General features: G+C 33.0%; 4 protein-coding genes across 4 annotated transcripts in view; 1 reads left to right on the forward strand and 3 right to left on the reverse strand.

Moving 5' to 3' along the window:
* The window catches only part of LOC133677081 (laccase-7-like), a 3,427-nt gene extending 1,089 nt beyond the window's left edge, over positions 1-2,338 (reverse strand). Inside the window, exons 1-5 of the mRNA XM_062098919.1 lie at positions 2,165-2,338; positions 1,390-1,541; positions 605-849; positions 365-493; positions 1-169 (exon numbers count right to left, since the gene is read on the reverse strand). The exon at positions 1-169 is cut by the window's left edge and continues 1,089 nt beyond it. Of these exons, the coding sequence (XP_061954903.1) occupies positions 1-169; positions 365-493; positions 605-849; positions 1,390-1,541; positions 2,165-2,254 (785 nt within the window). The 5' untranslated portion in view covers positions 2,255-2,338. The remainder of the gene's footprint in view (positions 170-364; positions 494-604; positions 850-1,389; positions 1,542-2,164) is intronic.
* Positions 2,339-46,277: 43,939 nt separating this feature from the next.
* LOC133677651 (uncharacterized) lies at positions 46,278-49,479 on the forward strand. Its single transcript, XM_062099769.1, has 2 exons — positions 46,278-47,141; positions 48,950-49,479. Exons 1-2 carry the CDS (start codon positions 46,699-46,701, stop codon positions 49,200-49,202), a joined length of 696 nt encoding a protein of 231 aa, XP_061955753.1. The 5' UTR covers positions 46,278-46,698; the 3' UTR covers positions 49,203-49,479.
* A 391-nt stretch (positions 49,480-49,870) lies between these two features.
* Positions 49,871-53,970, reverse strand: LOC133677650 (serine/threonine-protein kinase BSK6-like). The gene is made up of 10 exons (XM_062099768.1): positions 53,535-53,970; positions 53,199-53,419; positions 52,961-53,096; positions 52,530-52,663; positions 52,341-52,446; positions 52,068-52,153; positions 51,723-51,911; positions 51,422-51,586; positions 50,855-50,968; positions 49,871-50,301 (listed from the first exon to the last, which is right to left on the reverse strand). Exons 1-10 carry the CDS (start codon positions 53,614-53,616, stop codon positions 50,059-50,061), a joined length of 1,476 nt encoding a protein of 491 aa, XP_061955752.1. The 5' UTR covers positions 53,617-53,970; the 3' UTR covers positions 49,871-50,058.
* Positions 53,971-59,070: 5,100 nt separating this feature from the next.
* Positions 59,071-63,746, reverse strand: LOC133677637 (phosphatidylinositol:ceramide inositolphosphotransferase 1-like). The gene is made up of 12 exons (XM_062099752.1): positions 63,271-63,746; positions 63,070-63,159; positions 62,516-62,602; positions 62,369-62,437; positions 61,149-61,229; positions 60,839-60,910; positions 60,596-60,656; positions 60,410-60,512; positions 60,003-60,098; positions 59,854-59,900; positions 59,622-59,746; positions 59,071-59,513 (listed from the first exon to the last, which is right to left on the reverse strand). The coding sequence occupies exons 1-12, from the start codon at positions 63,301-63,303 to the stop codon at positions 59,430-59,432; spliced, it is 948 nt and encodes a 315-aa protein (XP_061955736.1). The 5' UTR covers positions 63,304-63,746; the 3' UTR covers positions 59,071-59,429.
* Between the last annotated feature and the right edge of the window lie 8,343 nt (positions 63,747-72,089).

A 72,089-nucleotide genomic window follows, 5' to 3' on the forward strand; every position in this document is an offset into this window, starting at 1 on the left:
GGGCCGGTGACAACAACATCCGTGACATAGGGTACCGTGTACCCTGCATCGACAGCAACGACTGTCATATTATGATTGGCTATCTTGAAAAAGAGTTGGTTATTGAGGGCAGCGTTGATTATTCGGAGGAGATAAGTCTTCCCTTTCTTCACCTTAAGATTGTACATTCCTGGAATTTTAGGAAAATAATGAGTCAAGACAGTTTCAAATGAAAAAATAAAAATAAAAAAAATATGTCAGCATTAATTAATATGCTTGTGGAAAAATTCAACTTTTACTGTTCCATCTCTGATAGACCAGTAAATCTCTATCATGAATATCATTAATGATTGATGATGATGATGGCATATATATTATTACTTACTGTTTTGAGAGCAATTGTAGAGATCCCCAGGGAGTCCATTTATGGTGTAGGCATCCGAAATGTTAGGTGGTGCACCAATGGCTTCTGCCTGGTTTTCGACATCAACAACATTAGCATTCCACCACTCTCCTGCAATAATATAAACATATATGCATCACCATGCATGATCTCAACAAATTAATAACAGTTTCAGCATTAATGAACTGGCTTTAGATTAAAAATCAATGGCTAGCTACCTACCTAATAGAATTGGAACTTCTCTGTGGGGTTTAGGGAAAGGGTAAGGATGACCAGATCTTGGACGGATAATAAGTGCCCCATAAACTGTTGCTCGGAGAAAACTGACATGAGCATGCCACCATAGCGTGCCCTCCTGCTGGAGGAGTTCAAATTTGTAGGTGTATTTACCTCCAGGGGGTATTGGACATTGAGTTACCATACTAGGTCCATCGGCCCACGCACTAAGTAATTGAAACACTCCATGCCTACATAAAAAAAGTAGATAATCAGTAATTCATTGAATAATGATAGATTTAAAAGTAAGAGGGATAATAGTGATGATGACGACTACGATGATGACAGTTACAGAACCAAGTCTTTAGTAAATTTGTTAATCATAATTATATTAGCCTACAGCAGTCTTTAGTAAAAAACTATAATTATAATTTGTATTCAATTATAGTTTTTTTATTGGATGCTTGAAGACAAATTTGATATTATGTTCTAATTTTATGGTTGACTAAGGAAAAGGATGGTATCTTGTTTGAGTTAAAACAAATAATAAGAAACGACTGACTGTTAGTGCAAATCGAACAAGAGACAACATTATTTTATATACCAGAAAAAGATGTGCAAGAATATTGTTATTAAGCTGCTAATTTCTAGTGAAATTACTTGGCAAGCTGGAAACGTGTAGTCTTAATTTTCATCAGAGTTTACAAATCAACGTGCTTATTTTCCAATACACTAATTAGACTTTTTACAATTGTCTAGCTTCTTAAATAAATAACCAAGGATTAATTTACCAGTGAATAGTCAGGTTGTAGGGTGACTCGTTAAAAACATGGACTATGAGGGTGTCTCCCTCTCGAACGCGAAGCGTTGGGCCTGGCAAGCTTCCATTCACTGCAGTTACCACTTGCTCGGAGCACAGCCGACGAACTGTAAGGTTTTGCACCTAAAACATTCACAATAAATTAAACCCATCAATCTGCAAAGCTTTAAGCAAGTAGAAAATATCTTTGCATGCCTATATATATACACAGTCAGACGTCAGACTAATACTGCTAGGACATGCAATCTAGGTCGGTCCAAAGTGGATGAAAAAATTCCATAACTTAGATGATCGTGGGAAGAAGTGTATTGAATTTGCCAAAGAACGTTGTTCAATTGACACCCACGTTTCTTTTCTAGTAGGATATCTCGGTTTGAGCCTCTTTTGTGACCAAAAGAAGTGGATATTGAATCTTGGGACGTTGCAGTATCAAAGGTAGCAGTATCTTTTCCCTCGATCCCTTCCATTTAAGCGTGAACATGATTTTGAGGAGCTCGAGATAAAAGAAAAGGGTATGGCTAATTTGATGAATGTTTTTCCTATGTAAGAAACTTCAAGGTATAACAGGGCTACCATCCTATATATCCTGGCCACTCGTATATCGTTTAATTAACGACAACAATCCTAATGCAACCTTTGCATGAGATAATTTACTAAAACGAGAAACTATATACAAGGACCACGATTCAACTTCCTCAACGTCGACAAAACATTTTAGTAGTAATATAAGAAAGAAGAAGAATTACATAGAATGAGTGTTCCACAATTGCAGCAGAAGCCACTGAAGAAGCTAGAAGAGCCAAAGCACAAGTGAACAAAAACAGAAGACGCGACATGTTTCCAGAGAGAAGAGTTTGAAGAGGCGACGAATGAAGAGGGAAAGAGAAGAGAAGCTCTAATTTATAACGAAGATAGCTTTAGAAAATGTTTGTTGTTGAAATTTCAGTATCTCAACTAATATATATATAATAAAGAGAGAGAGAAAGAAGAATTATGTGAGTTTAGAAAGTTTAGAGGTCCATGGCCTCGGCATGATTGCGTGTCTAGGTAGTTAAATTTTTATGGAGATTTTTGTAAGAAATTTGAGTTGGAAAAATTCAATGTGGTAGCAAAAACTTCGTTATCTAACAACTACCGGCTTAAGTTAATGGTGGGATACTAAATCTACACAGCAATTATAGAGAATGGTCCGGCCTGTTATTTGTTGGGTTATTTATATTAGATAATTTATTTGGATTATTTATATTAGATAATTTTAATTAATGAATTGAGCCTAATAATTTAATATTTTAATGTTATATTATTTATATGTTTATCTTACCGTTTTGATGAATTGAATGAAAATCACATATTATTCGTCTTCTACGTTCTCTTTTCTTTCTAGCTTTTCTTTCCTTGCTTTTAATTCTTGTCTTCTTTCTTTCTTTCCTTACTTTTATTTCTTCTATTTATTGTTCTGTATCATCTTTGGTATTAAAGCATAGACTTTTAATTGTTCTTATAGTTAATTGATCTCTTAAAGCTTATGAAGATTTCTAGGTTAATTATCATCAATAGTTAATCTAGAATAAGAAAAATCCTTTAATCTTTCCATTTACAACTGAGATAAAAATAATAATAATAATTTATGTTCATCTTCAACACATACTTATTCATCCTTAAAGACATATTGTTCCCTGAGCCAACAACTACTACCCACTAGTAGTAGTCGCTGCCCACAAATCCAGATCAATTCGCCACCTTCAACATTCCAGATCTTACCATGCCAGCGACAACAACTACAACACACCAACAACTTTTCTCCATTTATTTTGGCAACAGATAACAATTATTCCTTTAACTACAACATGTCGATCATAACAGTAGCAGCATGATGGTTGAAGACAACAACACACCATCAGATCTACCCTTTTTACACCAACCATAACCTCAGCAACAAAGAAACTAGTCTCTTAAGGGAGACTAATTCAATAGTTCAGCATCAGCGCCACATCATCAATATAGCATTACTAATGAATATATGGTATAATTTGATGAATATAGGATATAGTGTGGTTAGGGAGGATGAGAAAATGACTCTAAATAGATTTTGAAAAGGCTTGATGATGACTTTAAGAGAGAGGTTGTGTTTAGAGGTATGTCCACCCTTGATGAAGCTTATATCCTAATGCAAAACTACGAGTTGGTCATAAAAAATTAGTGGACAGGACATCAAGTCACCTGTAGTATCCCTCCTAGATCCCAACCTGATAATAATAATTCTTTATTGAGTGACTCACCTCATAAACCTAATCCTACTATTTCTTAGATGCCTAGGGAAGACAAGGGTAAGGTTATTCTTTATGTAACACCTAATATGACCTCAATGATTCAATGTATTAAGTGTCAAGGTTTCTAGTTGTCCCAATAATGTTTTATTCATTAAGGATCGGAAGTATATGAGTGAGGAAGAGAATTGTGAAGATAAAGTGTATGAACCTAATCCCGATAATTTATAGAATCTAAATGATAAGGAGGAAGAGTCCAACCTACTAGGATATGTTAGGTCTATATCCACTCAGATCGAGCAAGACTTTGTAGAATGGGAGACAACTAAGTTAAATCTAGTTAGATATGCCTTAATATAACTTAAAGGAATCGAGGATTGAATGAGAACTACTATCTTTTATATTTACATTAAATATGGAGATAAAAGTTGCAAGATCATTATAGATAATTGGAGTTATATCAATCCAATGTCCTATAGTAGTGTATCCTGTTTAGGCTTAAAGTTTGTCCCACATCTTAAACCATATAAGGTGTCATGAGTTAACAATACATCTATAGTGATCAAGGAGAGAGTTTTGTCCCCATAAAGATTTAGGACTATCATGATGAAATTTGGTGTAATGTAATTCCTATGGATATAGGACATGTCATTTTAGGTAGGCCTTAGTTATATGAATTAGACATTACTATCTTTGGACGATCAAATTCTTACTCATTCACTTTCCATAGTAAAAAGATTCAACTCATTATATTATCACCAAGGCTTAATGATAGTAACAACAAGAAGAAAAAGGTGAAAGAATAGAGGTTTAACATAATAAGTCATAAGAAGTTTGAAAAGAAGGTTCGTAAATTTTGTTGTGTTTATCTTAATAGCCAATGAGGTTATAGAAAATGTTTTAGATGAACCACCTGAAAAGATAAGGGAAGTGTTAAAAGAATTTCTAGATGTCTTTCTCTCTACACTGCCATATGTGTTACCCTCTATGCATGACATTTAACACGTTATAGATTTTATCTCTAGTGCCATATTGCTAAACTTGTCTTACTATAGGATGAACCCTAGTGAATATGCCAAATTGCAAAGGCAAGTAAATGAACTGTTACAAAAAAAAATTATATGAGAGAGTTTGAGCTCATATACAGTACTTTCCCTTTTAACACCCAAGAAAAATGGATTCTAGAGAATATATGTGGATAGTCGAGCCATTAACAAGTATTGTGTCCCTATTCCTCGAGTGGATGACATGTTAGATATTATGACAGGAGCTCAAATCTTCACTAAGGTTGATATGAAAAGTATGTCTCGTCAAATTAGAACTCGCCTGGAAGATGAATGGAAAACAATATTTAAGACCAAGGATAGACCATATGAGTGGCTAGTCATGCCTTTTGGCCTTTCTAATACACCAAGTACCTTTATACGAGTAATGACAGAAGTGTTTAGGCCTTTTATGGGATTATTTATGGCGGTGTATTTTTGATGACATCCTTATTTATATCAAAACTAAGGAAAAGCATTTAGATCACCTTATTCAAGTTTATACCACCCTAAGGATGGAAAGTTTGTATGTCAATATCAAAAGGTGTTCTTTCTTCATGGATCGAGTGGTTTTTTTTAAGCTTTATAATGTCATGTAAGGAGAATCTTTGTTGATCACTAGAAGGTCCAAGTTATTGTAGATTGGCCAGAACCTAAGAATATTCATGAGGTTTATAGTTTTCTTGGGTCATGACTTTTTATCATCATTTCAACAAAGAATTTAGCATTATCATGTCTCTTACCACATATTGTTTAAAACAAGATGAGTTTTAATAAAGTAAAGGAGTAAATAAGACATTTATGAAGGTTAGGAAAAAGATTATAGAGGCTCTAGTAATATGACTTCCTGATTTTACAAAGGTGTTTGAAGTAGAATTTAATGCCTTGGGAGTTGGTATAGGTGGAGTACTTAGTCAAGAACATCACTTTGTAGCTTACTTTAGTGAGAAACTTAACAAGGCCAAACAAAAGTACTCAACCTATGATAAATAATTTTATACAGTAGTTCAGGCATTGCGTTATTATCACCATTATTTACTATCACAAGAGTTTGTTATTTACTCCGACTATAAGGCCCTTCACTATCTTAACTCCCAAAGCAAGCTCAACTATAGGCATGGTCGTTGGGTTGAATATTTGCAAGCCTATTCATTTGTATTGAAACATAAATCTAGAATGGAGAATAAAGAGACATATGTCTTGAGTTGTTGGGTAACGCTGTTATTCGTAATGAATGTTGAAATTACTAGATTTGAGAGACTCAAAAAGGGGTATGAATCTTGCCCAAAATTTTAAGAAGTTTATATGACATTAAGAGATGAGAGTAACTGTGTTATAAATAGTTATTACTTCCAGTAAGGGTATTTTGTTTTAGATAATAAAATTTGTATCCTAAAAACATTAGTGCGTGATTTTTTGGTGTGAGAGATTCATGTTGGAGGTCTTTCAGGATACTTTAAGAGAAATAAAACCATTAAAGAGGTGGAATGTTAGTTTTTTTAGCTTAAAAAAAAATATGTAGTTAAGTTGGTAGGTCAATGTCGAACATGTCAACTAGCTAAGCATAGAAAACAAAACACTAGTCTTTACACCTCGTTGCAAGATATAAATAAGGATTTTGTGTTTAGGCTTCCACATATTGCAAAGAAGCATGATTCTATCTCTATGGTTGTCGATCGCTTCTCTAATAATGCTCATTTTATCCTTTGTACTAAGACCACAAATGCTTCTAAAGTTGCAAAACTTTATTTTGACGAGATTGTCAAGTTGTATAGGTCTTCCTAAGCTATAGTCTCGGATAGGGATGCAAGATTTATAAGTTATTTCTAGAAAACTCTTTGGCATATGGTGGGAACTAAGTAGGAGTTTTCTAGTGCCTATCACTCCCAAACTGATGGTCAAACCAAGATAGTTAATAGGAGTTTAACAACTTTTTGAGATGTTTAGTGAGTGATTATAATAGAAATTGGAATTTGATTCTTCCTACAATCTAATTTACATATAATAGCTCTATCAATAGGTCGATAGGCATAAGTCCTTTTGAAGTTGTACATTATTACAAACCTAGGAAGCTTTTATACCTTTTTCTCATCTCTCATCATGCTAGGGTGTTTGAGTCTACCGAGTCATTTGCACGTAGAGTTCAAGATTTGCATATTGAGATCACTAAGCAGATTCAAGCAAGTGATGCACAAGATAAACTTCGAGATGATTTATATAGACGACATAATGAATTTAATGTTGGAGACTATGTTATGATATGGATTAGACCCGAACAATATCCTTCGAGAACTAATCGATAATTGCATGCATGTATTGCTAGGCCATTCAAAGTGCTATAATGGGTTGGTTCAAATGCTTATGTTATTGATTTACCATTTGATTTTAGAATTAGATCCACATTTAACATTGAGGATCTAGTTGCATACTAAAAACCACATCATATTCCAAATGATCCATTTGAAGTGCCACCTAATTCTCCTCATGGTGAACCTATTGAAACCTTTACCCCTTTCATTTTAATATCAACACAAAAGGATAATATTAATGTTATTCTAGATGAACAAGTTGATTTTACCAGAGATTGTGAAGTTCAACTGTTTCTAGTTTGTTGGGTGGGCCAACCTAATTTATATTGCACTTGGATCACTAGAGATACATTACAACAGATGATCTAGATCTCTAGGAGTACTATCAAAGTTGTTTAGAGCTACACTCGACGAAGTCGAGTTTCTCTAACCTCGGGAGAGTTGGTGGGGACACTAGATCCACATCGCAAATTATACGAGTATATAGACGAAGACAATGAAAGATTGCTCAGCCTGTCACTCTTTGGTTGGGAGACTGAGCATATCTAGGCCTATTTTATAGTCTTTGTTTTATTTATTTGGATTATTTATGTTAGACAGTTTTAATTTATTTTATTTATTTGGGTTATTTATGTTAGACATTTTTAATTGACGGGATAAGCTTGATAGTTGAATGTTTTAAGATTATGACATTTATATGTTTCTCTTTTAGTTTGTGAGATAATTTTAATGAACTAAATAAAAATTATAGATTATTCCTCCTCTAAATTCTCTTTTCTTTCTAGCTTTTAATTCTTGGTTTTTTTTTCCTTTTTTATTTCTTTGAATTATTGTCACGCATCAATTATGGCATCAAAAGATAAGTATAGAAAGTGCAAGGGCTTGAATCTTGATTGCTCAAGCAAACAAACAATATTTTCGAATAGCTAAGGTATTTGCGTTGTTGTACCAAATATTCTTTTTAAATTAATTTCCTCATTATATGTATATATTCCATGGCAAAAACAAAACGATTATAGAATAAACATTTACCCTTTCATGACTGGTTAAGGCCTATAAATTAATAATATAAACAGATTTGCGGATTCTAATTAATAAAACTCCAATACCAATTAAGAACTGGGCAATCAAATATCTATATATACATATAATACCTGGAGTTGGGAAGCAGTCATCGCGAAAAAAGATCGAATAAAAAATTGCAGGCGTGATGGAGCTAAAGAAAATAACAATTCAAAGACAAAGAGATGCCAACAGCACACTACGAAAGAGAGAGTTGGACTTTTACTTCCGTGGACACCAATCAAGCGACTATACAATGAAATAAACTGTTGAACCTAGAAAAACGAGGGGAAAAACAACTCCTGAATTATTCCAATGCTTAATTCCACATTTGGAGGCCGAAGGGAGGATGGTGCAATTCATGCTGCCAAAGTTTTTTTTTTGTTTTTATTTTTTACTACAGTAACTTGAAGTTATTATAATTGTAATATTATTAAGTATATTTAACAAATTATATAATAAATTTATAGAACAGCACACTTATAATAAATTTATAAAACAGCACATATATAATAAATTTCCATACGAAAAAAGAATATCAATCCGTAAAACAACACACATAAAATTACAAGTTGAATAGAAGAAACTACTGTGTAGTTGGTCCTTGCTTGGATTATATTTTAAGAGCAAGTATTTTTTTTTTTAATAAGTATGGTAGCATCATCATCACCTTGTAAAATCTCATCACTACCATTTGAATCAATACAAGCAGAATCACTTGCATTCACATCATGTTTTTCTACCAAAGAATTTCTACTTGAATGATTTTTTAGCCTATGACACTTAAACAATCAATATCTCAGCTCATTATATCTAAAATATTAAAATTTAAAATAGAAAACTAAAAAGCTAACTTATGGTTTGTTTAGCTGCTGATTCAAGTTAAATAGAATATATTTGTTTACTAGTATGCACTCCTTATTCTGGTAACATTAGAAACCATCTCTGTTAGTTCACTAGTAACCTGTTATTTCTCTATAGTCAAAGCTTTTTAATAGGCTTTAGAAACTATCAATAAAAAATACAAACACATCACGTTCTAAAGGGCATTAATTGTGTAAATGAAAGGTATGAACATTCTAAAATACATCTTACCTAAAATAACCTATATTATTTATTTATTTGATATAAACTAAGAATTAATTGTGCTTATGATTCTCTTATAGTATATGAAAAAATATTTGCTCCTCTTGCCATTCAACCTTCATGCATCCATCATCCATCTGTCGAATCTCCCTCCAAATCCAGCAATATCTAAAAATTTTCTTTTGAGAAGTGGAGAATACCGTATACACTCAACCATGAAAGCTTGGTACTTCAGAGACTTCACCATCAGCATAATAGGTTTCCCTGTTTGTTTTTATATTATAAAAATATTTTAAAAAAAATAAAAAAGTTAATTTTTTTATTTTAAATTAATTGTTTTTGTGTGTTATCAAATTATTTTAATATATTGATATCAAAAATAATTTATAAAAAATAAAAAAATATTATTTTAATATATTTTTAAATAAAAAATACTTAAAAAAATTATAACTACTACGTCAAAGAACTGAAAAGACAACAACCAGAAACATATATAAGGTACATCTAATTGCGGGTACACTTAGAGAGCAAACAAGTCTACGGATTCTTTTAATGATTACATGCATTAATTAAAGCACCAGGTCACATCATGTCGTTATCTTTTCTTCAAACGCTTGTAATCTATTTCATTAATTATAATCTTGAAAAAAAAAACCAGACGTTTTGGAACCGTTCTTGTTCTTGTGTTTGGTAGCCCGTTGACAATAATCTTTCAAAATCTCGAGATAAATGAAAATCGCCCACTTGCCTTAGCCTCCAAGAGTGGAGATAACTCTTATGGCTGCCCGTGGAAAATCAAGCTACCGATAAATCTTGTTTGTACTGAAGAGATCGTAAATTAATGACTAACTACGCATTATCCTTTTAATCGATAGGTAAATCTTGATTTCTTCCATCATAAAGTGATATGAAACCTAGCATAAATACTGAGTTTGGAAGAGTGAAAAGACCTACGTACCCTTAAAACTGACACATGAACAGTGCAGTGATTAGGAATATTCGAAACATTTTGAATTGTGATCTTCTGTTAGTTTGATTTTAATTGTATGTTTAGAAAGTAGGATTCGACTTTATCAAATTCCAATAATGTTATATTTACTTTTTCTTTTTGGTGTGAAGTGAATTAAAAAATATATTATATATTTTTAATAATCATTTAAGTTTGATTAATAAATTTATAGTAAAGATAAAGTTCTTGAAATAAAAATATTTTATAAAACAAATTGTTATAATTATAAGGATTTTGCATTAAAGTATTACTTTTAAATATTCATAGTCAATACTCTATTAAGACTGAACATTAATTAGAGTTATTGAAATTGATACATATCATGTTTTTTTCTTGATAGAATAAAACAATTATTCTTATAAATTAATTTTAAAAAAAATTTTGGAACTAATATATAGGTGGTTATTAAAATACAAGTACACTAAGCTAACATACATAAAGATTTCAGATGAAGAGATTATATGTCTATAAAAAAGATTTATATGGCTGTTATATAAATGGTCCTTAGATTTTAGATCACCAAATTATATTAAACATGGCATGTTGTATTTTAATCCTAATTATATGTTACATTAATTAAAGTTAATAAATTGACAGATATTAAATGTAACACAAATTATATGAAAGTGTTTGAGTGATAAAAGGATGGTTAATCATTTTAGTTAAATTTTAAAAAAATATTTTATATACTCTTCAATATTATGAAATTATTATGCAAGTTAGAATAAGATTTGAAAGGGTTTTAATTGTTTTTTTCAAAGAATTAATAAATTGCTACGCGTTGTTGCTCTTATTTTATTAATACACTTGCATCATTCGTATATGGCTATACTTTGACCAAGTGACTCAATATAATGCCTAAAACTGAACAAATCTACTCTTAATTGCCTGAACCAAACTTTATTAAAACGCGACTCGGTATGACCTTTCAAGTTGAACAAATCCACTCTTCATAATTAAAAAAAAAAAATCTGCCCTGAATATATGGTGCTATCGAACATCAAATGATGATTTGATTCTAACCCAGTAGCTGCAGCAATGGCGAAACATATAATATTCCGTGAAAGCACTAACATATAACAGCTGAGCTCTGAATGATAAACAAATGTCATTCCTCTTTGTCGTTTCAGATAGCTTTAAGTTTTAGCTTTAAAAGAGTGAATTGCAGGTGTCAACTCCTCCTCCTCCTCCTCCTCCTCCTCCTCTTTATTTATTCTTTTCACCAACTTCTCCGCACAGAAAACATTGGAGCTGGCTGGCATATGTAAAGATCGGTTCAAACGACTAAGAATGGATTTAATAAACTCAAGGGTGATCCAGTCACTTTTTAATGAAGTTTTGCTCAAGCTATGGAGAGCATGCTTATTCAATCTAAGGCGTCATATCTAGAAACTTGCGAAATAGCAAATAAACTAAAGAAATTGTTGGTAAGGTCGACCTTTTTCGGAGCTATCAGTGAGAAATTGTTGGCAGATCGATGTCATTTGCATAATGTTTTAGCACGGTTAAACTTCTAAATTACCCTTCAAAAGCAAAATATAATAAACTTACATCTAGGGTCAGTTTCACCTTTTTAATCTGGTAAACAAAATAAAATGATATTAATTATTACTCTTAAAAAGCAAAAATTGATGGCCAATCATCCGGGGGTTTTCTATCTTTTCACTTTTTATATATATTTATGTTGTATTAGGGACATCCGGGAGTGGGATTTTTTTTTTCTTCCTCGTACTTTCCATGCATATCAATGTAAGATTTCAAATCAATCTTTTAATTTGTTTTTTTTTAATTTAATTCATGTTATTTTAATTATTATTTTTTATTTAGAATAGTTTAAAAATATATTATTTTTTTTTAATTTCATCCTCTTTTAATTTTTATTTGTTAGGTTTGGTCCTAATTTTTTTAATTATTATTTGTTTTGTTTTATACAAATTTTAGAATTGAAGTTTTTTTTTCTATGGGATTTAATCCTCTTTTTTTTTTCATTTGCAATTCATTTTTCTTTGAAAAAATTTTTATTAAACCTTTTTTTATGATTTCATCCTCCAACATTAAATTAGTTGGGAATTAAGTTTCTTGATTGAACCCGAGCCTAAGATTTCATGGATTGCGAGTTTGAGGGATTAACTTAAGTATAGGATAAACACATGGGTTTGCTTGGTTTATTTTCTTTCTTTTTTTGAAGATAATGGTTTCATCATTTAAAATTTATTTATTTATCTATTTAATCATTCTTTAATTTTTTATCTATCAGATTTGGTCCTCATTTTTTTAATTGTTACATATTTTATCTTTTGTTACCATTCCTTTTGCGTTGACAATTTTTTTTTTAATTTAATTTTTTTATATGATTTCATCCTCTAACATTAAATTGGTTGAGAATTGGGTTTCTTGATTGAACTGAAATCTAAGATTTCATGGTTGTGAGTTTAGAGAATTAACCCTTATCTAGAAGATTTGTTTGGGATTGTATGTTTTTTTTCTTTTTTAAACTAATATTTTTTAGTTTCATCCTTGAATATTTATTTATTTTTTAAATTTTATCTTCATTCTTTAAATGAACCCAAGCTCAATTCAGACCCAGTCAAGGCTCAATAGGAAGGAGAATAAAAGTTAATTCATTGTGGTCGTGTTCATTACCCTAGTCATTGATTTTATGGGTTAGCACGGGTCAATACAGTGTGTCACCATCTTTTTATTTCACTTCCTATATTTGTTTTTCGTGATTTAATCATTTGACAATTTATTGTTTCATATTTGAGCTAGGGTTAGGTAAGGGCTAAAACAATGACAATGTTAATTGTTTTTCACCAAGTTACCATTTAAACAGGGCAACCAGTGCTCTATTCCCATGTTAGGTCGAATAAACCACACCAACTTTTGTTTAATGCAGTAGTTTAGATTTTGATCAGGCTTACAATAAAGTGGGAGGCTCAAGCCAAGTCTTTACTATATATAAGTGAATTGTGGGCATTAAAAAAAATTTCCTATTTCACCAAGGATTACTTTAGTACATAAAAATATTATATAAAACAGTAAAGGGTGTGGATTTTTCATTGTCGATGCATTATTCACCCACTCACAAAACACTGTGGACATACTGTTCATTTTTTAATAATTTATTTTGACCCTCAAAGTCAAAAGTTTCATCAAAAACACACTTAGGTCCTTAAACTTTAAAAATAACACAAGTTATATAATTTAGGTTCCTTTAAATTAAAAAAATTCGCTTTTGATACAAAAGTTTATTTATATTATTTTTAAGTATCTAGTTACAGAAAGGAGAGAGATGAATTACCAAATTCCAGTGATGAGAGAGAAAATTGTCTTTCAAGCCATTTTTTACAACCAAAATAGATATTTTTTTTTGTTTAAACAGGCTCCATATGGCAAGATAAGTTTGATGGTGGTGTTTTACAGCCTTAATATTGTTTGAAAAAAAATCTAAATCGAGAAAGATAAATCTAACTTAGTTTGATTTTGGGTTTTTGAACCCTGTTTTGGGTTCTTTGGGTTGGTGAGTTGATTTGTAGGTGTTTTGAAGGTGTTGGTGAGGTTTTTTGCATTGAAATTGCTTAAAAATTGAAATTGTTTGGGTAAAAAGGACATTGTCTTGTTTTTTGGGCCACTGTAGTGGTTGCTAGAATCTGGGTTGGTTGTTTGCCTTTTTAAAAATTAAAAATTAAAATAAATAAATAAAACCAAACTCATGCACGTGAGTGAAGCACGGATCAAATATATGACCCATTGAAAAAACTGTAAAAGGTACTTATTTTATTTTTTCTTGGAATTTTCTCAACTGCAAAAATACGTTGAAAAAACCTATTTATATAATTTTTTTGTAAAAAAAATATATAACTCGCGACGAAACATGGATAAAATAGCTTAGTTGGAGTTAGTGTGTCCGTGTAACTGGTTCAAACACTAAAGAGTGCGTGGATTCATTCAATTCAAGTTTAAATAAATTGCATGATATACTATTTATGTTTGATTAATCGTGTTCATGGATATATTAAAAAATGTAGTCGTTGAGTCTTAAATTGAATAGACAAATTGTTCCGTTGGACATCTCAAGAGACAAAGGGAAAAAAAAGTGGAAAAAAACTCTAAATTTGGCTTCTGGTAATGGCAGTCAAATTTAGAAACAAGAAACTTGGAAAGGGCAATTACTTGTGTGATAACAAAGAAATCCAAAGAAAAAAACAAAGAAATCCATCCTTGGCACCATTAATATAGTTGAAGTTTCATAAAGGGAGATAAACACACCAAATTAATAGATAATTAATTTCCTTTTCATTAATTATACTCTCATTCAAGGAATCCAGTTTTTTTTTGTGGGTGATGAATAAGGAGCAGAGACGTAGATCAGAAGGCTGGGGCAATGCAAAGAGCTACTACACACGCTAACGGCTTATTAATTAAAGCCAAGTTGGAGAAAGTTAGGGTCGGGATTAGGAGATCAGCATGGGCACGTCAGGCTTCCCTTTTTTTCTTTTCTTTTTTTTTTTAACAAGGCATATTTGTTACTTGGTCATTATCATCTCTGTATATATACATATATAAGCAATAGAACATTAGAAATTCACATATAATATACGAGTTTTAAAACTCTAGATTTATGCGTCGACTTTTCACCCATTTAATAAGTTACATGCTTCTTGTCCCTGATTTTTTTCTCCAAGACAGACAAACCCAGAAAGAGGAGAAACTCAATAACTTGTGAGGACGTAATTGCGACACAATCAATCACTTTAATCTCTGTGCGTGTGTAATATCACGTGACCATGCATGTAATTTCTATGATATTTCTAATCTTTGTAGTATTTGTTCTTTTGAACTTCATACGTATTCAGAGAAAGAGAGAAATCAGATCACGGATTATATATTTGGTCAAATAGAGAGTCCATTGAAAAACTGATGATTTAGTTGCATGGATTTAGTTTCTTGAGTTTCATATTGTTGTTTGTGTTCTGGTTTTATGGGTTAATAAGTTTATTTTCAAAAAATAAATGACTAATAAGTTCCACGTTGTTTTTATAAGATCGATTAATAAGTCCGGTTTTTAGGTTTATCTTTTAAACTAGTTTATGTCTTCTATATTTTCCTACAAAATCCTTCAAAAAATATTTGAAATTTTTTTATTTAACTTTTTTTCTTGGATAATAATTTACAACAAGTTTTATTATGAAGTATTTTAATTTAATTTTTTTTATTTTGACCATATATATATATATATATATATATATATATATATATATATATATATTATTTTACTCTTATAATTTCATTTTAATGAACAAAAAAAACAAGATTTATAAATATGAAGAATTATCTAGTTTTACTCTCAGAATTTTATTTTAATATAATTTTACAGTAACTACAATATAATAAATAGATTAAATTAGAGATTATTTTAAAATTCATAGAAATTTTACATTCAAAAAAATATTATGAAAGGTTTTATTAAAAAAAACTAATAAGAAAAGAAAAGAAATCAATTAATTGGTGGTTTTTTAAGTGTATGAAGCGAGTAATTAACTTAAGTAGCACGATTAAATATAATTGTTTTTGGAAAATAAACTATAAAATTAAACGTATTGGTTCTAAAATATTAGTATAGAAATCTTAGATAACTTGTTTTACAAAATTAAACTTGTAAGTAATTTTTCCAGAAAACCAATCAAAGGGAGGCCTCAACATTTCTATGTTCAAAGGAAAACATTTATTAAAAGAAGGCATTTCGTCTGCGCTCAAGTATAAGCAGGCCCAAGGCCATTTAAAAACGGGCTTTACATTTTGTCTGGCCAATCTCTGCGCGCTTGGGTTCTTAAGGGTTAGATTAAAATTTGTTCTGCACTTTCTGGATGAATTCGAATTTAAGGTTAGACATTAACTAGCTTTTTTACGGTAACGTTTACCAGTTGCCATGAGCTTTGGGGCCTTCTTGTTTTTTCCTTCTCCCCCTCTTCCTATTTAATGATCATATCATCAATGGCGTTTTGGATTCTTAAATCTTATAAATTTCAACATTATCTGCTGCTTGGGGTGTGACTTGGATACACACAAGTAGTTTTGCTAGTCAAGATTTCAGCAAGGAATAGCGCAGATCTTGTGAAAATCCTGGTCCTGAAATGATGGGTGCAAGCAACATTTGCGAAGACTGCTTTGTAACAACAAATCCCCCTCCTTTTCCCTTCAGAGAGCGAGAGGGGTTGCTAACACTATATATAGAGTGGGGATAATCGCATAAAACTGTTGTTTCTAACATTTTGAAGGTCAAGATGAACGTGGATAGGTGGGTATAAGTATCATGTCGACAACCAATGGGTTGCCACTCAAAATATTTCGAAAAACACTATCATAATGAGAGAATGAGCTTTTCCTTACTTTTATGTCATGGCGAGAGAATAAGCTCTTCTTTTCAGTAACATTTTAACGAAGAGGTCTTATATTTGGATGTTGGATGATATGCTACAGAGGACTCAGACAATGGTTGATATAATGCCTGTTTATTAGCGATGTTGTGTTGTTGCGTTTGTGGATGCTTTGTCAAGAAAAAGAGAATTGAAGATATGAATGCAACCTATTATTATGTACTGCACGTCTGCACCTATATTCCATGAATAGGTATGGTTTCTTCTTAACAATCTCAAGCTTTCTATGTCCTTAACCTTGTTGTTAATGTGTTTGTTTTAGCTCAATTGGACTTAAGCCAGCTTCATTCAACACATCAAATTGTTTGTAATGAGCTTCTCCAATCTGAGGTTGATGGTGATGTAGTCGGGCTTGGGATGATAGGTAATTATGAGTTGTCGGGCTTGGATCTACTATAATTAGATGATGATTTACTCCAAAGAGATTATATAGATAGTCTAATAGGTGCATTTATAGACTAGTGCGACAGGTCTAAACCCAAGAAAAGATCTAGTAATGCCAGACCAGAATAATAGCTTATAAAAGTCATAACTTTTGATTTGACTATTAGATCGAGTTTAAATTTTTACAGGAGTTTTCAAAGGTTGTATTCTCTATAATAGCTCCTATGAGGCTACATGGACTATAAGATCTTGAGATATCAAAATTCTCGCCCCAATGCCTTGGTTTAGACAGTTTTGTTATTTTTCTTATTTTTTCTCGAATTTCCTACTTTGTTTCGGGTTTTATGGTTATTTCCTTAGTATTTTTAGATTTTTATTTTTTTTTCCTTGTTGAGTTATGTTTTCTAGCCTATTTAAGGTTTTGTAAACCTCCGAAGAAGACAGACTTGATCAATATTATTTTTTTAGAGAGAATACAGATGTATTTGGAGTTCACATTTGCAAACTCTTTCACTTATCAATTATTTGTGTTCTGTGTTTGTTGTTATCTTTAGCTTTCATATTCACCTGTTGGTATTAGAATCCAAAGATCCCAGGTTTAATGTGTCTTGTGTGCTGCAATTCCATGAATTACAGAGAAATATTTGTTTGTTGTATGCCGCTAACAAACCATGATGGAAAGAGGTCATGGAGTAGAGCATGGCAAAGAAGGGGGCAAGGAGCCTCCATTCAAGAGAGGTGTCTAATAGCTCATCATCGAAGCCATGCAAAGGCAAATCATGAAACAAACATGTAGGCTAAAGGAGATGAACATATGAGATTAGAGGCAGCGTAACTAGGACCACGAGAGTGATCATGGGTCCTTAACCAGATATAACAATAAAAAAAAATATTCAGAAGAGACAACCTTTTAAGCAACAAGAGAACAGACTTGGGGATTTCATCTTCATCAAAGCCAACCTAGCCAGCATGGCTCCTTTGCAACAGTTGTACTGAAGATTTTCTTTAGGCTCCGTCCTTTTTATGGTTGCAACAGTTGTAAGTGCGTCTATTTTTGTTTACTCATCTTCCTTTTGTTGTTAGCCTCAAGGCAAGAGCCTTGATTTTTTGCTTTTTTGGTAGCACTCTTCCCAGTTACTTTCCTATTGAAGGGTCAATTAAGAATGGCAACTCGTATTAAATTTTTTTAGGTTTTAGGAACTTTAAATGCGAAAGGATTCATAGACTGGGTGAATGAGGTTGGGAGGAATTTTTAATACAAGGACATGCCTGAATAGACACGAGTTAAATTGATTGTGATCAAATTAAAAGGTAAGACATCTATTTAGTGGGATCAGTTGAAGAAAAACATAGGAAATACAAGGGAAAACTAGGATTAAAGACTATTATAAGATGAAAAAGAAAATCAAAGAGCACTTTCTTTCTTTTAGCAACTCCCAAACTTTATATCATAGGCTCAACATGCTGAAAAAATGAGGTAAATATATCAATGACTACACTAATAAGTTTTACCAGCTAGTTTCTAGAATGATATGGTAGAAACGGAGGAGTAACGGGTTGCAAGGTATCATAATGGCCTACATAAATCTATTTAAGATGTATTGTGTCTTCAGGCCTTATGGACAATTTCAGAGGCACATCAACAGGATTTATGGTGTAGAAGCAACAAGCTAAGGTTGTTAGCAAAAATTTTGAGGCATAACAAAATAACTGAGGACACAATGGTAACCCAAAGTAGATCACTAACCAGACCAGATGAACAAAAAAAAATCAATGGGCAACAGATCAAGGTTATGGATTTAGACTCTGCTGTTTTATATGTGGTGAGTTGGGACACTGGATTAGTGAATGTAATAAACTAGAGAGTCATCCAAAAAAAATTCTACTAGTAGATAAGGATCCCACAAATTTTACTAACAACAAAGATAATTCAGACAATAATAGGGATGTTTTATAAGGAGATTGTGGTACAACCCTTGTGATTATAAAGAGTTTGTTGGCACCCAAGGGTAATTTAGATGAGGATTAGAGGCGTAACAATTTTTTCCACTCTACATGCAACATCAAAGACAAGGTCTGCAATTTGATCATAGATAGTGGGAGCTGTAAGAGTGTGTTATTCATAGAGGCAATAAAGAAACTTCAGCTGCCAACTAAAAGTCACCCTAAACCCTACAAGCTAACACGATTGGACAAAGATACCGAGGTAATTATGAATAGACATTGGCTTGTTTCTTTTTTTATAGGCAAAAAAAAAATTGATAGTGTTTGGTGAAATGTGGTATCAATAAATGCTTGTAATATTTTGCTAGGGAAGCCATGGTAGTTTGATAAAAATGTTATTTGTGATGGCAAAAAGAACGTTTATACCCTTAGCATTAAAGGAGTTCATGGAGGAAATATAAAGTAAGACGATGGAGACAAAAGCTTATGGTAGGAAGAATTTTCTATCATTATCATAGTTTATGGAGGAAATAAGGAGTGAGTGACTGATGTATGCCTTAGTGCCTAAGAGTATAATCAAGGAAGAGGTACAATGTATTTTGGCAAAATTTTTAGAGTTGATGTCGAATGAGTTTCCCCAAGGCTTACCTCACATTAACCTGATACCAGGTTTCAACCTACCAAACAAACTAGTTTATAGACTTAGCCCTAGAAAAGCTAAAGATTTGCATAGATAGGCAGTGTAGTTGCTAGAGAATGGGTTTATCTAGGAAAGTATGAGTCCTTGTGTCGTGCCAACCTTTTAATCCTAAAAAAGGATGGGTCATAATATATGTGTGTAGACAATCGGGCCATCAAATGAATCATAGTAAAATATAGGTACCCCATCCGCATTTAGGTGACACATTAGACTAGTTGGTAAGGTCAAAAGTATTCTCTAAGATTGATCTCGAAAGTGGGTATCGTCGAATCAGAATTAGACTACAAGATGAATAAAAGACAACCGTCAAAACTCACCATTAGTTAAATGAGTGGATGGTTATGTCATTTGGATTGTCCAATGCTTTTAACACATTTATAATGTTCATGCATTAGGTATTGAGGTTATTCATGAGTAGATTTGTTGTGGTTTATTTTGATAAAATTCTAATATATAGTCCCACCTCATAGTCTTATTTAAAGCATCTACAAGTTATTTTTAATACTTAGAGAAAAGAACAACTATATGTCAATTGAAAGAAGTGTAAGTTCTTTATTGATATTGTTGCCTTTTTTGGCTTTATTGTGTTTCTTAATGGTATTAGGGCTTATCGAAGTAAGATTTTTACGATTACTGAGTGGCTGACATCGAGAAGCATTCATAATGTTTAGATTTTTCATTGTCTTTCATCTTTTTATAAAAGATTTATCAAGAACTTCAATTCCCTTGTTGCACTCATTGTGGAGTGCTTAAAAGGATGTACTTTTTAATGGATAGAAGGGGTTGATACCCTTTTTCAGTTGGTGAAGTAGAAGATGACTAAAGCTCTAGTGTTGGCATTGCCAAACTTTGACAAGTTGTTTGAAGTAGACTATGATGCTTTTGGAGTAAGCATTAGGGAAGTTCTTAGCTAGGATAGGTGTCCAATCACCTTCTTCGGCGAGAAACTATCTAACTCAAAGAAGAACTATTCCACTTATGATCTGAAGTTTTACGCTATTGTTCAGACTCTAAAGCATTTGAGACATTACCTCGTGCAAAAGGAGTTTATTTTAATCATATATCATAAAGCTCTAAAGTACATAAATAAATAGTATAAATTAAGTCATCAACATGTGAAGTGGGTATTGGTTCTGCAGGATTTCACCTTTTCATTAAGATACCAATCAAGCAACCTAAATAAGATGGTTAACGCTCTCGGTAGACGGGTTACCTTGCTCAACACTATACACACACATGTTCTAGGATTTGATAATTTATATGAGTTGTATTCTGGTGATTCCTCATTTGAGTAAATTTATGCTTAGTTACCGAAGGGAGGAAAAGAAGGTAACTTTATAATTATAAATGGTTATCTTTTTCATGGTTTACAGCTATGTATTCCAGTTTTTTCCTTGTATGAACATATCATTTATGAATTACATTGTGGTGGATATTTTGGATGGGATAAGACACTGGCTCTAGTTTTATCAGATTATTATTAGCCTAAGTTGTCGAGTCAAGTTTCTAATTTTGTCAAGAGGTGTGCTATTTGTTATAGGTCTTAAGGGCCTTAACAAATGCTAGATTGCACACCCCATTACAGTTCTTAATACCTTGTTTGTAAATGTGAGTGTGGATTTTGTATTAAGCTTACCCCATACACAATAGACTCTAATTTTGTTGTTGTTAATAGATTCTCAAAGATAACCCATTTCATAGCTTACTAAAAGACCATGGATACATCTCAAGTTGCCCAACTTTACTTTAATAAGGTGATTTATTTGCATGGAATTCCTAGGTCCATCGTTTCAAATAGGGATGTAAATTTCATAAGTAATTTCTTGAAGAGTTTATGACCAAGGATAAGAACTTAGCTTAGTTTTAACAATACTTATCATCCTTAAATAGATAGGTAAACTAAGGTGATTAATCGTTGTCTTGGCAAATTACTGTAAAGCTTGGTTGGAGATAAGCCAAAATAGTGGGATATGGCACTACCATAAAGGAAGTTTGCTTATAATAGGTCTTGAAATCAAACCACTCAACTAAATCCTTTTGAGATCATCTATGGACAAAAACCTTTCAGAGTACTTGAGCTAATTATTGTTCCTCCCATTGGACGATTGAGCATCCAAGCTATAGATATGGCGGATTACTTGCCTGGAATTCATGAGTAGGTCAAGAAAACAATCAATGACAACAATATCAAGTATATGGCATTGACTGATACTCATCATATGAGAGTGGTGTTTGAGGTTGGTGATCTGTCATAGGAAGTCCTTACACGTGACAGGTTTCTAGTGGGTGAATATAACAAATTGATAGAAAGGAAAACAAATCACTATGAGGTGTTGCAAAAGATAAATAATAATGATTACAAGATTCATCTTCCTAATCATCTGAAGACTTCTAATGTCTTCAATGTCGAACACTTGACATTTTATTTGAATGAAGAACAAAACTCGAGGACGAATTCTCTCCAACACAGGGAGAAAGATGTAGTCGGGTTTGAGATAATAAGCAATTCTGAGTAATCAAGTATGGATCTTCCACAACTAGATGATGATCTACCCTAGATAAATTATATGGATGGCCTAACATATGTATTTATGGATTAGTGGGACAGGTTTAGTTTTAAGAAGAGGTCTGGTCCCACTAGACCAGAATAATGGCTTAAAAAAGCCGTAACTTTTTATTCGACCGTTAGATCAGGCTCAAATTTTTACAAGAGTTTCAAAAGCTGTTTTCCCTTTAGTAACCCCTAAAGCATTATGCGGATCATTAGATCTTAAGATATCAAAATTCTCATCTCGGGCCCTGTTTTCGGTAATTTTGTTATTTTCCGTGTTTTTCTCAAATTTCTTACTTTGTTTCAAATTTTATGGTTATTTCTTTAATATTTTTGGATGTTTATTTTGTTTCTTAGTTGAGGTAGGTTTTTTGGTTTATTTAAGGTTTTCCAAACCTCTCAAGATAGTGAACTTAATCGGTAATATTTTTTTAGAGAAAATAAAGTTATGAATTTAAAGTTCATATTTACAACCCATTTCGCTTATCAATTATTTCTGTTTATTGATATCTTTAGCTTTTGCATCAGATGGTGCAAATTATCTCAAGTATTTCTCTTCTTTACATGTTATATTCCACGCTTTACTCTGAAGTAGCACACAGTGCCATCCCTGGGTTAAGGAACTCTCAAACATAGCATGAACATAATCTCCTCTAGCAAGCTAAGCATCTTGTACTTGCATTTTCCTAAAAAGATGGGAAGCCATATTCCAAATTCTAAATAGATCTCCAAGAGCATCCATAAACTTGAGCGTGTTTGAAATATTTTCTTTCTTCGAGTAACATAATGGTCGAAGAGGCTACGTGGTGGCTAACGAGTAAGATTAAGAAAAGCTTATTTATTGTATTCATCATGCAGGTATATATACAACAGAATAAAGCAGAGCTTGACAAGATTGTCTAACAGAATTGCCTAAACTTAAGCTAACAGATTTGTTAAACGAATTGTACACTTGGTTGTTATAGCAGCTGCATAATGTGCGTTATATGCATGGTTTGTTACACTGATTTGCACGGTGTGTATTAGTGCATGTGTGTTGCACTGATTTACACAATGGGCGTTAGTGTATGGTTATTATCCCCCTTCAAGATCGAGCTCAGCATGAGAGACCAATCTTGTCATGAAGAAATAGAAACCAAACTCTGGGAAGTGGTTTAGTGAGTAGATCAGTAAGTTGATCAATGGAGGATACGTGAGCAACTCATAGAGTTTCATTTTGCACTTGATCAAGTATGAAGTGAAATCTATAGCAACATATTTCATCCTGGAGTAGAAAATAGGATTGGAGCATAGCTGAGTTGCGCCTACATTGTCACAATAAATGATTGGACAGGTTGGTAGTGGGAGACCAAGATCACAGATCAAAGATGATACCCATTTGAGTTCAGCAGCTGTGTTGGCAACAAACCTATATTCTACCTCAGTCGAAGAACGTGCAATAGTTTTCTGCTTTTTAAAGCTCTAAGAGATAGGATTGCGACTAAGATATACAATATAGGCACCTGTAAAAAAAGAAGTGATTTGGGTCACCCGCCCAATCAGCATCGGAGTGAGCATGTAAAGTATCAGAAAAAGCATGTAGGGATAAAGGAGAATCACAATAAAGTTGAAGACCAAGATTAGGAGTACCATATAGATAACGAAGCAGATGTTTTACAAGTGCCCAGTGTTCAGTGGTTGGTTTGTGCATAAACTGGGAGAGTTTATTTACTGCGTAAGCGATGTCAAGTCTTGTGAGGATGAGATATTGCAGACTTCCCACAACATAATGAAATTTGGTAGGATCAGATAGTACATCACTAGAATGTAATGAAAGTGTGATGCCTGATGGGAGTGGTGTGGAGACAGATTTTGCTGCATTCATGTGAGTGCGAGTGAATAGATCAAGCAAATAATGACGATGAGATAACAAAAATCCTTGCTTGGTGGGAAGAATTTCTATCCCAAGAAAATAAGATAGTTGGCCAAGATCCTTAAGAGAGAATCGGTGAGCTAGCAGATTGATAAACCGATTTACCAAGTTTACATCATCTCCAGTGATAATGAGATCATCAAGATAGACTAGTAAGTGGACAAAATGTTGGCCAAGTTGAAGGATAAATAAGGATGTGTTAGCATAAGAGATTTTGAACCCTGATTGAAGAAGAAAAGTCCTGAGTTCATGAAACCATGCATGGGAAGCCTGTTTTAAGCCATAGATGGCTTTTTGAAGTTTACACAAATGGGAAGGGAAGTCCTTATCAATGAAACCTGGTGGCTGATGCATATACACATGTTCAGTGAGAGTACCTTAGAGGAATGCGTTATTCACATCAAGCTGACGTAGTGTCCATCCAGAATTGATGGCTATGCTAAGCACAAGTCTGATGGTGGTAGGTTTGAAGACCAGACTGAAGGTATTATAATAGTTAACTTCGGGGTGTTGATGAAATCCTTTGGCTCCTTTGGCTACCAAACGAGCCTTGTACCTATCAATAGAGCCATCAGAATGTCTGTTAGTGCAAAAAATCCATTTGCAACCCACAATATTTTGACTGGAGCTGGCAGGAATAAGTTGCCAAATGCCATTTTGAATAAGAGCATTGAATTCATCTGACATGGCTTGGTGCCATTTGGGATCTTTAAGGGCTTGTGCTGAGGTTGTAGGTTCAGGATCAGAATTCTAGGATAACGTGGTATGAAGATTCAATTTTTAAAGGGGTTTGTGAATGTTGTTCTTGGCTCTTGTTTACATGGGATGGTTTGGTTAAATAGCATGTTGTAGGTTAACTATGATGTGAAGTGAAGGTGTTTAGGTATGGGTACTTGATGTTATGAGCAAAGAAGTTTCAAATGTAGGGGTTGGAACGAAGGGACCTTTATTATGAAGGTGCTAGTGAGGGCAAACTACAAATGATGATATGAGTGTTGGAGTGACAGTGCTGAGTTGGATAGGCGGTGTTATCCATGTAGTAAAAATGGATGAGTCAAGATGTGCATCTTGTGCAAGAATGGATTTAAACGGGTAAATGGATTTTATAAACTTGACATGTCGTGATACAAAAAAATTTAACGTGGATGGATCATAATATGGATAGGCGCTTTGAGTTAAAGAATACCCAAAAAAAGATGCATGGTTTAGAACGAGGTTCCAATTTATGAGAGGTATAAGGACGAAACTAGGGATAGCAGAGACAGCCGAAAGCCTTGAGTTTGGAGTAATTGGGATACGATCCAAAGATTTTTTTCATAAGGAGAACATAGATTTAAGGTCTATGTTGGCATCCTATTAATTAAATAAATTGTTATAGCAAATGCATGAGGCCAAAAACATAAAGGAATGGAAGCATGAGAAAAAAGAGTGAGTCCTGTTTCCACAATGTGGAGGTGTCTCCGTTTAGAAAAACCATTGTGTTCATGTGTGTAAGGGAGAGTAGTGAAGTGAGATATACCATGAAGCGCAAGAAAGTTAGCTAGCGCAATATATTATCCACCATTATCGTAATATAGTGTATGGATTTACTGATGGAAGTGTTGTTCTGTGATAGCTTTGAAGCAAAGGAATACATCTTTTACTTGTGATTTGTGTGTTAAAGGATAAAGCCAGATATATTTAGTGAAATGATCAACAAAAATGACATAATATTTAAATCCATCAGAAGACAGAATGGGGGACGTCCATACATCTAAAAAGATGATTTGAAGGGGGCGGGTAGATGTGATTGTGGATTTGGAAAATGAAAGTTTGTGACTTTTATTGCAATGACATGCATTACAGGAAAATTGTAACATACTGGAAGATGATAAATCGAGTGCATTTTTAGAGATGATATGCTTTAAAATAGGAAGAGCATGATGGCCTAAGCGGTGATGCAAGTCGAACGAGGTGGTTTTGCTACTGGAAAAGGCAATCAATGGTGTGAATGTTGGCCATTCATATACACCATCTTTAGCTTTACCCTTCAGAAGCGTTGCTCCTATGTGAAGATCCTTGACAAGAAAAAGAAACAATTAGAATTCAATGGAAGCATTGTTTGAGATTCAGAATTTAGAAATGGAGATTAAGTTTTTGGTAATGTTGGGTACACAGAGAACATCTGTTAAAGAAAACTGCTTATTGGAGTGGAGAAGAGAGGTAGAACCAGTGTGTGTTATTGGAAGTCCTGTGCCATCACCAATCATAATGTCGTCTATCCCATTGTATGGAGTATGAATGGATAAGTTGTTTAGATCAGAGGTAACATGATGAGAAGCTCCGTTGTCTAACAGTCATGCATTGTTATGAGTAGAATTGGTAGCAAAATGCACTTTTGGTTACCAGGGTGAGTTTAGCAGTCCTGAAGTGTTGTTGTTAGGAGCTGCAACAATTATGAATTTGTAAGAGGGATAATACTTAGCCGTATGACCTTGGATTCTACAGATTTGGCAAAAACCAAGGTATGACTTCTGAGAGTTGCGAGAATTGTGAGGTCCAGGTAGGGAAGGGTTAGAAAACCAATGATTATATGAGTTGGTTGGGCGCAAGCCTGTGTGTCTGCCAGAGGAATAGTTGGAGTGTGGTAAGGGACGTCAACCAGAAGAGGCATGGTTGGCGAGATGTGCAGAGGCAAGAAAATAAGTTTGAGCAGTGTTGTTGGTATTGTGGAGAGATGTTTCAAAGTTGAAAAGTTTTTCATGTAGCTCATCAAAAGAGATTGGAGTATCACGAGCTTGGACTGCCTTGGCCAACTCTTTGTATTCAGCACCAAGGCCCTCAAGAATTCGTTCTAAGAGATCTTCAATATCAATTGGTGCTCCAAGAATGGCAAACTCATCAGCTCGGGCTTTGATGGTTTGTAGGAACTCAGAGACACCCATGCATCCTTTTGTGATTTGTTTGAATTGACTTTTTACTTGTTTGATTCTGCCACAAGAGGGTTTAACATATGTATTAGCTAATATTTTCCATGCTTCCTTTGATGTTTGTGCTTGAGCAATGAACGACATGATTGTGGGCGAAAGAGAACCAAGGATGGCATTGAGAAGTAATTGATCCTGTCAGATCCACAGTACGTGTGCTGGATTAGGTGTAGTTGTTCCTGGAATAGTGGTTGCTGGGCAAGGATGTGATCTGTCAATGAATCTATTGAGATCATATCCTACAAAGAGAGTCTGGAACTAAAGTTTTCAGGCTAGATAGTTGTTGGAGGTAAGTTTTACTGGTGTTTGGGCTGCTACATTGATGGTGATCAATGTGCTGTGAGATTCATTTGTGTTAAGGATGGTGGTATTGACAGGCACTAGAAGCTTAGAGAAAAAGAGAAGAAAACCGATGAGATAAGAGAAGATAAGATTAATGCTCTGATACCATAACGAGTAAGATGGAGAGAAGCTTATTTATTGTATTCATCATGCACGTATATATGCAACAGAATAAAACAGAGCCTGGTAGGATTGTCTACCATAATTGTCTAAACTTAAGCTAACAGATTTGTTAAACGAACACTTGGTTGTTATAGCAGCTACACAGTGTGTGTTATTGCATGTGTGTTGGATTGATTTGCACAGTGTGCGTTGGTGCATAGTTATTAGTGACAATGAACCTCGACGAGTAGTCTTTTCTATTCTAAATAAATATCGTGCCATGACAATTTAAAAAATGACCGAACAATCCGAGTGGAAGATGCCGAGTTGAGAACGATAGCATTATTGGAAATAGAAATCCACCTCTGAGGTCATAAAATTATCAAGTTAGTGAGTGGTGCCGTGAATTCCCTTTCAAATTTGCATACCACAAACTCTCAATATGGGAGAAAGGATTTCCATATCTCTTTGATGTGGGTTCAATGATCCTAACACCATAGGCAAGAAAAGAGTATGGGTTATTTTTTTTTCGTAAATGCCAGTTGTGCAACAGAAATGGTGCTATTAGAAAGAAAGTTGGACGTTCATTGAAGCAAGAAAGCGACACATCTTTGGGCAATCAGCAGGGAGTAACATGTGTTGCTAGAAATTGGAGGCTCAATGTGCCACTTTTCCAAGTCATGGGTCCTGTAATACAGAATGGCCGTCTCATTTTTTTCCCCTCAAAATCAGCTGGAAAATCGTGTGAGAAGGGAAAGAAATGTGCATCACAATCACAAAATAAGATACTCGTTCGTCATCTTAGTAGACTGACTTCTTGGTCTCTAGTAGTGCTGCGTGATGTGAGGATGACCATGGTGCCATTAGCATGCGACTGTACAGTCCAAGCTATTGACGCTAACACAATCCCATCTTCTGGAGAAAATCTTTCCAAGCATTCAGGAGAAGATCATGCCATCTGATTGTATTACAGTTAATTATATACGTCTATCTAGGAACTGATTAATCCTAATTATAGTATAGTGTATATCCTGTAACAGCTACTTCCTTATTACTCTCACCTTCTATTGTAAACATTTTCCTATATAATAATATTCCAACGCCATGTGCAAAGGGTGGTTGATAATTATTGGTTTACAAAACCTTACATGGTATCAGAGCTGTAAGATTAACATCCATCAGATCCTATGGCCTCAGAAAATTCTTCTTCTACTCTCTCCTTCAACACCATGGTTCACATGGTTACTATCAAATTATCCTCCACCAATTTCCTTCTCTGGCGCAGTCAAGTGGTCCCTTTATTGCAGTGTCAAAAACTGTATGGACATATTGATGGCTCAACACCAATGCCATCTGCTGCCACTGAGCCTACAGCTCACAATATGTGGAAACAATTGGATCAGCTCGTCATGAGCCTTCTGCTTTCTTCTCTCACAGAAGAAGCTCTCTCTATTACTATCGGCTTTACAACTTCAAGAGATGTCTGGAACTCTCTTGAAACCACATTCAGCCAAAAGTCTAAAGCCCGTGAGCTCCAAATTAAGGATGAGCTTCATCTCATGAGGCGTGGCTCTCGTAGCATCTCTGAATATTCTCGAATTTTTAAAGCTCATTGTGATCAATTATCAGCAATGGGACGTCCAGTTGAAGATACTGATAAGGTGCATTGGTATCTACGTGGTTTAGGCCATGAGTTTTCAACCTTCTCCATCACTCAACTCTCCTTAACCCCTATTCCCAGTTTTACAGATATTGTTCCCAAAGCAGAAAGCTTTGATCTTTTTTCAAAGTCCATTGATCATAACACAGGGGTCCCTGCCTATATTGCAAATTTCTCCCCTGCATCCTCAACAAGATTTGGAAATTTCAGCAACTACCAACACAAATATAAAGGAGGGCCATCAAAGGGAGGATACCGTCACAAGCAGCAGCCTAGACGACCTCCTAGATGCCAAATCTGTCGTGAGGAAGGTCATTATGCAACAAATTGTCATCGCAGATATATCAAAACTGATGAGAACAAATATATCAAACCTGATGCCAATATTGCTGAAGCCCTTGCTCATTGCACCATTCATAATGAACCTGCAGATTGGTACACAGATACGGGTGCATCAGCACACATGACAGCTGATGCATCTCAACTTGATCAAATGGAACCTTACGCTGGTAAGGACAAGGTTATTGTTGGTAATGGCTCTTCTCTTCCAATCACCTACACTGGTTCCTGTTCTCCTACTCCCGATCTTCAATTAAATGATGTTCTTGTTGTTCCAAACTTGACTAAAAACTTGCTCTCTGTTAGTAAACTCACCCATGACTATCCTTTCTCTATCTCTTTTACTGACACTGATTTCATCATCCAGAATCTTCACACTCAAAAGGTGGTGGCAAGCGGCAAGCATGTTGATGGCCTTTATGTACTGAAGCGTGGACACCAAGCATTTTCTACTGTCATCCATAAATCCAGTCTTTGTAATTCTTTTGCAGTTTGGCATGCACGTTTAGGACATGTCTCCTCTTCAATAATTTCAATTCTTAATAAACAAGGTTCACTGTCCCTCTCTTCTCTATTACCAAATCCACCTCTCTACATTAGCTGTCAAAAGGCTAAAAGCCATGCATTACCATTTTCAGCAAATGACAGTCGTTCCAATGACATTCTTGGTCTTATACACTGTGATCTTTGGGGACCAGCTCCCATTAAATCCATCTCAGGCTACCAATACTATGTTATCTTTATTGATGATCACTCCCGTTATACTTGGTTCTATCCATTAAAGCACAAAAGTGATTTTTACCCAATGTTCCTTAACTTCCAATCCTTAGTTGAAAATCAATTCTCTACGAAAATTAAAATTTTCCAAAGTGATGGGGGAGGGGAATTCATCAGTAAAAATCTCCAGACCCACTTTACTAAGTGTGGCATTCATCATCAATTCTCCTGTCCCTATACACCATCTCAAAATGGTAGGGCAGAAAGGAAACATAGGCATCTCACCGAAACAGGCCTCACAATGATGTTTCATTCTGCTGTTCCTCTTCATTTCTGGGTTGAAGCCTTCAGTACCGCTGTTTTCACCATTAACCGCTTGCCAACACCGGTCTTGAGTGGGAAATCTCCTTTTGAAATTCTGTATGGTAAGTCTCCTCTTTACACTACCTTTCGCATCTTTGGTTGCTTATGTTTTCCAAACCTGCGTGCTTATACCAAGCATAAGTTTGAACCAAGAAGTCTTCCTTGCATCTTTCTTGGTTATCACACTTCATACAAAGGATTTCGGTGTCTTGATCTTATTTCTCATCGAGTCTTTATCACTAGACATGCTCGTTTTGATGAAACTGTATTTCCATTTTCCTCTTCTAGCATGCAACACTCCTCTACCATCTCAGATTATGTTGCTTTTCATGATCCTATCCCATTTCTTCCTGCTATAGCTGTCACTAATTCCTCTACAGGGCCTCCATCTCCATCACCAGTGACCTCGTCCATGCCATGCAAGAAATGTGCCTTGGACTTGTCTTCACCTCACAGCCCCTCATCCTTAGTACCATCTGTTCCTGCTCCTCAGGAAGTGCAACCTCCAGTACTTCCAATTGCATCAATTCCAACACAGAATTCTCATCCTATGCTCACTCGAGGAAAAGCAGGCATCTCAAAATCCAAACATTACAGTTATATATGTCAGGTCCCATCTTCTCCTTTAATTTTCTCTCTTTTAGTTATGAAGGAACCAAAAGGTTTCAAAAGTGCTGCCAAGTCTCCCGAATGGCTTGCTGCCATGGATGACGAAATTAAAGCTCTGAAGCTGAATCAAACATGGGAATTGGTTCCACGACCTGCTGCTACAAATGTGGTTGGATCAAAATGGGTTTTCCGCACCAAGTTTCATTTGGATGGTTCCATTGATAGGCTCAAGGCACGCCTTGTTGCCAAAGGCTATACTCAACTCTATGGTCTTGATTTTAATGACACATTTAGTCCAGTTGTTCGAGCCTCAACTATTCGCATTGTTCTCTCCATTGCAGTCTCTCGTGGCTGGACAATGCGTCAGCTGGACGTAAAGAATGCTTTCTTGCATGGCCTTTTACAAGAACAAGTTTACATGGAACAACCATCGGGTTATGCTGATCCCTCTCATCCAACACATGTTTGTCGTCTTAAAAAGGCGTTGTATGGCTTGAAGCAAGCACCACGAGCATGGTTCCATCGATTTAGCCATTTCCTGCTCACTGTTGGTTTCACTAGCAGTCAGGCTGATTCCAGCTTATTTGTCTATTCATCAGCCCTTTACACTATTTACTTGCTCTTATACGTTGATGACATTATCATCACAGGCAGCAATATATCCCTCATTGATTCCTTCATTCGCAAATTACATCATGAGTTCTCCATGAAAGATCTTGGCGCCTTGAATTATTTCTTGGGTTTGGAATTCACTCACTCTGCCACAGGAATATTTCTAAGTCAACTCAAGTATACAAGAGATCTTCTTCTTCGCGCTGATCTGCTTGATTCTAAACCAGTTGCCACTCCGATGATTGTCTCTCAACATTTATCTACTGATGGCACTCCATTTCATTCTCCCACTATCTATCGTTCTCTGGTTGGTGCACTTCAGTATCTAACCATTACAAGGCCTGATATTACACATGTCGTGAACTCTGTCAGTCAATTTATGCATAATCCACAGGAACATCACTTCCAGGCTGTCAAACGAATCCTCAGATATGTTAAAGGTACTCTGCATTTTGGTCTCAAGATTACACCATCCAACAGCTTCACCATTTCAGCCTTTTCAGATGCCGACTGGGCAGGTTGCCCAGATACCAGTCGATCAACATCAGGTTATGCCATCTTCTTAGGTGACAATCTTGTTTCCTGGACATCTAAAAAGCAATCCACTGTATCTCGCTCTTCTGCAGAATCTGAATATAGAGCCTTAGCACTCACTGCAGCTGAAGTCCAATGGCTATTAAATATTCTTCATGACTTACATCTTCAGCCCTCGAACAAACCAACTCTCCTGTGTGACAATGCTAGTGCCATTTTTATGGCCAGGAATCCTATTGCTCACAAACGATCTCGCCATATTAATATTGATATTCATTTTGTTCGTGAATTAGTTTGCAAAGGTATATTAAAGATTCAGCATGTGTCGTCCCCCTTACAAATTGCAGACATCTTTACCAAAAGCCCATCCAGATCCTTGTTTCTGCTCTTCAGGTCCAAGCTTCACGTGTTCCCTACCACGCTTGACTTGCGGGGGAGTATTGACGCTAACACAATCTCATCTTCTGGAGAAAATCTTTCCAAGCATTCAGGAGAAGATCATGCCATCTGATTGTATTACAGTTAATTATATACGTCTATCTAGGAACTGATTAATCCTAATTATAGTATAGTGTATATCCTGTAACAGCTACTTCCTTATTACTCTCACCTTCTATTGTAAACATTTTCCTATATAATAATATTCCAACGCCATGTGCAAAGGGTGGTTGATAATTATTGGTTTACAAAACCTTACACAAGCTTGGCCTGCTTTTTTTCAGGTAACCTCATCCAAACTTAGCATAAATGACCGACGAGAAATATAAGCCAGAAGAGATCATGCAATTCATTTAAGAAGCTGTCGAAATTTAGGTTTGACCAGGTTAATTTGGTGGGGGAGTTGTACCAAAAGGAGAATAGCAGTAATATATTTGGGTACAGAGATTATTTTCCCATGGTGCGTCCATGGTCTTAAGGATGGTTTTTGTTGCTCTGGCCTCTGAGACATGTAATTGAGCAGTCTCTTTCAAACTTTATTTAACCTGCAATTTTCTGGATTAGTCCAACTGCTCGGTGATCACAATATGTTAAGCAAGCATAGCATATTCTATTGTCCTTAAGTGCTTGGTCGACTGAACCCATAAATTTTGTAGCTAATCTTAGGCCAGCAACTTGGGATTTTGTTCTCATTTGCCAAACTCATCCTGGGAAAAGTGGGAAGAATTAATCAAGTGTACTTGCTCTCTCCTAATTTGCTGAAGACAAAAAGCGTTGTTTCCACTCCAGCTTGAGACGATTAGAGCTGGTTTCCTCTCTAGATCAGGTCATTGTTTGCTGCAAGTTATAATATTTAGGGTTTTGGAAGAGTGTTTTGTTGGCCACCTCTTGTAGCCTGATCAGGCCATAGCCTCAGTAGCCAAGATTTTAATAGTTAATAAAATACTAAAAATCAAGACATATTGTATTAATGCTTACCATTTATATGTTTGTAATGAAAAAAAACATATAAAAGTAAGGGATTGAAACAAAATTTAACTCATTGAATGGTCCTACTGCCTTGTACATGTAGTTTTCTCCTGTGTGGTTCTCATTGAATGGTCACAACAATAAATAGAAGGGTGTCAAATCCAACATGAAGAGAAGTTTGCCAGATTCAAGAGACATACATGAAATAAATAGATTTTTATTTTAAAAAAAATTAATTTTCATTTTGGTTCTTCTTCTTTTTATTCTTTCATTCAATTTTAATTCTCGATTTTTTTTTCTTTTCTAGATTAATATAATTTGTTTGTATGGCACAATTCAAGTCGTTGATTTCTTGAAATAGACACCATTAATAAACCTCTAATTACAACGTTAGTGATAAATTGAATGAAGGAATCATACATGACTATGACTAAAATTAAATTGGTGGGGCTAACATAATCGTTGTGTTGTGTTGTTCGATATTGAAAAAGTGTATGACAACATGGACAGATGATAACATGGACTGTTCCAGCATGCGGGTAAAGTGGGCACTTGCCTGCCCAGAAAAAATTCAAATGAGGTATATATTATGTCGAAACAAATAGCGAGTGTGGATGAATAAAAAAGAAAAAATTTAAAATATATGTGTTTTGAGAATAAGAAAGTAATTCTAAGAAATTAAAATACAAATGAGAAATAAAAGAACTGTGTAAAAAAATATTTGTGTAAACCATGGTTAAAAATCAGAAATGTTAATGTGAAACTGTAGTAAATACGTAAATGAAATAAATAATAAAATGAAAAAATAAATATATTTTAGAATAAAAAAAAGTCTTGAAAACTTGTTAAATGATTCTAGCAATGATTGAATAAGAAAATTCAGATTTTAATTAAAATCATCTATTAATCAATTTTATGCTATCAAACATAATTTTCAATTCAATCGTCGGATTAGGCTGAATTTTACAATGAGCCTCGTAACACATTGCTCTATCTTGAATTAAAATTCCAAGACAATCAATGTTTGAAAAGATCATATGAGAAGGCCATATGAGAACATCAATAGTCAGATCATGTGGGCACTTGCCTCCCCCAAAATAAAAATCAAATGAGGTATGTATTGTGTCAAAATCAGTAATGAATTTTGATGGATAGAAGAATTTGGAAAATTATAAAATAAATATATTTTGAGAATGAAAAAATTATTCTAAGAAATTAAAATGGAAATGAGAAATAAAAGTTAAAAAAGAATAGCATGAAAAAATGTTGGTATAAACCCCACTTAAAAATTAGAAATATTAATGTGAAATTGTAGTAAGTATATAAATGAAACAAATGATGAAAAGAAAAAATAAATATATTTTGAAATAAAAAAATTTATAGAAGCTGAAGGAAAGACGATACCATTTTTGCAGAAACTAAACAAATATCACTGTAAAAAAATTAATCTAAATACGAACATAAAAAAAATTTGTGTTTGAGATTAAGTTTCATTCCATAAAAATCAGCTTTGATACTATGTTAAGCAATCCAAATTAACACAAAAAAAATACAAACATAAAAAAGAAGAAGGCTATAACTCTCATTAATTTGTTTATTCTAAAGTACATATATTAATCTAAATACAAAAAGATTATATATAGGTTAAACTAAAAATATTGTTCTATTCTTAATATATAAAATAAGATAAATATATTTCTTCAGGGGTTGAATCAAAAATGAGATTGGAAATGGAATCTATTTGTAATTAGTATAAATATTGATAATTTAGTATATTTAAAAAACACGAGAAACTTTACAGGAATTTTGGTAAAAAAAATATATTTAAGGATATACAAATTCATCATTAAATATTGCGAATTAAAAATAAAAGAAGCTAGAGGTTATTACATGCACACCCCCAATGACATCCAAACCCGCAATTTTAGCCCCGATGTGAACCATAACCCGTATCGGTTCACTCATTATATATCACTCCATTGTTATAAGGGTTCTGTTTTTGGTAAATTACAGGAGCCTATTTTAACTCTGAGTCCCCTAAGTTTCGAATAATAACATTGGACACCCATCTTGAGATAAAACCCAGAAAATAAATTCTTCTTTGGAATTCAATGTTTACATGAACAATAAAACATCTAAAAAAACGTTTAGATAATCTATTCCAATTGCACACCCTAAGGCTTCATCTTGTTGCCAGCACATGAAGATCGCCTTTTCTTTTCTTTACTTTTCCGAACCCTTCAGCTTTGGGATTTTTCTATTTTTAGTCCCAAATTTATTATTATTATTATTATTATTATTTGTAACATGAAGTATTCAGATTAATGTATGTACTATAATTAATTCTCGAACTTATTGAATACTTTATAAATTTAATAAACAGATAAAATATAAGTATACATGTTGAGGCTTGAATTCAGCATGTAAAGGCAAAAAACCTGCCAAGACACTGAGCCACAATCCTCGGTGCAATTTATTGTATTTCTTAATTTACTTGTAGTAGTTTTTTTTTTTTTTATTTGCGTGGGGTGTTCAGGTCAGCTTGCGCGCACCACGATTATTCTCCACGGTCCACTGGACATTCTACAAGCCCAGGAGTAGGTAAGGCACTACGAGAGTGACAGGCGTGTATATAAAGAGTCAAATTCAGGATAGAAACCGAACAAGTCACATAATTGACCACGAAAGACTAGACGCTCAAGTGCTGTAGTAGCTTTTTTAGTTGTTCACGCAAAGGCACATTCATGCCCATACATGAACCTACTAGAAGTCAGTCAGCCATCGCCCAGTGCTGGTCAAATTGCTTTCTCCGTGTCATGTCCCAAGCAAAACTATTCACATGGTATGCCTCCACTTCATTCTTCATGTGCACTAGCATATCCACCGTAAGATGAGAGTGTTAATTTAAAGGCTGGCTACTGAGATCATAATTGCAATTAGTTCTGGGTGCATCTTATAATCTTCTCCTATTCCTTTTTCTTTTATTCTTAAAATTAAAAAAGAAAACGTCTTTCACGGCAAAAATAGATAAGGATTAAGGATTGGTGTTTTTTGTTTTCTTTGATAAGCTGATGACCTGACAATGACTAGTTTCCATACAGAATAATTAGCGTATTGGTTAATCTACAAAGGTTTGTGTTTTCCCCTTTTTTTTTCTTTTTAATTTCTTATTGATTAACTTAATTGTTCCCTTAACTACCGATTGCTTTAATATTTTTCTAAAAAAAAGAAAGCAATGGATGCAAAAAAAAAAAAAAAAAAAAGCAAAGGATGTATCTCAAATCTATTCTAAAAAATCATAGTTCATCGCATAGTTTTTAGACCCGGTCCAGTTTAAGACCTGGGTTTCGGGTTTTGATCGGGTCTTCCGAGTCAATTTTTTTTAATCAAAACAATATTATTTTAGTAAAAAAATAAAAGTCAACGGGTCGCAACCAGATTTTTAACCGGATCTTCTCAGGTCAACTCACTGAGTCAGCTGAGTCACGCCGGGTTTTTTCTTTTCTTATTTTTCTTCAACCCTATCCTATTCTAGCCCCGGGTCCCAGGTCGACCCGCCGTGCCGGGTTTCAAAATTATGGTTCATCGGTTCAATGTATCTTTTTTTGTTTTTTGAGGTTTTTCGTTTGCCAAAGAAGATATTGATTTTGAAAAATGAATTCCATGGTTTTATTTTTATTCTTAATTATTTCATAGAAAATAAGTTAAGAAAATTTTTATTATCTAATAAACATTAAAACAAACTCTATTCATTTATAATAAAATTAACATGACCTGAAAAACTTGAGTTATCAATAAATATGACATAAATTGTACCTAGAATAAATGAAATTGCATCATTAGTTTTGAAGTTTCTTCTCAATCAAATAAAGATGGCTTTAATAGAGAGTAGCAGTGCAGCCAAATAAAAATTGAGATTTTTTTATTTTAAATTAATAAAAATTAATAAAATAAATAATTTAATAAATTTTTAAACAAAAAAAAATCATTTTGAAACATATTCTCTGCATTCCTAAATAGACTCCAAATCTCCCACCCTCCCCATCGACAACTCATACAAAAACAGGCATTTAGACTGTGATGTGTGAACCTTTCTTAGGATGAAACGGCGGTGAGATAGTTTCTTATGCCTGTTTTTCAGAGATCAGTCTCTTGATTCCATCAAAGGTACAGAATCTGCATGGGGACAAAGGTTCCATTGCACCAAACCTCTCCACATCGTGGAAATTTCCTTACATGCTTTTAAAAATGGAGTCCCAGAGGACACGCTTCTGTCAAACCCTTTTGCACGGTACCCCTTCCCTCTCCAAACAAAAATTACTATTTCTTATCAACCAAAGTGTTGTCCTTTATAGCTAGTAATTAAATATGATAGGTGTGTGTCAAGTTTTTTTTTTTTTTTTGTCATGATTGAGGTTTAAGTCGAGTATAATTTATACACAAAACTTAACTATAATTTTTTTAGTTTTTTTAGTGAGTTTTATACATAAAATCCAACCTCAATCTCAATCACAAAAACAAACACACGTGTAGCAAAGCAAAGCTAGAGGACAATTAATACGTTCAGATACGTGGTAAAAAAATAATTTTTAGAAATAATAAAAATTAAAAAGTAAATAGCTCTCGTGAGAAGTATAAGCCTCAATTAATTACACAAGGATATAATTTCGTTGAAATATTTAGCCATAAGGTTAAGCCTTCAATATCCATGTTATTCTCTGTCTTGCACTGTATTATTGTGGTCAAGTAATTCATGTTAAAAAATGATTTAAATCATATCTTGGGATCTCACCTAACAACTTAAGCTATTGGGTTGGAATGGTTTTTTGACATGGTATCAGAGCCTTGATGACCAATCGATCACGAGTTTGAATCTCACCATCCTCATTTAGTTGATAAAAAATAAACACAAAGTAGTATGGGTCTATGCAAGTTTCAAGGTCAAAGGGTTTTTCACTTGAGAGGGTGTGTTAGAGAATAATACCTTTCTTCAAATGATTAGGCAAGTTTGAAGGTTATAATAATTTTGAATAATCAATTATTAAGCTTTCACAACTACATAACATGGATCATGCCAAACGATTAGTTTGAAGGGAAATAAAAATAAAATCATAATTTTCAATTTGATTATTAGATCATGTTCAAATTTGATCATAAGGTTTTATAAGCTCAGTTCTATAAAAAAATCAGCTAGCTATAATTAGTCAAGGTCAGGTCAAATTAGGCTTTAAAGATATTATTTGAGCCAATTTTGTTATTTATTATTATTTTTAGTTTAATTTTGAATTTTATATTTTTTTTCTTTTTAATTTAGGATTATAATTTTTTTGCCTTTTAAAGGTTGGCTATTTATCTATTTAAGGAGTTGTAAACCCTAACTATATTAGAGAGAAATATTCAGTAATAAAATATTCAGCATTGAATTTTCTTATTATTTATGATTTCCATAAAATACTTGTCTATTTACTTCTCCATGATATATGTTTTTGTTGATGACAAAGGGGAGAGATAATACATAGATAAATGTGTACGCGGAGAGAAGATATATAGATAAGCATCGAGGAGAGATGAGATATGTGGGAGAAATGTGTTTCAAAAACATATACATACATTTAGAGGAAAGAATTTAATTTTCTTAATGCATAAGTTATTATTAATTATGCAATCTTTTCATATTTACTTAAATTGTGTTAAATTGTTGAAGTCTCTTATATATTACATTGCAAAATATAAGGGGAGACACTTTCTTGCATCTAAGTTATATATATTTATTGTCATCATAAAAAAAAGGGCGAAATTGTTGATCTTTAGGTCACACATTTATGTTTTTATATATTTTAATGATAAAAATAATATAAAAATTAAACTAATGATATGCTTGGTTGAGAATAAGTTTTTAAATAGGTTTTATACAAAGATCATATCAACAAACATGAAGATTTCATAAAAAAACCAATCATGAAGTCCAATAAGAAGCAAAGTGAAGACTTAATTTAAATATTCATTTTAGTGTTATATTGTAAATCTTTGTATATTATCTTGATAGCACAGGTAAAATGAACTACACATTTCAATATGCATATATTAAAAAGATCGATAAATAAACTAATATAAATGATTCTAAGAATTCATCTAGGTTAATCTGTCAAAACTGGAATTCTACATAAACTGGTTGATTGTTTGGTATGACCAAATGAATCGGTTGATTGCTTATTCATCAATGATGAACTCCTGGAAATTTTACGGGAATTGATCGATTGATTGACTTGAGCAATCTAAATCATTCAATTGTTTAAGTCCTCGGTGGGACTTAATGGCTATATATATATATTCTAAAAACATATCATATACAAGTTATTCTAAATGCAAAAACACTACAAAAACATCAATCATTTATTATAATTTAATTTGTACTATTAAACCTTCATGATCTAGCACAAGAGCATTCAATTTCATTTTCACTTAACTTAAACACCTTCAAATTCTATATGTGTTATCTTGTGAGTTATAGAGATATTACATCTTTTAATTGTATTATCTACTTTATTAAGAGGGTTAATTGTGATAAAAAAAAAATTACTCTTGTAAACCTTTGAGAGTTAGGTAGAAACTTTTAGTATTGGTGAGGTAATTTCAACAGGGAAAAATCTTGAAGATGACATATCTTCAAGTGAGAAAAATCTTGGTGTAGATTCATCAAGAGGTGAAAAATCTTGAAGAGAGAATATCTTTAAATGGTAAAACATATTGGTGTAGATTCATCAAATAGTGTAAAAATCTTGGTGTGGATTCATCATGTGGCTATTGTACTCTTGAACTTGGACTGGTGAAGGAATACATTACTCAAGTGTGGTGTGGTATTTGAGGTGTGGGTGTAGGCTTACCAAACCATATTAAAAACAAGTTTGTAAATTCTCTCTCTTATCTATTTATTTTAAGCACTTTAATTATATTATTGGTTATTGTTTTTATTTTAATTAATTTGCTATATTTGTTGTTATTAGTGATAAACTTAATTCACCTACTTTTAAGAGTTATAGTTATCTTAATCCTAGAACAACACTACGATCTCGTGGTTTTTTCCCACATCATGATTTTCTAAATCAAAATCTTGGTGTTGATTTATTATGATTGTTTACTTAGTTTGTTAGTTGGTTGACCTTATTTTTAATTGCATAAGGAAAAGAGTTGGGACTTGTGGATTATGATTTTGGATTTATTGGTGCATTTTTCCAATAGATTGGTATCAGAGTCTGGCTATATAGATTGATTTTCTTGTACGGTTAAAATGAAAGAGGAAGATTCAGGAATAATAAAGCTCATTTCCTTCAATTATTTCATATAGAAGACATTGATAGAGGATCACTTTTAATACAATAATTTGGTTTTGTTGCTAGAATGTATAGAATATAAACCCACTAATATGGAGGTGGTAAAATGGAATGCGCTTAATAAAAAAAAGTGATTGTTAATGTTAGAAAATGTATGTCTTCTAATTCTATTAACCATATTTCTTAGGAACATGCTTGTTACAACATTTGGAAAATACTAAAAGAATGTTAAGAAAAGTGCATAAAATAAGGCTTTCACGTTTAAAAACCTTGTGAATTTGAAGTAAAAAGATGGTGAAGTTGTTTCGGTCTATGTAAATGACTTCCAAGGGTTTCTAAATTAGTTTTTGTTGATAAATCTTGAGTTAGTTGATGAGATACACGCATTAATTCTAATAAGTTCATTTTAGAATAGTTGAGAGACTTTTGTGGTGTCACTAAATAATTCTAATCCTAATAAAAAGGTCACTTTGAAGATAGTGATGGACATTATTCTCAATGAAGAGATGAGGAAAAGGGTAGATATTTTTTAGTCTTGTATACTTGTTATAAAAAGCTAGGAGAGAAACCAAATCAGATCTTTTTCAAGCAAGTTAGATAGAGAATATGGTGATAGAAAAGACAAAAGAAGACCTAGAGAGAGATCTCAGTTAAGGAAGGGAATCAAGTGGTATTGATTATGACAAGCTTGGAAATATTTAAAAGGATTGCATAAAGTACAAAAAAGAATAAAATGATAAAGATGAAAACAAGAATGAAGAGAATAATACAACTGTAGTTGTTTTTTACGATGATGTTGCTATTATTTTTTATGATGGTTATGTTAATCTTACATGTTAGGATACGACTTGGGTCGTGAATTCAGTTGTTTCTTTCCATGTTACACCTCGATAAGATTTCTCCATATCCTACACTATTATTGACTTTGGCCAAGTTAAGATTGGAAATTAAGGGATAGCTAGTGTTATAGGCATTGGATATATTTGGTTAGAACCAATACCGATTTCAATTTGCAACTAAAAAATGCTTGAAATGTGCTTGATATGCGCCTACACTTGATTTCTATAGTTATACTTGATAAAGAAAGTTATCATAATTACTTTGGAGATGGTAAATGAAAGCTCTCTAAATTATTATTTTTATTGTTGATATAGGTAAAAATAGGTATCTACATGGCACAAGACAAGATGATTAAGAAGGAGTGAATGTAATTGAAGATGTCTATTGATTTATGGTAAAAAGCGACTTGGACATTTGAGTGGGAAAGGCCCTAACATCCTTTACAAGAAGAACTACCTTCCCTTGAAATGTATGAACTTTAACACTTACACTCATTATTTAGATGGTAAACAATATAGAGTTACATTTCAAAGATCATGTTCACATAAATGATCACAAGTTCTTAATTTGATTCATATTGTTGTTTGCTCTATGACTGATAAATTTCTTAGAGGTGTTTTGTTTTTTTCTAGTTTTATTGATGATCATTCCAAGAAAATTTGAATTACTTATTTGAAATTCAAAGATTAAAAGTTGGATGTTTTTAAGGATTTTCATGTTAGAGTTAAAAGGAAAACTGATACAAGAACTTTGATTCTTTCATAGTGGAGCATAGTTATGGTATGGTATGACCATTTTTATCATTATATGTTTATAAAAAGGTTTCCTAATGGTAACTTCATTATTCTTTTACTATATATGGATGAAATAATGATTTTTGGTCATAATGCTAAGAAGATCCAAAGTTTAAAGAGAGTTAAGTAAGTCTTTTGTAATGAAAAACTTAAGACCAACAAAACATATTCTTGGCATGAAGATTACTCATGATAGGAAGAATGAGAAGCTTTGGCTATCTTAATAAAGAAATGTTTAAAAAGTACTTGACATATTCAAAAGCAAGTACAAATTGTTTGTTCTCTACTTGCAAGTCATTTTAAGTTAAGTTCTAAAAAGTATCCTTCAAATGATGAAGAATAAGTGAGATGAAAAAGGTTCCTTATGCATTTATAGTTGGTAGCTTGATGTATGTTATAGTTTGCACAAAGTTGAATATAACTCATATTGTTGGCGTGATCGGTCGTTTCCTCTCTAATCTTGGTAAAGAACATTGGTCAACGCTAAAATGGATACTTATGTATCTCAAAGGCACTTCTAATTTTATTTTATATTTTGAAAATGATAAACATGTATTGGATGGATACACAAATGTAGATATATCTAGTGATGTTAATTTTAGAAAGTCCATATCGAGATACTTAATGACCTTTATAGGGAATTATTTTCATGACAATTAAGGTTGCAAAACATATTGCATTATTCACTACAGATGTTGAATACATTGCTCTTATTTAAAAGGGCAAAAGGTTTTTATAGATGAATAAGTCTTTTCATGAACTTGACCTAGTGCAAGAGAACTTTGTGTTGCATTATGAGAGTCAGAGTATAATTCTTCTCAATAAGTATCCTACTTTTTATTCTCGATCAAAGCACATTAAGGTTAGATATCAATGGATTCAAGATGCTATAGAGACGAAGTCCGTTGTTTTTAAGAAAATTCATATTGATGACAATTTGTTGGATATGATGAACAAGTCTTTATCAAAAAAAGATGTTTAAGTTTTATACGAGACAAACAAGCTTTGTGAAACCTCTTTTATATGAGTCAGGAAAGGGGTTAATTGTTAGGTATAGTCCTTTTTCAAATGTCATAACCTATATAAACTAAGAAAAAGAGGGACAAAGACTTAAAGTATTTTAGATCATATACGTGACTAGATATAAAAAGTCAGTTTTGGCTTATTTTTAAGTTGTTGGTTGACATATACAAAGAGAAAAAAAAAAAGAAGAGGGCAACTTGAATAGTCTATGTTCAAACTTTGATAAGCAGTAGAGTCATTATTGGATTGAATTGAAGTTTTAACAGAAGGTTTTGGATATATAACTCTTCATTATGTATGGTTGGATTAAAGATTGAAGGTGGGTAAATTCGCATGTTCTTTACAAAAGCATAGTTGTCACTTTTATGAGATTTTTCCAAACTTTTTTTCTTTAATGTTGATGTATTCTAAGAATATATTGTTATTGATAATTTGTTTTATAACCCTTATTTTTAACTAAATAAGAAAATTTTTGTACCCATTATTATTATTGATAGTAAAAGTTTTTAGATTGATTATGATATTATAGTTTTTTTCCCACATTGGGTTATTCATGTAAGAATTTAGGTGTTGATCTATTTTGACTAATTGCTTAGTTTGTTGATTAGTTAACCCTATTTTTAATTGTATAAAGTGAGAAAATAATTGGGACTTGTGGATTGTGGATTGTGGATTGTGAATTTGGATATATTAATGTCTTTTTCCAACAATTTCACATTGTCTTCTTATTAAAGTATTTAGTGATAATATTCTCATCACTTATCTTGTTGTCAATCTGATTAGTCATTTAAACACCAAGCATTTAAAAGTTTATCTATATTTTGTTTATAAACAGGTTTTTTAGAGAGGAATTGTGGTTAGATTTTCTAATAGTGTTTATTAGATAGGTGGTTAATATTTTTATGAAGAAATTCTTCAACTTAGTTCACTTGCTTACATGCCAATTTAAGCATTTTAACTTCTACACTCTAATTCTAGAAGGGATAATAGAGAAAATATTTTACATAAAATCAAATTTTGTATATAAAAGTTTCATATAATTTATTCTCAATATAAAGACTCTATATTATAGAAAGTGTTTGTGTGTGTAACAATTAGTTAAAAATTATTTTTTTAATTAAGGATTTGTAAGATTAGTCTTTTTATGAATAATCAAACTACTACTAAATTAATTTAAGCTCATTGAACCTTTAAATTGATTAAGCATACCTTGTTAAATTTTCTTTTAGGTAAAAGAATTGTGCTTATTAAAGATATCTTGACACATAGTCTATATCCAAGATGCTCCATAACTTACATCTTATTTGGTATGAAATCACATATGGAATTCAACTCATAAACAAATTAAAATTCAATTGATAACCTATTTCACTTATTATGTTTGGAATAAAATATTAAATCACATAGTTAAATTCAATTATATTATTTGAAATATTTATGGAAATGAATTGAATAAGCAATCTTGATAATTTTACTTTTAATTCATCAATCTTTTTTTTTTTTGTTACAAAAAAAACTTTTTTTTTCCCTTGCAATGACCTTATACTTATTTAAAATGACATAAAATATAGACATTTTAAATAAGATAAAAAAAAATATATACATATCTCATTTTAGTTTTTTTTATTAAAAACTAGAAAATTATATATTCGTTAAAAGAAATTCTATAACATTAATTTTTTTTATTAGGATGTTGAGAAAACAAATTATAGAAATATTCCAATAAAGATTGGATGTAATAGAAACGAATGAATCAAGATTGTTGTCAACTGAATAACGAGTTACTCGTAAATGAAAAATAACTTCGCTCACATCAATGACATGATTTCAAGAAAAAATGATTTACTTAATAACATATCAAACACCATCTTTGCCATGAAAACTTGCAGCAGATGATTAACTTGGATGTAACATAATAAAAAATAATAATAAAAATGAAATAATATCAATCACTACCACTACCCTTACTCATCACCACCATTATCCCTACCCTTCTTCACCATTATTATTGTCACTGTAATTACCACCAACACCACCATTACCATATTTAATATGGTTATCATCCTATTATTATTATCACTATCATTCCATCATCATCATCCATCACCATTAAACCGCTACCACATCATCTCTTAGCCCACCTGCATCACTATTGTTATCATAATCACCGTCATTACATCACAATTATAATATATTGAGTTTTTCATATCATCATTTACTAATTATTACATAAAAAAAATATATGTATAATGTTTTTTCCATAAAACTTTTTACAAAAAACAAATACAACTAAAAAAAAAAAAAAAGTGATGGGAGGGGGTTTTGGTAGAAGCCTGTGATATAGGCTTGCATTTTCAGTGGGTAGGACCGAATCAAGGAAAGGTTTATAGATGGAAGACACAAATTGTAAAATTAGTAGTCTACGGACTATATTAAGACTCTATTAATAGTTGGAGGTAAAGTTTGCCATTTAATTTTAGTAGGGCCGCTTAATTATTATTATAATCTTAAAAAGGAAATCTCCTTGCAATTCTTCAAGCATGCCTCCGTCTCTGTACTCTGTAGCTGCTTTGCAGTTGTCTGCAGTCCAAAGCAAAAGTCTTTTAAAAAACAAAACCACAACGTGTTTTGTCTCGATGAGAAAAAGGCAACCTTAAGCTTTTCTTTTTCCTCTTATTATTACATTCTCTGATATAATCAATATAAATAAATTCTCTACTTCGGTGATTGTTAGCTCTTTTTTCTTTCTTCTTTGCAAAGTATTGATTTTGGTAACGTTAATGGAGTTGTAGTAGTAGTTGTTGTTGTTGTCACCTAGTCCAAGAACACCCACTTCATCAAGTCCTTTGAATTTATGTCAAATTCCTTAAAAAAACCAACCAAAGTTTCCAAAATTATACTTCAGTTTTTGATTCGTCCTGTGTCTAAATCTTCAAAATGTCAGTTCATGAAATGTCCGACATCGATTTAGAGAAAGGAACACACCGCCGCTCCGTTGCTGGAAGTGATGCCAGTTGTTTTTCTGATGCAGAAGATGGGTCTTGCTACTCGCAGTTCTATTCAACCACTGGTGGGTCTTATGATAATTACAGTTTCGCTTGTGTCTCTGATCCTGAGGGTATAAACAGTGTGGTTTTGGATTCTAGGAGGGTGTCTTCAGTGTCTGATTGTTCAGTGGAGGTGGGGATTGTAAATGGGGTGCCCGAAACAAAGGTGCATTTGAGTAAAGTGGAGAGAGATTGTAGGATTTGCCATCTGGGTTTAGAGAGTAATAGCCATGAATCAGGAGTTCCTATTGAATTGGGTTGTTCTTGCAAGGATGATTTGGCTGCTGCTCATAAACAGTGTGCAGAGGTTTGGTTCAAGATTAAGGGAAACAAGTAAGTACAAGATTGAATTCTAGTTTTTTTTTTCTTTGGTAAATTTTCTTTTGCTCTTTTGAATACAAAAATTATTTATTTAAAGTGTTGGTATGATGATTATTATGTTAACTTTGTTTGTTTGTGAGAAATGGTAAATATCCACTTCGTGCTTCTTAGTATTATCTAAGTTGGTTGATGTTTTTTTTTTTTAAGTGTAAATGTTGCACTGAAGCGGGATTTCTTGAAGGATTAGTAACAACATTTTTTCACCAAAGAGGACAAAGGGTTCATTAGTTAAGGCTTTTGAATATTGGATTACAGTCTGATTAGTTTGTGGGATATGAAGCATAATGTAGAAGTTAAGAATTATGATGAATAAAATGGAAAGTGGAAGGAGTTTCTGTTTAGTAAACAAGTTGACAGAAAAAAAAAAAAAAAAAAAAAAGAGTAAAGCAAAAGAGTACAGCTTTAAGATACCAGTCCCAATGATATGTCGCTACACCGACAATTTCTTGCCAATCTGTACTTTTTAGAAGTTTAGGAATCTAAATAATGCTCCTTTCTGCTTCTCTTCTCTTTATCACAATGGAGTTCTGACTCCTTGTTGATACGCAGATTAAAAGATAATTGCTTGTGGGTGCGCTACTTAATATTTGTATTTGTATAATTGCTAATGCAGATTCCTTACTTCCTGTTCGTCTGATGTGCTTAGCAAAAAAATAATAGTTGACATCCATGATATTGTGCATGAGATTTAAGCATCGTATGACGCTGAATGATGGGTAGAAATCTCCTGATAGTTGTGAATCTTAAAACTTATGGTCCATGCGTTCCAGAATCAGTATTTCTCTGTCATGCATGTCTATGTCAGACTATCAGTGTCATATTGGTTGATACCATACTCAAAACAATGGTGGAATATCTTGGTATCAGTTAGAATGCACTTCGCTGTTTACTTATTAAACGTGGACAATTGATTGGTCTGCTCTTGTATTTAACATTGCTTTAATTTCTAGTTAGAACTAGAACAGCCTGGAAAAAAATGATTTGATTGATGTTTTGGATCAGAAAACTGAACATTCTAAACTGTTTATTCAAGCACCAGCGCGTGCTTATTGATCATTACTTTTAGTGGTAGCAAGGATCTTCTGTGGATCTTACTTCTCCTTGCTGGAATACTGTTATATATGATGTAAAAAAAAAGTGCTGGAACAAGTGATGGTAGATAGCTATTATGGAGGTTTAATATAAATTATCTATTATTTGATGATAGTGAATACAGTATTATTCATCATCTATTACATGATGTGGTAAATGGTAATAAAGCAGTATCTCCGGCTCCTAAGCTATCACCCTATTCTATGTCTGTCAATCAGAATAAGTTCTCTTTATGCTGTGTATTTGAAGCTTTAACCTAACAATATATCTCTGGCTTAAATTTCCAAAATCGCTGTTTTATCACTATATGATGTTCAAAGATCTCTCTCTCTCTCATTTCTGGTGAGTCTTTTACCTGATCTTCTAGTTCACAATATGCCCGCTAGCCTTATCTCTGGACCAGGCATCTATTCTACGCCATTTTTTTGGGAATGTTTTGTTCCAAGTTATTTGCTGTTGTACACGGATGAACAGATGAATGAGCTATATGCTTTAGGGGTTGCATTAGTGCATATTACATGATCAATGAGCAGTATTTATTTGCATTTAACTTTCATTTCAAATTTCTAATCATGTGGCAGCTATCATGGTATATGAAAATTGGTCTCATATATGTTTTGGTATTTATTTCTCACCTATATTTATTCGGTTCACGGGATATGTACCAGGACCTGTGAGATTTGTCATTCTATTGCACGCAATGTTGTTTTAGCAAGTGACATCGAGTCAATTGAGCATTCAAATGAGACAAGCAATGTCATGGTAAATACCGCGGCGGCAGCAGCCTCAACATCAATTCCTACCACAGAAACTCGAAGCTTTTGGCAAGGCCACCGCTTCCTGAATTTCTTGCTTGCTTGTGTGGTATTTGCATTTATATTATCTTGGCTCTTTCACTTCCATGTGCCATCCTCCTCGTAAACTTCTGTAGGAGAGGCTTGAGGGGGAAAAGAAAGAAATAATTATAGAGAAAGCAGAATTATTCTAGTACTTGCAAAGATTGTTGTGTGATGAATGAGGAAGAGTTCAGTGCCTCGTAGGGTTTTATACGTCTACATTTTCCTTTAGTATGCATAGGTATTTGTTGATCTACATACGTATGCTTGTATTTATCAGAGCTTTATCTGCCTTGAAAAATATTTGTGGGTGTTTGGAGGTTGTATGGATTCATCTAGATGCTGTTATTGTTGTTCCTTTCTTTATAATGTCTCGTAATATGGAGATGGATCCATGGCAGAAATATTCTCCAATACCTTATGATTTGTAAGAGTTTTTACCAGATTTCCCTCATAGTCATAAAGCATTTTGAAAATCCCCCAGCCATTAAAACTGTCTGTTCTCTCTTTTATTTCAACTCTAGTCTTGGCCACTGTTATTCCTTTTATGTTCACGACAGAGGTTCATGCATGTCGGATTCCCAGAATGAAGTGTTAACCAGCAACCTGGTTCTTGGTTGGGAGCATGATCAAATAACAGAGCCTCTAAAAGAGTCCATGCTCACAGAAAACTGCAGCATCAACACTCTTATATTTTCTGATTGCATTGCATGTGTCAATTACTGCACTCAAAAGATTAAGGAACGGCTGAACTGCAGAAGCATATACTTTATCCACACAAACAAAAATAATTGAAGAATCCTGTGATGTCAACAATGGGTCAAAATGAGGATGGAGAAATGAGAAGCAAGAATACACACAAGAGCCTACACAAAATTACTAAAAAAGAAAAAAAAACAATAATTAATAAACGAAAATCATAAAAAAAGACCTATACACTTTCAGTTTTTGTTTCTTTTGGCTTCCAAGTTTGTGCCATCTTTGAGTGTTTCTTGCGCGTCAGTCTCCATTCCAAGGCTAAAGAGGCAAGCTGCTTGAAGGTACGAGGCAGTGGACCAATCAGGAGACACCACTTGGGCCTGCATAGCATCCCCTAGAGCTTCTTGCGGCATGTCACTCATCAAGTAAGATAAGCAGCGCCTAGCGTACACAGTGGGTGACACCATGGTTCCGCCATCAATGAACTGCAGAAGACAGGGAAAACTTAAATCTCCTTTCACAAGCCAACATAGAGTTTTACTGCCATCAGGAAGCAGAAGGAAAACTAACCCATATTTTATTACAAAAAGACTCAACACTAAATCTGTGGAAGAGGCTCAATTAAGTTTTACTATTATGCTAGCAGCAAACTATGCAGCATAACAAGAACTTTTGCCAGAACAACTTGATTTCCCTAACTTAATATAGGCATGTACTGAAACTTTATCAAGGGATGAGATTTTTTGTACTTTGTTGGTAGAATATGATCCTTCATGTCAGCTAAGCAACCCAAAAGAAAACTTTCATCTCTAACAAGATAAAATGAAACCACTGATTTATAATTGTTCTTATAGTACCAATTTCTCTGCTTACTGAATATTCATCTCTAACAAGACGAAATGATACCACTAATCTATCATCCAATAGAAAATTACTTCATGAACTAATTTATAACATTGCTCTGCTTGTAACTAAATAAGAAAATAAACCATCCTAAGAATTCAAGTTCCATATTTGACAATAACTAGAGATACTCACTTGTGTATAGCAATCAATGGCAGTTGCAAAATCCTTAGCTCGAAAAGCAGCATCTCCATGCTTCTTAGAATTCAAGGTCTCTTGCATTTGATTGGTCCACATTTGAAAAGAAAGCTACAGGAAAAAAATTAATTCAGAGCTAAGCACAGAGTTAAAGAACAGGTTACATATTAAAGCCAGAGCAACATAATAAGACTTCACCCAAAGCCCTGGGTATCTAGTTCCTCGGATTTAATTTTTTGATTCCGACACAAAATCCTAAGAAGAAAAAAAAAGGATTCAGAACTGTTGACATGATTTGTAATTGCCAGGTGGACAAACTAATATTTCTTTTTTTAATTTTTTGAGAATGGACACAAGGACTGTCAGCCCAAACGACAATAGATACATACAATTTGATTATACAATAACTCAATAGGACCTTGTCCTGCTTAAGGCGCATAGTTATGACTAGTATAAAGCATAGTGATATGACTAGTTAAAAAAACATCTCATTTATCTATTTATTTATTTTCATAGCAATGAAATGTAGGAAACCATTCAAGTCACAGAGAAGAGATGCCAAACCTCATTAGCAATCCCCTCATCATCCTTGTATCCAATCTTATCCAGTATTTCATGTATAGCAGTGAGATCCATTCTCAAGCATGCCTCGCCAAAAGGAGTCAATGACAATGGCAGAGTTGATGATGCAGTTTCTTCTCGGATGCCCATCAAAACATAAGATGGGACCTGCTAAAACTATATTAGATAAGAACAAGCTTATTTGCAAAAACTATTCAACCTTGCAGAAGCAGGCCTCATTTTGACAAAACTATGCTGTCCGTGCTCTACAAAGACGTGCAGCTCAATCAACTATTTTATATACCTCTGTATCCTTTTGAAGTGACATAAGTGCAGTGACAAGGGATTTAGCATTTGGCCTTTCACGAGCTTCATACTGCAAACAACGGGAAGCTAATCTAACCAACTCTGTTCCATCATCTTTTGAAAAATGGCCTTCTAGAGCAGAATCCATCAACATCAGGAAATTTTTGCCACGAATCAGGTCAAGTGCCTAAAAACAAGGCAAAGAGTGGAGAAAATCCTCAAAACTTTTTATGCTTAAATGGTTATCAATCAAAATGGGAATAACAATAATTCATTTGTACTACCAGGGACAAAGAAACCAACAAGATGGGTTACTACAGCAATAGAACAGCAAATTACTTACATGACTTGGGGGAATATGTTTGCCGCTCAGAAGGTCCAACAACAAGGTTCCAAAGCTGTAAACCACACTTTCTGGTGTAACTCTACCTGCCAGGATTACGAAATAATTTCAACCATCGACATTTCTAATGATTTAACCATTTTCAACCTTTTCGCTAGCGTTTGATACCCAAAAACTAATCAGATTGAGATGTAACTGATCCATTTATGCACGCAAAGATCATATCAGTTTATAGCAATCAGAAGTTGTGATGCTGACACAAACAGTCCTTACCAGTTCTCAAGTACTCTGGAGGGGTGAAAGCCAAATTTGTACTGTAACTTTTTCCATCTCGGCTATTCTTCATGAGGCCGAAGCAAGATAGCCTGGGATTACCATCCTGTCAACCACCAAACCAAAAAATCAGGACCGACACTATCGGCACCACAAAGTAAATTCTACGTCGCAGACAGCCACATTTACCTTATCAAATAAGATCCTGTAGGCATTGAGATCATGATACAACGCCCTTCCTTTGCTGCCACAGTATTCCAGAGCTTGTGCCAAGTACAGAGCTACCCTCAACCTCATTGCCCATTTCATGGGCTGGCTCTCCCCTTTAAGACCAAAATATAAAAAATTCAGACAAAGATTATTCCAAATTTAAAGTTCATCAACTCTATTCTACTTACCATTATATCCCCTCATCAAATCTGGTCAACTTATTTTCAACGTTAGCCATTTTTGGCCAACAGAAAACGAAAAAAAAAAGAAGAAGAAAAAGAAAATTCTCTGAAGAAAAATGCTGGATAGGAAAAAGGGCAACCCTAGCACTAACCAGACAATAAAAAGATAGAAGATTAACAACCAAAACTAATAAAAAAAAAATTAAAGAGAAGATAAAAAGGACTCACAGTGGAAAAGATGCTTAGCAAGAGTTTCATGGGGCATAAACTCAGCAACAAGCAATCTCTCCTCTGCCTCACAGCAACATCCAATCAGATTCGCCAATCTCTCACTCCTCAAGCTCCCCACCGTTCTCGCTTCCTCCTAATTACAGTTTTACCATATTCATTTTTTAAAATTTCCTTAATTATACTAGTAATTTCTCATCATTTTAACAAAGCTTTAAAAAAAATAGAAAGGCTGTACGAGGAATTGGCGGGAATCAGGCCAGGCGAGACGATTAAATCGTTTAACGGCGATCCAACGGTCATTGTCTAGTTTCCCTTCGTAAACAACGTTGGGAGCTTTTTCACCGTGTTCCGATACTATGTTGTCCGAAGAGAACCCAGACGTGGCTGCTCGCAGTTGTTCGAAACTGAACTCGGTGAAACTGGGAAATGCGTTTCTGTCACTTTTGCCCCCATTTTCTGCACCGAAATGACATCATTACGCAAACTATTACCCCTCATTTTACACCCAAAAAAGAAAGAAAGAAAAAGACAGAGAGAGACTGGCAGAAAGAGAGGGGCTTGATGAGTTTACCGAGATCGGAGGATTCGAGGACTGAAGGTTTAAGGTGAGAGTGGAACCAGCAGAAAGAGAATTTGGAGCAGCGGGCTCCCATTGATTAGAGTAAAAAAAAAAACTCCAAAATGATCAGATAGCGAGGAGACAATGTGCGGTGAAATAATCAAACGGTTAGGATGACGCTGATCCTTGTCTAAAGTTTTTTGCATGCGCTGCTGCTTCACAAGAAGGGTTTGGAAAGGAAAGAGAAAGAGTGGGATGTGGACAGTGGAGGATCCTTCGTTCCTAATTAGTTTTATTGAAGCTTGCAAGCAAGAAAGCTACTTCACTTGATGTTGTGTTGTGTTTGCGCAACAAAGTGCAGAGGGCCTTTTACTCTCCTTTCTGGTTTCAGCTTTCTGCCTCTTTTACCAACCCCTCCCTCCCTCCCTCCCTCCCTCCCTCTCTCTCTCTCTCTCTCTCTCTTATTTTTCAAATTTTTTTAGCAGTAAAACCTGGGGTGGTATTTGAGGGGATTTGCGCTTCTTTGCGTTTTTTTTTATTATTATTAAACAATTTTAGAATTTTTTTTAAAAAAAATATCTATATATAATTTTAGATTATTTTAATATTTAATATAAAAAAATATATTTTAATATATTTTAAAAAAATTACTTTAAAAAATAAACATTACTTGCCATATTTTTCTTTAAGGGTAAACTATATTTTTGCTATAAAATAAATTTTAAAAAACTGAATTTTTCATATTTTATTTTATTTCTTCTTGATTTTTCTTTTAAAAAACTATATTTTATTTCTTATTGATTTTTTTATTTTAATGATAAATGAATAGAGGCGAATGCATGGGAATGAGTGGCCTAGTTGCATTTGTTTAAAGTTTTGTTGGGTTGACAAACTTGTTCGAATTATAATTAATATGAGATTAAGTTAATTCTAATCTTAATTCTTAAATTATGAGTTTTTTTATTATTATTAATATGGATATCCGGATTAATTTATATGTACCTTGACTAATCTCACAGGCTCTAAAATTAACAACCATATAAGTTTCTAGTACCTATTATATTAAGAACTATAAACTTTGAACTTAGATTACATAATTTTGATTTGGCAAGTGAGGTTAAAGGCTCACATTTGATGGTAAAAATAAAAATAAAAATAAATAATAAAAAAAGTCATGGTTCATGTGATCACCTCATGGTCATGTGAATAAAAAAAAAAAAGGTATTTCTCTTGACGTTACAAATTGAGTGATTACCAGAAAAGGATTGAGGCTCCATGATGCATATCCAAGGAAAATCTTAATCAATGGAGAAAAGGTGGTTGCCTTTTTTAAATTGAGATGTTTTGCACTCATGGATATAATAGCTTAGCTATTGAGTATACATTAGACGTTCCCATGACTTTTATTGATGTTTTTTTTACGTGACAAGAGAGGATGTCTCGAAATGTAATAATGATTATAATTTTAAATGTTTTTATTTAAAAATTATTAAATTAATATTTTTAATTTTAAAAATTATTTTTAATATCAACATATCAAAATAATTTAAAAATTTTAAAAAATAATTTTAAATAAAAAATTTAAAAAACACAGTTCTTATTATGAATTCTTTCAACCGAGTTACTAGGAGCTTATGGTTTTATGTTCCTTCACCATGTTTTAAATTATGGTTGGCTGAAAAGGTAAAAATATTTTAAAAATAGATTAAAATAATTTTTTTATATTTTATATTTTTTTTAGTTAATATATCAAAATCATTTAAAAACACAAAAAACAAAAAAACATTAATTTTATGTTTTTTAATTGAAAAAAAAACTTTAAAAAGCATAATCCAAAAACAAAAACATTTAGATATCTTTCTAATTAAATTTTAGGGGAGTTGTCTACATGTAACTGATACATTCCTAATAAATTGTTGAGCTGATAATATGCTGAATTATCAGCAACTACAAAACACTCTTGCAAAACCTTCCATGCATGGCTTTGCAGATCAGCAAAAGCCTGTAATTGCCATTTCAAATCAATGACCAAGTTCATGTCATTCCTCGTGCCTTTTCCCTATTTTCTTCCATGTTGGAGGATGGGCCTCTTGTTTTATGCTATAAAGATTCTTGCAAAATGGTTTCCATCACCAGACGTCAAGCCTAGGAAGATTAAACTCTCTCTTTTTCCCGGTTGTATTACAACCAGCCTGAACAGATTTCAAAATGAAGACGATGTCTGCTTCGAGGGTGAAGACAAAACAATCCATTACAGGACGAGAAACAAGCATCTGATGTGTTTCCTCGCTGCCTACTTCGGTTGTAGGCAAAAAAACTGTTAAATACACCAGAATAGAAGCACACAACCTTAAAAGTTCTATGAACTGGGGCCTTGTTCTCCCCCTGCGCTTGCATTCTCTGCTGGATCACAAGCATGCCTTTGATCATCATTCAAAAAGGATAACAAAAACAGAAGAATGGAGAAAAGCAATCCTTTCGTCTGTCGACAGATGGAGGAGTTATTATTTGTATCGCCCATTCAGGGGTCAAGAGGACCCCCTCCCACCTCCTTTTTCCAGGGAAAAGAGAGAGCATGTAGGGGGAGAAAGTGGCTCTTCCATGGACATGCCTCAGTGATGATGATGATGATGCATCACTCAGATCTATCATATTCTAGTAGCTACGTAGATAATTGGTCACTCTCCCTCTTTGTTGACCAACCATCTAGAGCTTGATTTGCGCCAGCATCACCTTTTGGGCATATAGACAATGGGGGGGGGGGGGGGGGGGCAATCCGTACATATCCTGCCTCCATATTAGATGAGCGAGCATGGGATCTCGCTTATTTGCCGTCAAGTGTCACCAAAAACACCTTGGATTTTGTTATTTATTGTTTTTTACTCGTGAAATTCCTACCCGGAAGGATTATTTTTCTTATAATACAAGAATATTCATTAGTTTATTTTTAAAAGTTTTTCTAGTTTTACAAAATCATGCGTAGAAATATAGTTTTTTAAGTGTGGAAATGATTCTATTAGTGTTTTAAAATCTTTTTATTACAAAAATTTCTTATTTATTCTAACTACATGGTGGTTCTAGATTGATTTGTTTTTAATGTACAGTTTTATACTATTAAATATAATTTTTTATCCAACTGTTAGATCGAACTGAAATTTTACTAAAATTTTTTAAAAATATTTGTTTATATTACGTTAAACTTTCATATCAATCAAACAATGGGAAAATTTAGGTTTTGGGCTTTAAGGTCCAGAACCTGTTGTGCAGAAATTACAAATTAATTTTCTAGTTGATTTAGAATTTTTTTTCTGTTTTATTTAAAAAAAAATTTATTATTTTTTCATAATTATTTAGGATGTTTTTTTCCTAGTATAAATAGGTTTATTTAGCTTATACTTAGATTTTTTTAATTAGTAGCCGCGGATTATTAAATAAAACTGGTGTTTTGCTTTGACTAACATGTTTTTCTCTTTGTTTAAACAAAGAGCAATTGAAATTATCAGAATATAATTGATTTTGTTCCGTTCTTTTTTATAATTTTCATTCATGAATTGATATTTGTTAGGTGTGAGTTCATTCCAATAATGTTGGTGTTTTAGTTTTAATAATCTTTATGTCACACTTCTATCAACTTGAATCTTTAGCTTTCTGGGATTTATCCTTCTTACATGTGGGTTATGTGACCACGTAATCACAGAGTTCACATTAAAACATTTGTTGTTAAAGAAATAGAAAGGTTTTTATCTCTGTCTCAGAGATCATTTTTAACTAATTTTTTATTTTTTAAAATAAAAGGACAAAAGGAATAAAGATGGAGACGAGTACAGGGACATGGACAAAAGTTTTTTTTTCTATCAAATGTCCCTTTAAATATTTTGTAATTTTATTTTTTTATATTTTTTAATATGGATTATCACATGCATACACATATTTTTATATTCATAAAAACACCTTTTAATAATATAATTGTATTAAAGAACATAAAAATTGGCATATATTTATTATTGTTGTAGCTCCTTTTACATTTATAAGGTAGCTTTTAGTTATTATTATGCAAAAAAACAAAAACAAAAATAACAGACAAATATGATAGAAATGTGTTTTGTTCTATAGAAAGATTTTTATCTTTGTCTTATAGATAATTTTTAATCTATTTTTTTTATCCATCATTTAAACAAAGAGAGATTTATAAGGTAGCCTTTAGTTACTATGAGTTTGAGTTCATATACATAAAGAAAGATTTTCAATTTATAGAAAATCTAAGTTGCAACAAAGAGAAGCTAGAAATCAGCTTACAACATTAAAAGATTCATTAGAAGTACTAATTGGGTTAATTACAGGGTCAAGAAACAAGAAAATTAAAGAAGCATTTAATATATTTATTCAAGATATTTGAGCCATGTCAAATTTTCAAAATTCAATAAGAAATGATCAAGTTTTAATTAATATAATATATGCAAACTTGACCAAGCTTAATTAGGTTTTGAGCTTTATTTTTTTTAATATATAATTTTATACTAACAAGTATAAATTTTAATTTTATTGTTGGATTATATTAAAATTTTTTTCATAAAATATTTGTTTTTTACGAGGTTAAAATTTGACAACAATACTGAACACTAACAAATATATAATTATCTAAAATTCCTGCTTATTTCATAGCAGTTATACCCTAGAGTTTGTTTCTAATCTTTTCCCGGCTATATACTTTTATTTATAATGAATTTAATTTTATCCCCAGGAAAATCCATCAAAGACTTTCCACATCTACATTGGAGGTGGCTGCAGAACCATTCAAGTATACGATGTACCAGGCTTTTTCCAGGAGGGTATAGCATCAATGTAGGTGGTTTTGTTTTGTTTTTTTTTTTTTTAAAAAAAAAAGACAAAAATATCAATCGTTCAGTTGGGGAGGGGGGGGGGGGGATATCAATTTTGAAGTTTTTTTCCATCAAAATACATTCTGTTAAAGGGAACCATGATCCCATGATTCCTTAAAGAAAGAAATCAACTGAGATTCGTATCCCTGTTTTTTATCTGAGCATGTTGATCATGGCATGCGATTGTAAGGAACAGGTCACTGGTCTGAGCATGGAAGATTCTATTGTCTAGTACAAACTACCAGGGATAAAGGTCTGGCATGCCCTGAGTCCTGATAATAAAGAAACATGTGATGTAAGGTGCTGTGTTTCCATTTAAAATGGAAACCTTGGCCAGTCATAACTCATAACTGTGATCTTAGCTGTATTAAGATGCATAAAGACGTGGAGGGTGTGCTCTGGCATGGAGAAACAGAGCATTTTCCCCGAATCAAACATCACATGCAACATTCAATTAAAAATAAACAAAAGAATCATCATGTGTTTCTTCACATGGTGGATCTTCCACCATTGATTCGCTGGTTAAGGATTTTCTAAATGCTATGGCCATCAACACAGCCAACAAAGGACTAAGGCTGCAAAAACCCACATCTAAAACACCGCTAATTATCATCAATCTATTCTTAGAGCTTGAGATCATCCCCAAATTCTAACTGAGAAGCCTCGGCTTTGCAAATAATTATATTCACCAAAAGATAAATAAGCATGGAGCAGGAGAGTTTCAAGAGCAACACAAGATGCGGCAAGATATCTTCAAGAAAGAACATAGGAAATACGAACCATTGAGAAACCGTGCTACTGATGCTAGTGGGGGACTGTTTCAATCATGACAAAGGAACAAGACTGCATATTGTGTAGCAATGCACAACCCCATATTTCATTTTCTCTAGAATACAAATCAAATGTACTAGCAGTCTTGGGAATAGAAGCTGACCGCAACAGCTACTAAATCCTTCTATCCAAGGTCATAATGATATGAACTTCAGTTCCTGCAAGCAGTTACGGAAGAGATAGCAGCCTCCATCATCTATGCACCATTCATTGCAGTGGCATCAGCATGGACTAAATTGGCATCATCCAGAATCTTGCCATTGACTTGGGTTCTCTGCCTCTGGAAAAGATAATAGACATCAGTATAAATAACAATCCATATCACATCTGTGCAAAGCCATTTCATGAGGAAGAAAAAGAGAATTTATAGAATCAATATTGACTATACCCAATCTGCAGGGTCCACTGAGTTCCCATTCAAGAGCTTGTGGTTCTCTTCTTTAGTCTTGCTATCCTTGTCTTTGGTACTCAATGGCAACAAGAAAGAAGCACCACCAGTCCGATCAGGTAGTTCTGCATTCAACAACTTAAAGTCAGTATGATCCCTCATTGAGCTCGTGGTTCTGCCGAAGGAAAAGGTGTACAGAAAAATCAGAACAAAAGATTCAGGACACCCTTACCTGGTAATTTCTTGTCCAGGAAGAATACCACTAAATTAACAGTATACCTGGAAAGCAACAATTGCAGAGCCAAAATAAAAATCAGAACGACAGGACATTTTTTTTTTTAATAGAAATAATGACTGCACAATCGAATAGATGATACATACCACGCTACAGTAACATCAACAGTATAATGCTTGCGTGATGCTATAATTAAAAAGCTCTGAACTACAGCAATCAGCCAACCTAACTGCTTTATACACCTACAAAAAGACATCACAACAATTTGAAATTAGTTAACCTAGTAATGGCATTTAGTTCAGTAAAATTGTGTAGACTGTGAACAATAGGGAGCGGGTGCAGACTCAAACATAAGGAAACCAGACCACTTATTACATTATTCTCCAACCATATTGATATCACTAATCTTAACCAGAAACCACAAATTCATTCCCTATTATCAGGACCAAATTTCAATATCAATCAATTGAAAGGATCAAATGGAGCCAACTAGAAAAATCTCTCGTTTTTCCTTCTGGGAGGAAAAACAACATTTTTACAAGCCATATTTTACCTTTTTGTGCCATACTTCTGATATGTGAGGACAAAGACTAGAGTAAATATCATGTGCGATGAAAAAATCAAATCACCACAACCATGTGTCATGCCCCGAGGAACTGCATTGTTAAGAAACAAAATTAGCTCAAAAATCCATGGAAAATAACGAACAAAGGATCAAGTTAAAGCAACAGTTACCGACAATTAATTAAGAGTACTTCAATTACACTCTCTGGATGTGGCAACCTGGCAAGTTTTGATCCCTGAAGTGTAGAAAAGCAAGCCAAATTATATACGTAAATTTTTAAGTACCAGTTTTTAATTAAAATAAATGAAAAGGAAAGGCTCAAACTAGATAGACCATTTATTTTTATTGCAAAAACCAACCATAGCTGTTTTTTTAACAAAAAATAAATATAGGAAATAGACATATTAGACATTCTACCTCACGACAATGATAATTTGGACCTGGAAGCTGGGTGGAATAGAACGTGATGATCCGCAAAAATTGAGAAGCCTAGTGAAGAGAAATAAGTCAGATAAAGTGTCAGAAAGCATTGAGAAATTGCGTACTCCCTAAGAGATACAAACCAAAGTCGTTACAGTAACTTTGGTGTGTGCTTTTTGTGCTAGCTTACAAGTTTCTAAATCTATCTCACTAATTGTCCCAGCATGATTCTGTTGTACATCATTTCAGGGCATACAAGCTGCTCAACACAAGGAAAAGAAACATAGAGAGAGAGATTGGCACTTACAACTAGAAATGCTAGAACCCTGCACCAAATCAAAACTGTGTAGATCTTTTTGCTCTTGAAGATGAAAGGATGGAAAGTCCACTGCAATGGAACAAATTCCCAATTAAGTATAAAAGAATGCAAAACTTGTTAAAGGTCAAAATCCACTTGAAGGTCCACTTCTAGGCTTTTTGGCAATCTGACCCACATATCAGGTCCAGATTACTCCTGTCTTGAAAACTTAGCTTTGCGATTTTTTCTTTTCTTATTTTCCGTATATGTTTTATCTATTTCTATAAAAACATTTCCTTGGTTTTGATTTCCTATTTAGCTCCAGATCAACTATGGCAGACGACTTTTATAGTTATTTAGGCCTTTGGCCACCATTTATCGATTATCCAGAATTTCAAACTTTTGTGAGCTTTCACTACAATTGTATTGTGTTGTTTCTGTGGGAAAAGCTGGAAACTAAAGAACGAACATCACAAAAAGGGCAAAAATGCAAGATATAAATAAAAAAAATAAAAAAACAAAAGAATAGGGAACTTCACAACTGCTTATGCTCAAGCACTTTTCACCAATAATGTAAACAACCAAAAAGTTTGTCAAGGTTCCTAGCAAGCAACAACCATCTAATAAAAGCTGCATGTGCGTGGGCATTGAATAGGATATGGCTGCAGCGAACTGGTTCAACTTAAATTCAACTTAGTTGGAAACAACCCCACATTGCATGAAAAGAAAGGAGATTCTCAGAACGAGGAGATTTTAGAATCATCAGATGTGTAGCATGATAGGTACTCTGAAGATAAATATAACCGTGTATGGCAGGTACTTCAGGGTTAAGAACTACTTCCCCGTCAATCACTGCAAATAAATTTTCAAAAGTACAATAATGACAACCCTATTACAGCATTCTAAGCTTATGTGGAGTTAAGCGCTAGTCCAATTGCCAATATTAAACAATAAACTATTTCAAGCTTCACCTCTAGCAAACAGTGTTACTATCCAGATGACACTGTGATTCCAGATATAGCATAGCACATTTGAATTTCATGTGCATTTGATTTTATGTTATTGGGATATATTAACGTTCGGAAATCCTAATGTCAGAGGAGGCAGAAATTAACCTATGAACAACTTATCAACCCGGAAAACTGGAGAGGGAGGAGGAGGCTGGGAAAATTAAACAAGAAGAGGCAAACAGGAGCAAAAGTGCAACGGCAACTATATCGTAATCTTACCACGATAAAGGATAGAAAGACGAAGGTGAACACCGTCTCACTAATGTAGGATTTATCTTGCCCAAACTCCTGAATTATCAAACAGAGTTAGACAACAGAACAAAGCATACCAGAAAGGGGAGCGAAACGAAATAAACAAGCACCAACCGGAAGAAGAAAGAACCCAACATCCTGCAACGTTGGCCCTGGGCGGTGTAGATAATGAACTCCTCGGGCAGCTAAGCCATGTATGTACTGTGGGCAAGAAACATATAATAAAGATGTTAGGACATAAGCATCAAACTATAATCAGAAGAAAAGAAAACAATAGGGGGAAGTGCAAAAACACAAGAACGCAGCCTAAAAATCTGATGGTACCATACAAATGCATACGTTTGATCCCAGTAAGAAAAATCACATTATATTAGTTGACTAAGCGTTCATCCCCAGAATATGCTGCAATTCAGGTACTCAAAACAGCACACTATGCATTGTTCTTTATCGAACTTAACATACGCTTAAGCTAAGAGTACAAGTTTTCTCTCAAGGAGGGGCAAGGCAAGCGACGGCTACAACGTTTTACCAGACCCTTCACCCTTTTTCACAGTCCTCAGAATCAAACAAACAACTGGACCAAAGAAGTGCAGCATTGGATTCATAGAAGAAGAAGAAGAACGAGAGAGTTAGGTAAGGTAACAATAGTAATTGAATTGAATTAACACCTGAAAAATTAAACCGGTAAGAATGTATTTCCAACTATCTGCAAGTAAATTGATCTCTGTTGTCGTCTCTGCACAAATCCTCTTCCATAACTACACGCACCAAAACCAAACCACTTGATCAAAAATCAGATTAAAAAATCTTGGGAAAATTAAAAGCACAAACAAGTTTTTCTCTTAAGGGAAAAGAAGAGAGAGAGAAACCTTGGAAGCCTCGCGACCAATGTAAACAGTCATCTTGTTGTTGGTGGTGGTGTTGTTGTTTCTGTAGTTGTTGTTGCTGGGTATGTTGGGCTATAAGCACCAGTTCCATAACACTTCAAAACCCAACTGTTAAGGTCGACATCATTATTCTCCTCAAAATCCAACCATAAGAAAAAAAAAACCTCTCAAGAGCTTTTCAACTTCCGACTTCGAAAACGGAAAAAGAAGAAGAAAACCGCTTCGGTTCTTGAGCGATCGAATAGCCAATCGAGATCTCCACTAAAAGGGTGAAAAGAAGACGACGAGGCTTTTACAAGAAGAGAGAAAACCCAAAAAAGAGTCTGATTTTGCGTGATTATTTCTATGACGATCAATGGATTTTTCTTCTTCTTTTTAATGGTTCAAAGCAATATAGAAAGAAAGAAAGAAAACGCGAGTTGGACACGGAGAACAGGGAGAAGATCAAGAGAAAGAAAAGCAAGAGGGTTTTTATATTGTAGAAGAGTGGTACTTTCAAGGTTACGAGTTTTTTTGTTTTGCCGTCAAAAAGTGTTTTAAATTTTTTATTATTTAAAATTTTTAAATTATTTTAATACATTAATATTAAAAATAAATTTTACAATTTTAAAAAAAAAAAACATTATTTTACGCCCTTGTTGGGTGAGAAATTGATATTACCAGGAAACTGATAGAGACTTTCTGTGGACAGACAGATATTAGAGTCACACAAGAAGAAGAAGATTCATTAAAACCACTCCTACAATTACTGACCACGTGGATTTATTTGACCCTAAAAATTATGGTTAATAAGGTGTGCTTTTTATTTATTTATTTATTATTTCTTATTTTTAAATCTTGGTGTCCTCACTAATAAAAATTATTAATGTTTTTTAAATACTTACAGCATAACCAAAAGAAAAAAAAACAATTTGTAGGTATTTTCATCTAAATTAATGTTGGGATTTATCATTTCAATCTAAGTAATTGGGGTGATAGTTAAAGGAATATAATTTCTTTTTTGATTTTTTAATTAAAAAAATTATTAAATTTATTTAAATATACTTAAAATCATTTGGAAAATAATTCATTTATTAATTATCTCAAAAATTTTCTTTATTATTAAAAAAACTCTGAAAAGTAATATGATCTTATTTAGTTATAATGAGACTAAGAATGTGTTTCAGTAATGTTTATTTTTTATTTAAAAATATATTAAAATAATATGTTAGTATTTTAAAATAATTTTAAAATACTAAAAATATTAATTTTTATAAAAACATTTTCAAATCATAAATATACACGTAATTAGCATTTATGACTATTAAAAATTAAAACAAAAACAATTGTGAAAACAAAAACAACAGATATTCTCCTCCTCGGAAGACTACATATTTTGGTTTTACCTGCTGGGTGGGGGAGGAGGGAAGTCTGTTAAGAATTTTGGTTCCCTCCGGCCATGGCCTGCAGGCAGCATTAATAACTATAATTTTGTTTTTAAAAAAAAAAGAAAAAGAAAAAGAAATTATCAATAGAAACTAGCTAGCTGCACATGTATGAGATCGAGGGTGGATCGATGAGTCAACAAAAGTGTTAAAAAAGAGGGCTGCATTTTGGTTCATCGGATGAAGCGAAGAAAAAGTGAAAATTGGAGGAGGCTCAAGTCACGGGTGTCCAGTCATGGCTCGGCCGACGAGGATAACGGACTCCTCCTCCCTCGTCCTCTTTTTAAATTTGAAAAAATTCCTTGAACTGGGTACAATCATGGCTGCATGCACCACATCATCTCTCTCTCTCTCTCTCTCTCTCTCTCTCTCTCTCTCGTAATCAACGAGGATACACGTCGTACCCACCATTTGTAATCACCTGATCTCTAGCTAATCCCACGTGGTGAGGCGGTTATTTTGCAAATTACCCACTCTTTTTTCCCATATTTTACGTTGGTTTTCTTTTTTTATTTTCCCTCGTGACTCCTACTCCACCTCATGCCATGATTACTGTTTTTTTTTTTTCAAAAGTATTTTTTAAAAAATTAAATTTTTTTATTTTTTTATTTTAAATTAATATTTTTTTAATATTATTAAATCATTTTTATACGCTGATATCAAAAATTATTTTTTAAAAATAAAAATATATATTATTTTGATATTTTTTTCTGAGTGAAAAATACTTTAAAAAACAACCACAAACACACTTACAAACATATCTAATTTCTTGAGCATGTCACTAGTGACGGTTTTTGCTTTTGTTCTCAAGTATTTTTTTTAATTAAATTAATATTTTTATTAGTATATTTTAATATTTTTAATGTACTAATATTAAAAAATTAAAAAAATTAAATCAAAATTTTTTTTAATATATTTTCTAGAAAAAAGTTATTTTAAAAGGATTTTATATCATAATCTCAAAAACCCTCTAAATCTAAATTAGATATGGTGTTGTGTGTCATTGGAAGAAAAAAAAGTATGCTTAACCGAGTGTTTTGTTTTTTATTTATTTTTAAATTGTATTTCAAAATATTTTTTATTTTTTTTCATAAAAAAATGCATTAAATTGTTGTTTTTAAAATGTTATATATATAGCATGTTCTTAACCTGCAGAAGGTAACAAAAACTGTCAGTGACATTAAAATTATGAAAAGATTAATTCATAAAAACAAGGGAACAAGCCTAGGCATGAAAATCACGAAAAGATTCAGTATATGAAGATGATAGACATTGAGATTCTTCAGCCTGACATATAGCTGCAGAACATACATGAAAAGGTGACGATAAAAGCCATGACTTTGCAGGAAGGGTGCCATGGCGCAAGAAGCTCCCTGTTCTTTGGAAATCACAACAAATACAAAAACCCAAGCACCTCTCGCCTCTCTTTTTCTTCAAACCCACCACATCTCCGATTATCCACGGCCAAGTTCAAACCTGGCTACATCCTACAAAATTCAATTCTAATTTAATATTAAAATAATATTTCTTTTATTTTTTTAAAAAATTATTTATAATACCAAAACAATGCAATAACACTATAAAAAATTAATCTGAAATAAAAAAAATTAGTTTTTTTTTTAAAACAGCATTTGACTGCAATAAAAAAACATATTCAAAATGCAAGTTGGTAGCAAGGTATTACTGCACTAGTAAAATAACGCTCACAAAACATGAATTTTTTGTTTTATTTCAATAACTTTGGAGAATATAATTTTATAACCGATTTGTAAGAAAAAAATCTACAAATAAAAAACGTATTAATTATTTAGTAAAAACGTATACCCGAATATAGATTTGGATGGAGAGATTTTAGGGGCGCATGTCAGTGCTCATGGGGATTTGCATCTTGAATATGACATTATTGTCATGAGTATTTTTGAATTTTTTTTATTTTAAATTAATTTTTTAATAATTTTAAATCATTAAATTAATATATTAATGTTAAAAATAAATTTTAAAAATAAAAATATATTATATTAATATATTTTTAAATAAAAACATTTTAAAATTAAAACAATCACTACCATAATACCAAATAAATTATGTAATAATAATAATACAAGTTATTCATTAATAATAATTTGTTAAGTCTTTTCAACCATAGTTAAAAAAAAAATTTTGTTTGTTTTTTCTGTTTGGTGTAAAGTATTTTTTAAATTAAAAATATATTAAAATAATATTTTTTATTCTTAATATTAATCTATTAAAACCATTAAAAACACTTCAAAATATATTAAAATAATATCAAACAAGTTATTCATCAATAATAATTTGTTGTGTCTTTTCAACCATTGATAAAAGAATCTGTCTTTCTTGTTTACTTCTTATGTTCAGCGTAAAGTATTTTTTAATTAAAAATATATTAAAATAATATTTTTTATTTTTAATATTAATCTATTAAAACCATTAAAAACACTTAAAAAACAACAATTTAATAAAAAAGATTAGTTTAAAAATATTTAAAAAAAAACCTAAAAAACAACCGAACTCTTTCTCCTCGAAAATAAGCGTTGCTTTTACGATTGAGCCAGCAATGCCATTGCCATTAGGTCAACAAAAACATCAAAATGGTCTCACAGGAACATTCCAAGATTTGTTGCTGTCATCGTTAATTAAATGGCTCTGGCAGAGATTGTAACACATGCTTGCATCAACCACCAGGCCCGGAAGCCAGGGACTCCAAATATATGCATAGAAGACTTGGTCTCTTGGAGACATGGAATAGTCAACTGTCAACCATCCCATAACCATAGCCATTATCTAGAATCTTGACTAAATGACAGCTGTTCCTTTGACTTTCGGCACCTTGCACAGAGGGCCAGCACAAATTGCAGGGCTCCGAGAATTCTGAGTTTCAGCAGGCTTTGTCGATGAAATGGCTCGAGCGTATGCGCATCGCAGATCCTTTGTGCGGTGCCATTATTTTGCTTTTTTAAAGCGTTCAGGTGTCCTTCCTTTTTTATTTGAACAGGAAAAGTGCCCGTAATGACTTGTAAAAATGTTACCGCCATTTTCGAAAGATAATATTAATTATTATTATTATTATTATTATTATATATATATAAAATATGTCAGTGAGTGTGCGATTAATGAGAGAGGAAAATATTTTGTATAGGATTATAAAATTCAAAAGCAAGCATTGCAATTTGGACCTTTAGCAGTCAATGGTCAATGGTCGTTATTGCCAGCGGGGCTAGCCATTGAGCTAAGTTTGAGTTTGTCATGATGAGATGTAAAAGATCAAGTGAATGATAGGCTGTGCTGGGAGGCGTGAAATCGGGAAAGGCGGCTTGGTGAACGTGATTAAGACGTGTCACCCAGCTTTAAAATTCACATATTTCATGAATTATTTGTTTTTTTTTATTTTAAAAGTATTTTTGAGTTCTTTTAGTTTTAGTTAATTTTTTATAATTTTAAATTATTTTGATATGCTAATATAAAAAATAAATATTAAAAAATATATTATTTTAATATATTAAAAAAAACATTTTGAAAACCAAATGTTATCATAATTTCAAACACTATCTAAACTCAATGGATTTTTACGCTTCCAGTGAATTCTTATGTATTTTTCCTCACATCCTCTATTATTTGTATATCTTATATGCTTTATCGTATGTTCTATCGTCGCGGATGGATACCAATAAAAATAAAAAAAAATAGAACCAATTGAAATCCTTCTTTTTCCTATTTTGTGTTATAATTAAATCATATAATGATGGTACTTTGCACCTCCAATCACATCACCCATGTTCGAAAGTTCAAAATATAGCTTAAAGTCCATCCCTAAGCTCAAATGAACTCACATTTATTTGGGATCGGGTGTATCATGTTGCAATATTTATTCGAGAAAAAAAACTCAAAATAAACTTGAATTTATCAGTACATACCCTAGTATATACCCTATTATAAGCCTTGGTGAGAAATAAGGCTTATAAATAAAAGAGAATCCATATCATAATGTTAGAATAAAGAATAAGCATTTCAAGATGGGGGATTGGTCCCAATAAAGATGGTGACGACATGCAATCTAAAGGGAAGATGAAATTTGACCACAAAATGGGATTACCCTTACAAAATTACTCCAGTGATCAAAACAAACACTTGTAATCTTTATAATGATAACGAGAAGGACCTTCCATATATATGACACTCAGATTATTTAACAATATATCACCAAAAAAAGAAGAAAAACTAATGTGCTAGTACTGTAATATTTTAACAAGGAATGAAAAAAAGTATATATGTTTTCTTTATATTATCTAAAATAACTACGTTACCTAGGTATAAATGCATTTTTCTCTGATAAGATAAGCTATCTTGCATAAGTATAAAGGTTTAACTCCTTCTAGGTATAAGGAGCCACGGTGTCCAAGTATAATGGCATTCACCCTTTGATGAAAGATAACATTTACCTAGGTGAAAATGTTTAATTGCCTCCAAGTAAAAGGAATCACCTTATCCATATATAAAAATATTCACCTGTTATTCATGAAAACTCACCTTACCTAATATAAAGACTTAATTCACCTTAAATATAAGGGATCACTTTGCCTAGGTATAAAGGTATATACATTTTAGTCTGCATATGACTCAAAAATTTTCTAAATCACGAGGTCATGAAGAACCACCAAAACATGTATAATATAATACGACCTAATAAATTGATCTGATTTTATGGTGTCATCATTATCTATAAGAATAGGACATTGGATCCTTTACCCATCAAGACATAAGGTACGTTAAGCATAAAAAATTTTAATTGTTAGGATGTTGAATCCCACTTCATTTCTAAAACCAACAATTTTAAATCTAAAAAACAATTCTAAGTGTTGAGACATTAGACCTTAAAAAAAGAAAAGAAAAAGTCAAACCAACAACGCTTAGAAAAACATAAACTCATGAAATTCTATAATCAAATAAATATTTGTTACACTAATTGGTAAGACCTAAAGGACAGACGCCATAAGATATTTTAAAAAAATTAAATTAAAAACATCTTAGTTATTTTTAAGCTTTTTAGTTAGGTTCTCATTGACATTCTACACCTCTGAATCGTTAGCCTCCACCATTTCTATAACTTAAACGGACTCTACCTCTATTGATGGTTGGTTTCATTACATCTCCATGCTTGGTTATTCCTTTGTATCTCCTCAACTAAATAATTTCATTGAGCAATAAGAAAAGCATGTTTGGAAAACATTACTCCAAAGTTAGGCATGGGGCCAAGGTGGAGACTTAATAAAAGTGCATTTCCATGTCATTTGGAATAATTATAGAAATGCGAATAACTCATCACTTTAACTAATTTATCATTCTCTACCTCATCTACTTTATTTAATGCACAAGCCCTATAGAACATATTCTGAAACTTACTCGAGACATCTTTGACAGCTCAAAGATGGGAGGACTCAACCTGAGCCTAATTGATTTTTCTCCGAGCCATTATTAAGATGACTTTAGCTCCCTGACCCTTTTTTAGTATGCCAACAAGTCATATTTGGCCTTATAGAGTGTCTTTTACTTATTTAAAGCTTCACAACTAATATATCTTTTTCTTAAAAGGATTTAATGAGAATCTTCTTGATAAACTTCAATTGGTTTTTAGGCCTATTAGGGATTCTCTAATGGCTTACACTTTCTCCATCAAGGCTTTTAGTGTTTATCCATTCTCCTCGACCATTTTTGTCACTTGAGCTATCTCTTTACGCTTGACCTACCAATACTAAGCATTGTGGGTTTGCCATATGGTCACCTAAAATATAGTCTAATAAGACATAAAAACAACAACTTGAATAAAAATAACTTAGAAAAAATTAAGGGCAAATTCACATTCAAGGCCATCTAAGTAGCACTCTATATCTAATAGGTAAGGCTATTTTACATCCACCCATCCATATTCTCAAGAAACTAAAGGATACATGAAAATACTTTAATAGATATTAAGGATCCTCATTGATTTCTATAATAAAGGTTCTTCTAAAACAAGGATGAGTTGATATGACTATTTTTTTTTGTTAATAACAATGTAAAAGAAGGCATGAACCCTAACTTATTCTTATTCAAAAGTAATGTCCTCAATTGGCGGGACAACACTACCTTTTTAAGAATTTCTCTAGGGATGGGAGTCACACTTAAACAATCATAAAATGGTGTTAACTACAAAAGGCGGTGGTGGTGTTAAGTTATGTTTGGCATCTAGGGTATACCAAACCTCGATATAGAATGTTGTTATAATGAAAGGGATTAAATCTTACCATCATATTCATGCACTCTTTTCCATTTTAGACTTAACTTTTATCTTAGTTATTGCTAGTCTAAAATTTATGGGTTCGGTCATGTTTTGAAAGATCTTTCTGGTTTAACATATTCTTTTTAAAGATTATCTATCATTTTATTGGTGGATTATTAGTTAGATTCCTTAGATAAAAAGGAATTCCTTAATTAAAATTCTATGGGAACATGTCTCTTTTAGGCATATTTCTTTGGCCTAAACCTTTTTAAACAATGAAGAAATAAAATAGGAGAGTAACACAAGTTCAAATTTCAAGAAATTTATAGATAAAAAATAAAAATACCTAAATGTATTACTCATTAAACTCTCCTTTAATGTATACCTCTAATTTTAGAAATTAATCTTGTTGTGTGAAGTGGAGACCTACCACTAGGTGCATAATAACTTTTTAGCCAATGTGAAGGTTAGTTTATCATTGTATAACTCAATTGGGGTCCTCTAAATGCTTAAGCATCCTTAAATATCTTAAGAGCTAGTTGTAGGAATCTCCCTTTCAAAGACCACTATGAACCACTCACCCCTTCATTCATTAACATGGCCAGTGTTTCTTTAGAATATCCTTTTCTTTTCTCGAAGAGAAAAGATATGAAATCATTCAATTCTTGGAGTTACATTAGCATATCCATCCAAATGGTAATAATTCTTAAAGACTCTCAGAGAGGGTTTTTCACCATGTTGCTTTATATAATTTTTTAAATCAACCAGGATGACCTATTTATTCGAGTATAGTTAACTGACATAAAGGTTATGATGATGAAAATCCTCTATATAAACCTCAGTACAGGAAATGTATACCCATACTTGAATATATATAAGAGAGTTATAATCTTTTATCCCTTACACAAGCCTTAAAATATCAAACGTCAATTCTATCTTCACAGAAGGGTTTATAGCAACGTCTCTTTTTTTATAACTGGACATAAATTTTAGTTATCTGAGCTAAGGATACCTCGTGCAGGTATATGTCCTCTAACTGGTATCAAAGTTGTTTTATCACCCCTTGAGGTCTTTTAATGTGAACCCCCAATCTAAAACCAATA

Source organism: Populus nigra, chromosome 17 (genome assembly GCF_951802175.1).
Source record: "Populus nigra chromosome 17, ddPopNigr1.1, whole genome shotgun sequence".
NCBI lineage: Eukaryota > Viridiplantae > Streptophyta > Magnoliopsida > Malpighiales > Salicaceae > Populus > Populus nigra.

Bases quoted from the DNA above. Each gene is read 5' to 3' on its own strand.
- LOC133677651 (XM_062099769.1), top strand. From the start codon at position 46,699: ATGTCAGTTCATGAAATGTCCGACATCGATTTAGAGAAAGGAACACAC. The intron at 47,142-48,949 runs GTAAGTACAAGA...GATATGTACCAG, and splicing joins TTCAAGATTAAGGGAAACAA to GACCTGTGAGATTTGTCATT.
- LOC133677650 (XM_062099768.1), bottom strand. From the start codon at position 53,616: ATGGGAGCCCGCTGCTCCAAATTCTCTTTCTGCTGGTTCCACTCTCAC. The intron at 51,587-51,722 runs GTATATAAAATA...TAGTTTTAGCAG, and splicing joins CACTTCAAAAGGATACAGAG to GTCCCATCTTATGTTTTGAT. The intron at 50,969-51,421 runs GTTTGGCATCTC...TTTTTCCTGTAG, and splicing joins ATGAGGGGATTGCTAATGAG to CTTTCTTTTCAAATGTGGAC.
- LOC133677637 (XM_062099752.1), bottom strand. From the start codon at position 63,303: ATGACTGTTTACATTGGTCGCGAGGCTTCCAAG. The intron at 59,901-60,002 runs GTATGTATCATC...GTTGCTTTCCAG, and splicing joins GTTGATGTTACTGTAGCGTG to GTATACTGTTAATTTAGTGG. The intron at 59,514-59,621 runs GTATAGTCAATA...TATCTTTTCCAG, and splicing joins CAGTGGACCCTGCAGATTGG to AGGCAGAGAACCCAAGTCAA.